Source organism: Sorex fumeus, unplaced genomic scaffold (assembly GCF_029834395.1).
Source record: "Sorex fumeus unplaced genomic scaffold, SorFum_2.1 ptg000169l, whole genome shotgun sequence".
NCBI classification, from domain to species: domain Eukaryota; kingdom Metazoa; phylum Chordata; class Mammalia; order Eulipotyphla; family Soricidae; genus Sorex; species Sorex fumeus.
In genome coordinates, this window is record NW_026606226.1 from 7,871,888 (window position 1) to 7,943,976 (window position 72,089).

The following is a 72,089-nucleotide window of genomic DNA, read 5'->3' on the forward strand; positions in this document are numbered from 1 at the left end:
TGTTCTACAAGGACCTGTTCTACATTATTTAATATAGACTTATATAATTTAATTATTATATAAGTCTCATTATTCCCAAATTCTTTATCTTCAAATTTGCTTCCTTGTGTTTGTAACCTCAAAATCGACTTGTAACTTCCTTCATTTGTAACCTTAAATCAATTCTTAGCATTTCAATGGCCACTTATAGATCTGTGTAGAGTGGCAACACTCTGAGCTACCTGACATGCATATTCCTAGCTGAGATATGGCATCATTCCTGTTCAACCAGCCCCATGAGTGACAGGTCCCCACATGTGTGTCTGGAAGATTCTGCAGCTTATAATAATCCCAGTCTTGTGGTGATGGGCCATCTTCCTAAGTGTAGGAAGGCTGTGAAGTGCCTTGTGGAGAAAACACACTCAATAAGCTTTGTTCAGACATGAGTTATACCGCTGACCATGTGTTCAATGTTAATGGCCCAATAACCTTATATAAAGTGTTTAAGGGCTGAAGCGATAGCACAGCGGGTAGGGCGTTTGCCTTGCATGCGGCCAACCCAGGTTCGATTCCTCTGTCCCTCTCAGAGAGTCCGGCAAGCTACTGAGAGTATCTTGCCTGCACAGCAAAGTCTGGCAAGCTACCTGTGACGTATTCGATATGCCAAACACAGTAACAACAAGTCTCACAATGGAGATGTTACTGGTGCCAGCTCGGGCAAATTGATGAACAACGGGAGGACAGTGCTAAAGTGTTTAAAACCAAGTGTACTGGGCCCTAGAGATGAAGCTTCATTCAGACATGAATTATACTGTTGACCATGTGTTCAATGTTAGTGGCCCAATAACCTTATATATAAAGTGTTTAAAACCAAGTGTACTGGGCCCAGTGCTGCCAAGGATCTACTCCCCAACTCTGTGCAGGAAGTAGCCCGTACCATTCCTTGGCATGCCCCGCACCACCCATAAAAAGAATAGCAATATCATATAATCTAGTAATCTCACTTCTGGGTATTTATCCGAAGACTAAGAAAACACTAATTTGAAAATAAATATATACCCCTATGTTCAGAGCAGCACAATTCACAATAACCAAGATATGGAAACAACTTCAGTGCCCTTCAATGGAAAACTCCACACTGTATTAAAAAAGAAAAAAAAGATAAAAACTTGCCATGAAACAAGTCTGAAAACTGTGCTGACTATAATTTCTGAAAAAGAAATTTTCCTGGGTGACATAATGGTAATATCATTATGTCTTACTAATACTAGATGTTTTCAGGAGTAAAAGATAATGAAAATGACACACAAAAAAAAACCCTTAAGATGTTAACAGGATGATAGTTACCAAATGGGAGGCTTTGGGTCAATAAGGCGGTGGAGAATACTGAAAGAATCCATATTAGGGCATCAAATTTTTGCATGCTTCAGCTAACTTGCAACATTGCTTTCTGTAAAACTGCTTGGCTGCTTTGCACCTGGGGGAGAGGAGACTTGGAAAGTGAACAGGGCATAACTTCTTTCTAAACCAAGTGTGACAGGATTCAGGTGTATTTACTGTTCCTGAAATGTATTGTCTCAGTAAAGCACCCTGCAGACTTGGGTAAAGGATAACTCAGGATGCTGTGGTTGGGGGAAATTGGCTTTTCCTGGAGTGTATTGTCTCACTAAAGCACCCTGCAGACTTGGGTAACTCAAAATGTGGATGGTCAAGGGAGATTACCTAAGTCTTAATGATTCCGGCTATAACCTTGCTTGTGTTGACAATCGATGTACGTAAATGCTGATCTTTGAATCTATAGGCTAAGGAGTGAGGTACTTTTAAATAGATTGGTTAAGAAAGTATATGTTGTTACAAATCTATTGGCTATGAAATGTGCGGGCCTTTCTGTAACGGCCAGTGAAGGCCTATATAAGATTCCCTTTGAAGAAGCTCGGGGCTCTCGGCCACTGCCCACTCTGGGGTATGCTGTGGAGCCCCAGCATGCTGGCCTAAATAAACCCCGTTTGTACTCCTGCAGGAATTGTGTCTATTTGGTCTCTCCGCACCTCCAAGTTCAACTATTATGTGAGAACTGCAAATCAAAAATACAATTTTGTCAAACTGTTAAATATTTCTTAACATATACCAAGCATTACTAGCAGGGCAAACTCATAACCTCCAAATAAATATGTGGTAATGTTAAAATAGGCACACAAACTGATTTGAGTCCAGTTAGTGGTCATAAGATTAGCTCCATTTAGCATTTCTGAAATACCAGAGATGAGTGGAAGGGAAAAGAAAACATCCATGCCTCATATTCATCTCTTTGTGAATCTGTCTTCAAATACGGCATAGATTTACTGGGAACACATCTGGTAGTGCTCAGTCCTGTTGGTGCTTGGGCCACAGGGACCACCAGGACCACAAGAAGCGGCATGTTTTCTAGATGGTATTTTCACAAGCAAATAGGCTGAAACAAACAGGTAGAAATGCAACCACAGGTGAGAATAGAAGGGAGTCTCTGGGAACTCCAGTCTTATTGCTTCATCATACAGCTCAGAGAATTACAGCCGAATCCCAGAGGCTTGTGGAGAGGAGGGAGGAGTGCCCGCCCCCATGCCCCCAACGGTGAGATAGAGCGGTCCAGAAGGAAGCGGGAGGAGCTTCTCAGAAAAGTGCTTGAGAAAGGAAACAAGGGTGAGGGGCTGGACCAGGGAGAAGGTCTGGCTCCTCTTCCTTCCTCTAAGAACTCAAGGAAAACCAAGGTATGGACTGTTCCAGAATGTGGCAGAAAGCCTGGCTTTCCAGTTCTGCCTGCAAATAACAAGTCCTCAGTGGTCACAGAGGCGGGTTTGGGCGAGGTGAGGCAGAGTGGGAGATGCTGGTCAGGGGTCCCTGCCATCCAGCGGGAGATTGGTCTTCCCCATGCCTCCCCGATGGGCTGGTTCCTGGAGCCAGACTATGAGGCAGGACTGGGGATCAGAGGAGGAAGACTCGGCCAGGTAAGTAAGGTATCTATGTCCAGGGCAACTGGCTTGGAGGGGCCTTTAAAATGATTCTGTACCTCTCAGATGTGTGGCTCAGATGTCCAGGTCGGCTCTGCAGTTTCTCTGTTCTAGTGCCATGAGCCTAGAGCAGGGTGTAGGCTGCAAGTGGCTCGGGCCCAGGCTTGGGGAAGGCGCCATGGACAGCATGGGTATGTTTGCCTCAGAACTGTTTTCTGCCACTTGAGGATTGCGGTGTCAGGAATCCCCCCTCTTTTTGTGGCTCTGATGTAGGCAGATAAACAGGGAAAGTCCCCTCCCAAGGCAATGGCAAAAGCCAGCCCTGCAGAAAATAGGAAAGCAGGAACTAAGGCTTAATAAGACCCTTACCTGGTTTTAGCAACAGACCCAAAGAAGCTCCTGCAGGAACAAAAGGCCAGGGAAGGAATTTCAAAGAAGACCATCACCTTTCCCACCCCCCCTGGTAACCTCCTTAGCAACGGGCCCACCTGGGGGCAGGTTGGAGAAACCCTATAAAGGCCACCTTGAACAAAGGAAGGGCACGCTTATGCTGCCTGAGCCCACGTGCTGCTTACACCGACGTGGCGGAGCACATGTGGTGTTCGAGCACATGTGTCACCCACATCTCCCCTCTTGAGATGTGTACTTTCATGCTTTTGTGTCTAATGTTAGGATGTGTGTAGGCTCTCTCTCTGCCCTTGGAGAAGCCTGTGTTCTCTCTTGAGTACTTTACTCTCTCACTCTCTCCACCTCCACACCTTAAAAATCCTCCAAATAAAAACTATTCATTTCACTTCTTGTCTATTCCTGAAATTCCTTTCTGTGAATGAGACAAGAACCCAGTAACCCTGGGACAAGAACCCAGTAACCCTGGGTCCTGGATGGCAGAGGCGGTTAGGGAGAAAGTGAACGTCTTTCTCCTCCCCACTTCACATAGGTCACCCGTGGGGTCCACCGACATCAGCTCCATGGCCTTGACTATCTCTGAAGCCTAGAGCCGGACATGGCGCCCTATCCAAGCCCAGAAGGTCCTCTGTGCATCCTGGCCTTGTAGTTCAGACCACCTTTAAGGACTGCAGAGCTACATTGGGCACACATGGCCCGTGCGCCTTATAAGCCGAATCCAGTTCATCCATCCCCTCCAGCCATGATCTGGTCCATGACTGGGCTTGGAAGCCAGGTGCTTCCAAAAGACACCACTCCAGCTTTCCAGATTCCAACCAACAGGCATTTCATGACAGAATTAATTCATCACTGCTGGTGTTGGTGCAAGGGTTCAGCGGGTTATAAGGAGCAGCTGGCACCAGCAGTGCCATCAGCCCTGCCTGCCTGCAGCTTGCTTTCCCTTCCTAACACCCCTTTTCAGTGTGGGCTCCCTGAGATCTGCACACTCTTCAGCTTGCACAAAAAGGTTTGGCTCTTCATTCAAGAGCTCCCTAACATCTACTCAGGGACACAGGCCTAGGGTAATGGGACTAGAGGGCTCAAATCTGCACTTGGTACCTAGCTTGCCTGTGACCTATATTATATCAGCTCTACCCTTCTATAGTGGCCTCAGAGATGAACAACAACAAACTGTATCTGTGATATTTCTAGACAGGGTGTCACCAGTAGGGGAGCAGAACGTTGTGGTTTAAAAACTGAGATGAAGCAGAGCAAGCTTGCTCTGCACCTGGTTCAATCTGCAGCGGGCAGGAGCGATAGCACAGCGGTAAGGCGTTCGCCTTACAAGCGGCCAACATGGCCGACCCGAGTTCGATTCCTCCGCCCCTCTCGGAGAGCCCGGCAAGCTACCGAGAGTATTCGATATGCCAAACGCAGTAACAACAAAGTCTCCAATGGAGACGTTACTGGGCCCGCTCGAGCAAATCGACGATCAACGGGAGGGCCTTTACCTACCTTTACCAATCTGCAGCATCCCATATGGTTCCCCAAGCACTTCCAGGAGTAATTCCTGAGTACAGAGCCAGGAGTAACCTCTGAGCACCTCTGGGCTGGGTATGGGCCCAAAACAAAGAAAAAAATAGAAAACAATACTGTCTTCACAATGCTCTGAAATGAGGAAGGTGACAGACCCGATCCTAAAGTCGCTAGATAAGTCCCTGGAGGAGCTAGTGGAACACAGGCTGCAGCATGCCAGGCAAGTTGTGATCCCACTCTAGTTTTTCACTGTGTGACCTTGGGCAGTTCACACTCCCTCTGTGGGTCTTAATCTCCCAATCTATGAAATGAGGAGGCTGGCCAACGATCTAGTTTCATTTTGATCTGATACTTCCTGTGTTTAGGAATGGCCTCTGCTATCTGTAACTTATGTAAGAGGGTTTCATATTCCCAAGGATGGCTGCAAACAATTTCTCACAATGTGAACCAGACTTGCTGGGGTTCAGAACAAGGACCACCGTGGTCCACACAGTCTTGTGGATGTGGAATATGGGGCTGGCTCGCGCGGGACACCGTGTCTTGTCAGTGTTTCCCACAAGTACACGGCGGAGGGCGAGCTTAGTCTTTCACTGCTCCCAGACTCGGGAAAAGAAAAAAGTCCCTGATCCAAAATTGCGTGGCCGTGCGACATCATATGCTATTCATAATCAGCAATAGAAAACAAATAGTCTAACGTTGGCTTTTTGGCAGATCTGAGTGTTGGGGTAAAATTCCAAATAATAATGGTGAGTCTGGTGTTGAAATATTGAATGCAGTCAAAGTGGAGAGAGAGAAATATGGAAATCATCTGCCACGCAGGTAGGGGGAGAGTGTAGGATGGGGGGGTATACTGGGGTTTTGGGTGGTGGAAAATGTCAAGGGACGGGTGTTTCATCATTGTATGACTGAGACTTAAACCTGAAAGCTTTGTAACTGCTCTCATGGTGATTAAATAAAAAAATCACTGTCACTGTCTTCCCATTGTTCCTCGATTCGCTCGAGCGGGCCCAGTAAGTCTCCATTTTGAGACTTGTTGTTACTTTGTTTGGCATATCGAATATGTCACGGGTAGCTTGCCAGGCTTTGCCATGAGAGTGAGATACTCTCGGTAGCTTGCTGGGCTAAAATAAAAAAAATTTTTAAAAGGAGGCTCTGCAGAACGAGGTTCCCACAGGAAGCAATCATTTGCCATTTGTGCGTTCAAAATGGTTATTGGTGGTTTGCTCAAGCGGCTTCTGAAAGGCCTAACTATATGGTGCATGACAAGCCAATGGCTCCTGCTGCAGTCAGGCCCTCTGGCCTCTGCCTGAGAGCTCTACCTTACTGCCATGTCGCAGTTTGGACGTCTGCTGCAGTCCGGGGACCCCGCTGAGCCGTGCCTGCCCTTCTTTGTGTCAAGTCTCTGCCATCCTCACTGCTTCTCTTTCGGGTCCATATGTCACCCCCCACATACCTTTCCGAGTGCCAGGTTGAAGCCTCCACTGGGTGTTCCGTGGGGTGGAGCGAGCAATGGTGTTTGGTCTGCACACCGTGGACAGCCTGGGAGTATCACTGAGCAAAGGGGAGGTTTCTGTTTTGTGGGGACAGGTCTGGGGCCATACCCGGCAGTGCTCAGGGCTCAGGAAGACATAGCTGTGGAATTTATTTCAAGAACTCAGGGCTAGTTCTGAGTAACCCCACAACCTTCCTTTCCAGCACTTGTCTGGGATGAGCCCCTTTATACTTTATTTGATTTTTTTCCCCTCTCGGTTCTGAGACCACACCCAAAGTGTTCAGTGGCTACTCGTCACTCAGTGCTCAGGGAAGCATGAGGTGCCAGGGATCAAACCTGAGCCTCCTGCATGCCAAACATGTGCTCAGCCCGCTGAGCTCTCCCTTTGGTGACTGTATATTTTAAACATACCTATGAAGGTCTGGAGCGATAGCACAGCGGGTAGGGCGTTTGCCTTACAAGTGGCCAACATGGCCGACCGGAGTTCGATTCCTCCGCCCCTCTCGGAGAGCCCGGCAAGCTACCGAGAGTATTCGATATGCCAGACACAGTAACAACAAAGTCTCCAATGGAGACGTTACTGGGCCCGCTCGAGCAAATCGACGATCAACGGGAGCGCCTTTACCTTTACCTTTTTATGAAGGGGACTGAACCGTGCCTCTGTAGCTAGCATCTGCCTTGCCAGCATGAGGTCATGCGTTAAACCCTCAATGCCATCTTCATACACTGAATGAAATCCTGGCAGCTCTGATGTCCATGATCCCCAGTGCCCACAACTAATCTCCAGCTGAAACCAAAGTGTGTAAGCACTAGTCAGACCCCACAATTTAAAAGATGTGAGAGCACTGTGTCTGAGAACACACCCCTCCCAGCAAGCACAGGAGCCAACACCTCAACAGAGAATCTGAGAGACACCAAACCTGGAGTGTGACACTCAGCCTTGCATCATCATCAACAGAGGGATGGGAAGGAGGAAATAAATCAATCAAATGAACTTATTTAGAAATATTCATTGAAAAAAAGATGCAAAGCTGTCTGTCTCAAAGTGGGTAAAATAAGGGCACCTGTATAGGCTGGTAAGTGATTCCATTCACCATCACCCTCAGAAGGAGATGTAAGTAAAAACAGATGGTTCAGGACTTCGATGTGATACATTATGAGGTGTGCTAAGTCTACGTTCCTGGTCTCCAACTAGCAACCATAAGACACTCTACAGCTATTTCCTATCTCCCCTGGGTCCACTTCCCCTGCTCGTTAACCCCTGGTGGTTAATTCTATTTTCATGCTAAATATCTGGGGGTCTTAACCTTTCGTGACAGATGTGGATAAATATTGCAAAAGAGCAGAAAGTAAGACTGATGTTTTCTCCGATTTTTATTCTCAGCCTTAAGACCTGGTTCCAAGTTGTCTGTTTCATTAGTGCCTGATGCTTTCATAAATATTTCACATTCCTCTCTTTCTGTGTTGGAATCGTACAAGTTTGTTGTTAGATTTCACCTTTCTTTTTTTTTTTAATTTTTATTAGTGAAACACCATGAGGTACAGTTGTAGACTTACAAATTTTTGTGCTTGGGTTTCAGTTATACAATGATTGAATACCCATCCCTCCACCAGTGGCCATTCTCCACCACCACTAATCCCAGTATCCCTCCCACCCCCCCATCCCCCCCACCCTTACCTGTGTGGCAGGGCATTCCCTTTTGTTATCTCTCTCCTTTTGAGTGCTGTGGTTTGCAAAAGGGACATTTAGTGGCAATCATGTTCTGTCTAGAGTCTACTCACATCACGCATCTCCCATCCTGGGAGGAACCTCCCAACACCCTTTATTTGGTGCTCCCTTCTCTATCTGAGCTCCCTTTTCACCTAGCGTGTGCAGCTGGCCTCCAAGCCATGGAGTAAACCTCCTGGTACTTATCTCGGCTATTCTTGGGTGTTAGTCTCCTATTTTGTTTCTTTATAGTCCCCAAATGAATGCAATCTTTCTATGTCTATCCCTCTTTTTCTGACTCATTTCGCTTAGCATGATACTTTCCATGTAGTACCACTTGTATGTAAATTTCATGACTTCATCTTTTCTAACAGCTACATAGTACTCCATTGTGTAGATGTACCAAAGTTTCTTTTACCAGTCATCTGTTCTCAGGCATCCAGGTTTTTTCCAGATTTTAGCTATTGTAAACACTGCTGCAATGAACAAACAAGTGCAGATGTCACTTTGACTATACTTTTTTTGCCTCTCTGGGATATATTTCCAGGAGTGGTATTGCTGGGTCAAATGGGAGCTCAATTTTTAATTTGTTGAGATTTGTCCATACTGTTTTCCAAAAGGGTTGAAACAGTCGGCTTTACACCAGCAGTGAAGGAGAATCCCTTTCTCGCCACATCTGCGCCAACATCGGTTGCTTTTGTTCTTTTGGATGTGGGCCAGTCTCTGTGGTGTGAAATGATATCTCATTATTGTTTTGATCTGCATCACCCTGATGATTAATTAATGAGCCTTTTCTCATGTGCCTTTTAGTCATTCGGATTTCTTCTTTGGGAAAGTTTCTGTTCATTTCATCGCCCCATTTTTTGATGCGGTTGGATGTTTTATCTTGTGGAGTTCAACCAGTACTTTGTATATCCTCAATATCAACCCCTTGTCAGATGTGCATTCGGTGAATATCCTTTCCCATTCTGTATACTGTCTTTGTATTTTGGTCACTGTTTCTTTGGAGGTGCAGAAGAAATTTCACCTTTTGACCAATAAGAACTAGGAACCATGAATTTGGGATTGCAAAATTTTCAGTGGATTCATAAGACTTTTATTTTCTTTAGTGCAAAAATACTTCTCATACTTTTGAGTGAATTCAAATGGCTTTCATAATAGGAAACCAGATTTAACAAGTCCTCTACACACTTTTTTTTGGTCTTGTTTTGTTTTGTTTTGGGCCCATATATGGCAATTCTCAGGGGTTACTCCCGGCTCTGCCACTGCCTGAATCCCTCAGGGCAGTGCCCAGACTATATGGGATGCTGGGGGGTGGTTGCATGATAGGCAAGCACCTTACCTGATGATGTCTTACTTCTGCCCTAGCCCATATGCTTCTTCTTGATGTTCAGCTTTCTTTACTAAATATGGAAGAACTGATCAGTGTTGTTAAAATATTTATCCCTCAGTTAAGCAAGGAATTAAAAAATTCCATTCATGAGTTCCTTGTTGTGTGGGAATCCCAGTCCCTTGCTCCTGGGATCTGGACTGGGGCAGTCTGGCTACACATAGATGGGCCCTGGTTTGAATCTCACTAGTATTTTTTGGTAACATTTCGTCTTCTAACAATATGTATCAGTAGGGGCAATCATGCCATCACTTTACCAGGCTATCATGAGACTTGCATATCTCTTGGACAATCTATATGGCTTCATGGGTTAGAAGCACTTAAACCATGAATTCACAATGGTCCAGATTCAAATCCCAACTCTTGGACTTATTTTACATTATATTTGTATCCATTATATATGCATACATGTATGCAATTACATAGCTGTATGTTTTTATACCTACACACCTCACAGCCATATCCATTCTTCCCAGCTAACGTTTATCAAACATTTCCCACATGCTAGATCTTAATTAAATCCTTGTGATATCACCCAAGGTTCTTGTTAAGGACCTTGAAATTTAGAGAAGTGAAGTGATTTTCCCAGGCCAGAGTAACACAGCTAATAACAGAGGCAGAATTAGTATTCAAGACGTAGGTATCCCAAACACTGTTCACCAAGGCCCTTCCTCTTCGGTCCAGTGAGGATGTCCTACAAGAGAAGGTGGTTGTTGCAGAACAACCTTCTACTGCCATAGAGGTTCAGTCATTGTCATAATCTCTGAAAGCTGCTTGCAAAGAGAGAGAGGCAGTAATAGGAAACGGTGAGTTAAGATACCCTGTCCTTGGAAGCTGGAAGAGTCTGATTAATCCAGGCTAAATAGGCTGAGCCTTGTGTGTGAAGGTGAAGCAGAAGAATCAAGTTGAAGAGCCAGAATGGTAGTTAAGCAGGTAGGGTACTTCCTTGCATGCAGCAGACCTGTCAGATTCGATCCCACATAGAGTCCCCCAAGCACTACCAGGACTGCTTCCCAAGACAGACCAGGAGTAAACCCTGAGCATTGCTGAGTGTTGTGCAAAACCAAAAGAAGAAGAATCAACCTGAGCAGAAGCATTTTGGGAGTGTTCTCACAGGAGGAAGCCCAAGACTATGTTTGTCCAGCTGAAAGACACAGTAGCATCCAAATGGCCCAGAAACCTTAAATGTCTGGTCTCTGCTCCCTTGATTAACTGCCCAATGATCTGTAACAAGAGGAAGGAAGTAAAGTTATCTAGTCTTGTGCAAGATCATTATAAGATGGAACTGATAACCATTGGGGATATTTCCTATGGAATTCCTCCTCACCTTAGCTCTATGTTTCTACTATGCTTCCCTGTCCCCAGTGGGCCAACAAAGAAGCAGGCTCAGAGATACTAAGAAGCAGTGGGCAAGCAGCAGGGAACCCCTTTTTTCATCCACAACACAGTGTGGCCCAAAGATTTATCCGGTATACACCTGCCCTCCACGTGCAGACTCATTAGTTGGGGACTGTCTCCTGTCTGAGCCACACTTCTCATTGGAAACATTTGCTCTCCCTTTAGGGAGAACCACTGCCTTGGTGGGTGCTCCCCTTTTCATTCAGGAACGCTCTCTCCTGCTTCTCCACAGTCCTGGACCTCAGGGCTGCAGATAACTGTCAGCAGCTTCCTGCCAGTGGTGCCACAGCTGCTAAACCATCTCACCAAGCCCCTGACACCTGATGGACTTGCCAGGAATTCCTCTGTCCTTCTCTGTCAAGATGCCTGTTTCTAATTCAAAAAACTCTTTGGAAGAACTGAGTTACTTTAGAAAAGGTGGGAAGGGGGCAACAATGCGATACTGGGGAGATGTGTCCCAGGGAATGAAGTCTGGGCAGTCCTGCCTGTTGTCCAATCCCTCCCATGGTGGAGTATGGCATGTGGTAAGATGTATACTTGTATACTCAGCTTTTTCCTGGGTCAGGCAAAATAGAGTCATCTGCTGGGGAAATGGGCCATAGAGTCAGGGAAGGGGATAGAAGCAGAAAGGCGGTTGTGTCCCCAACACGCCCATCCCCCCCAACCCCCACCCCCCACCACATTGCTGTCCCAAGCAAACCGGGAGTGGATCTCGGAATGGGGAAGAAGATGCAAACGTTATTGAAGCAGCATGTGAAGGTTTTGAAATGGGGGGTGGGGGGGGGAGAAGAGCACCCAAGACTGGGCCTAAACTTGGATGGCCCTACGTTTCCATCCCTGGCACCACATGACCCCTGAGCACTATAGGGTATGGTCTTGGTAGTTCAAGAATACAACTGGGGAGGACCTCAAAAAAGTTTAAATGGGGTGACACCTCCACCTCTCACCCATCCTGCCTAGTAGGTACCCCTCCAGCCCCTAGTTTGGAGTTCTTTGCTCAAGAATCTGCCTCTTGCTTTCCTTTCCACTGCTGCCTGGCCATCCCTCTTTCCCGGAGCATGAAAGGTCGGGGCCAAGGAGGGATCTGCCAACCTTTGCTGCCCCACAGACTAATACATTCCCTCAGGGGCTTCGGCCATGCCCACTACCACACATGGGTCTCCGATGGAAAATACAGTTCATCACAGACCATCCTTCCTCTGGCTGATGTTCTAGATTGCTTATGAGCTGCTGCATGGACTCACAGAGCCTCCACCAGTAACTTCACTGCTGCTGGACAGGAAACATGCAGCATGTGAGCACTCCTCAGCACAGGAAGAGGACAGGGTAAGGTTGGGAAAAGCTTCTACAAGCCTCAGGTGTCTTCTCTGCACTTTAACATCGGGTAAAGCTCTGAGTTCCCAGCACAGAGGGTGGTGTGAGGGAGCTGGGGTGGGGGATGAAGGCCACTCTCTGGGAACCAGAGAGTGCACAACAACAGGACATAAGGTCCACAGGACAGCCTGAAGGGTGGAAGGGGCAATGGCCAGGGGAGGCTGCAGAAGCCTCTGCCAGCCCCCATCAGGTCCCCGTGTACAATAAGAACTTGGGACTCAATTTTTTGGTTGATTTTTGGGCCATACCTGGTAATGCTCAGGGGTTACTCTTGAGTCTGAGCTCAGGAATCACTCCTAGTGGGCTCAGGGAACCATATGTGATGACAAGGATCGAACTTAGATCAGCCGCGTGCAAGGCAAGGTCTCTACCCACGGTACTATGACTCCAGAGCCCAGCACTCAATCTCATAGGCCAAAGAAGTCAGTGGAGAATAATCGGTGACTTATTTGGTTAATCAGTTAATCAGTCAATCAGAGGGCATCTGCATTTTCCAAAGGCCATTCCTGGGCTGCAGGAGAAATTGGAATCAGGGAGACCTGTGGGCATGTGTGAGGTGAGGAACTTGAGGAGCATCCAGGACAGATAGAGATTTAACATGCGTGACAGTGTCCGTGTCTAAAATTCAGGGGCAGACACAGGGTAATTCCCAGGTTTCTGGGAGTTGTTGACTTCATGAATAGATCCAGGTGGGAGACTTGAGACAAAGAGAGTGTGGGAAAGGCCACAGTGAATTCTGTTCCAGAGCTTTGAGGTGCCTGAAGGACATGCCAGGAAAATATCACTCTCTGGGGTTTAAAAAAAGTCTGGGTTGGGTGAAGGTCCATGAGTTGGCTCCTGAAGCACAGGATTCTGCCATGCCCTTCTTACCCTCCATAACTTCTGACCTACCAGCCATGCTCTGCTGGGGCTCCCAGTTAGTGGGAAAGACCTGGAGAATGAGGGGGAAAGAGTCTTGAATGCCTAGAAAAAGGAAAAACTAAAACAAAAGCAAAAATGAAAAACTGCAGTGTAGGTCTCTAGCCCCTGCAATCTTCACATGCCAGCAAATAGCGGGAAACACCTATTAAAATCATAGGTGTCTCCACCAGTGAACAGTGGGATTTTCCAAAGCATCCACAAATCTGGGGAAAGAGCTGTAGGGTGTTGAGGGTGGGGTTCTGAAGGAGCCCTGCAAAGCTTCACAGATCACACAACTTGAGGCAGAGAGAAAATCATGCACAAGACCCGGGAAACCAGGAAGATAATTCAGACATCTGGAGATTGACTGTAGGTGAGTATCAGAAGCTGGGGCCTGAGGGGCAGATAGGAATGAGGCCTTACAGGGTTAGTAAATCACATGGAAGATTTGGAGCAAAGAACTGACATCAAGTCTCAACCTTAAAAATATGATTCTTATATGGGGTGAGAGGAGGGAAGAAGGGACATGCAGCCTCTCCCTGATAGGTTCCCTGGGGCTGCAGACTAAAGCATTCCCTCTTACTCTCACCCCCGAACACCCAACATGGTGTTGATCCACCGAGGTTCCTCCGTCACTGGTCATCCCCTCCTGACCCCCAAGCTCTCCCTGACAGCCCACTCAGTGTTAGACTCTGGTCTCCTGTGGTACCCCATGCTGGACATCACCTCACCAGGTGGCCAGGGTTCCTCCCTCTCCTGCCTGGGAAAGGAAGTTAGCTGCACCTAGCTGCAACATCAGGACAAGGTTGCTGGAGAAAGGAGGCTGACCTAGAAACTGGGAGGGCAGACAGGAAGACGTGACTTCTGGCAAGAGGTAATGAGGGGCTGGCTGAAAGCAGCCAACATGAGAGTGAAAAGATAGGAGGAAGATCTCAGAGCTTTCTAGAAAGTAGGAACTGCAATTTTTGAGTGTTAAAGTTCCTAAGCCTCTTAGTCAACACCTGAAATCCCCACCTCACCTTATGTGGCAAGGTGAGACCCCAAGACTAAGACCCAGCTTGTCGGGTAAGCAGGTGGTGCTCAGGCTCTATTTGTTGATCTGAGTGAGGCATTTCACAGGTGCATCTGCCCCTGTCTTCCCTCTGGTTAGTCCAATGGAACACATTGCTGCTGGAAGTTTGAGGCCCTGGGTGGGCAAGAGTTGCATAGCTGGGCATTCTTCCTGGGGCTGGTGGCTCTCAGTGCCCCCATGGTGAAGTCCTGCTAAACATACGCTGATGATGTTGCTTCAGAGTAAGCGGCCGTTTCACAAGTTCTTCCTGGATTCTGAGTCTCAGAGCCTCTCAGGTCATCTGAAATCCATGGAAAGTCTGGCTGCTAAGAACTACCAGAGACTAGAACGTCAAATATAGTTTCAGGAATGCAATGTGCACTTCTTAGTATTTTTTTTTCTCTTTTTGGGTCACACCTGGTGATGCACAGGGGTTACTCCTGGCTCTGCACTCAGAAATTACTCCTGGTAGTGCTCAGGGACCATATGGGATGCCGGGAATCGAACTCAGGTTGGCCCCGTGCAAGGCAAATGCCCTACCTACTGTGGTATTGCTCCAGCCCCACTTCTTAGTATTTTTTAAAGCAAGCATCTCAAAAGATAATGGGAAAAAATAAAAGTTTATTTTAACTTGTCAGATAATGAGTTAAAAGTCAGCCTAAGGAAAGACAAATATCTGCTTTGAAAGATAGAATTCAGTCATTTAAAAACATTCAGATTAATAACTATTGTGGCCCAGAGCAGAGGAGCAGAGGTTGGCAAGAAAATGGATCGCTGCATAATTTTTATATATAATTAATTTATTTAATCTGTAGTCAGACGCGTTATCCATTGCGCCACTGGGCATGTGCCACCTGCTCAAAAATGAAATAAAAATAGAATGGATCAATTATGCTTACAGCAAAAATTTGTAAATGGCATACGATTAATGAAATGTTTACATTTGTCTATTTGTATTTATTTTTCTGTTCAAGTTTAATATAATTGAAAAGGAAGTTTTTTGCCACATTACTGAATGAGTTCACTGAATCTTTATTTTTTTTTTTGTTATTTTTTTTCTTTTTTTTTTATTAGTGAAACACCATGAGGTACAGTTGTAGATTTACAATTTTTTGTGCTTGGGTTTGATTATACAATGATCAGATACCCATCCCTCCACCAGTGCCCATTTTCCACCACCATGGATAGTATCCCCCCCACCCCCATCCCCCTATCCCCCCTGCCTCTGTGGAAGGGCAATCCCCTGTGTTCTCTCTCTCCTTTTGGGTGTTGTGGTCTGCAAAAGAGGCATTCACTGAATCTTTGTGTGTTGTATGTTTTTTTTTTAACAGCTCCATTTTCTACCTGGACACTAAATCCAGGCCCAGGAGGCCTGATGCCCAAGAGTTGGGCAGGAGAGCCCAAAACAGGACAAATAGGAAAGAATTTAGAGTCAGAAGGGAGAAACTCAGGTCAGGCAAGAAAGACTACCAACTGAAAAACGACTGGGTGTCATTTTCCTGACCAAAATGGCTTGACTACATAGTGGCTGAGGCCAACTGAACAGGAAAATCTTTAGGAAATATCAAAGATGCCAACCAAGTTTAGTATAATTCTGGAAGGCATCCTCTCACCACCAAAAGCAGTTGCAGCATCCAACCTCAGCCCTTCTCTCTCCCGGAGACTTTGCCTTCCCTTAACTGAAAACTGAGACTTCCATCCTGAACAAAGGGCAGAGAGGAAACCACTGATGGTGGCCAGCTTCCCCTGCATCTGGTGTGGCTGATGTCATACCCTGCTAGAAGCAAACTCTCCAAAGAGGCATGGGGGGTTGAGTGAGACCTGGAACAGGTGAGCATGGTTGCAGGCCCCATTTTCTCAGCTCAGCATTGACAGGAGACAATGACCAGGAATTGGTACAATCAAGGTAGGCAGGTGTGAGGCTGGTGCCTGCACAAAACAGTTCTCAGGACACCTCCATAATCAATCCCAGGAGCTCTTGCTCTTGGTCACGCCTTTGATCAGAGGTTGCCCCCAACACACACACACACACACACACACACACACACACACACACACACACCATTTGCTGGCATGTCTGAGGTCCTAAGTTCCAGGCCCAGCCCCTCCACACAGGTCCATCACTGAGGGACATGGATCCCTGCCTTCCGAGCACCGAATTCTTCTGAGGCCCCAGAGCATTGCCAGGTGTGGCTCCTATTAAAAATAAACAATCATCCAGACCAGAAGACAGCACAAGGGGTAGGCACACAAGGGGTAGGCACAACTACTTTACAAGTTTGGGAACCAGCTTAGCCCCAACACCATGTGCACACCCTCCCCCCCCCAGCACTGCTGGTGTGACCTTGTGGTCCCTGGCACTGTTGGGCACAAGTACTGAACTGTTAGCGTGGTTGGTCAAGTAGTACCAGGACTCCCAAGGCACTGCTTGGGAGGCCCCTCAAGAAAACATCATTCATGGGAGTATACACTGACTAGTGCTTTGCCCCCAGTGCGTGTGCATGCATGCATGCGCACGTGTGTGTGCGTGCGCGCGCGCACACACACACACACACACACAGCTTTCCCCCACTTCTGCTTGCCTCGTCTCCAAATCTCAGCAACAAATTCCACCATCTCTACGAGTTTTCTGTGCCTTTTTACAGGAAGGAAGATCCCCGGTCTGACACATGTGTGCACACATGCACACATATACGCACACACAAGGCATGACACCGGTTTCACAGAGCCATGTTGCTTATATGGAGAGGCCTGTCTCCATGGCTGCCCATGACTTGAGCAGTGTGTGGATCGGGGGTTGGGGGCATGTCCCATATAGGATCCCATTAGAAACAGAAAAAGGGCCGCGGGTCAGGGTCCCTATCTACCAACCCCCATCTACCAAAGTCTGACCACAATACTTATCTCTCTCCTCCAACCTTCAACCCCACAACCCTCCCCCTGCACAGTGCAGGGGGCCTAGCCGCGCTGCAGCACAGTAGTGTCGACCTCCCTGTTCCTTCCCACAGGCCTGTGCCCCCAGCCCAACTCTCCCTGCCCCACTTTCCCATGAACCCGGATTAAGCCACCAAAACCTTTGCTATTGTCCCCATTCACCTTCCAGTAACCCCCCTCCTCCACACTCTGAGCAGTCCTTGACCCATCTCTACCACCTCCACCTAGTACCCCTCAAGTGGGATTCAAGTGATGCCATGCACACGCTCCTTGATCAGAACCAAACTTGAAGATGGTGCTGTGTCTCTCTTAGCTGTCCCTGAGCTGTTCAGACAGTGCCAGATTCATCAGCTTCTCAATGATTATTGACTGAATACAAGAAAAAGGCAGACCAGGTCAGGAGGCCAATGCCCATTGAGAAGGTATCTGCCTAACGAAGTCTTAGGACCAGGTTCCAGGAGAGATGGGACAAGCCCCACTGGGAATTAGTTGCAGGACATGGCTATAATGAGGAAGGCAGTCCGGACAAGAAACATAAACTGGTTAAAAGTGTGGTGAGCAATGAGACACATACACACAGGAGGGGCGCTGCACTCCCCAAATTCTTTCAGCTGCAAACCAGTGATAAGCCCAGTACAATTTGCTTCAAATAAGTTAGAGTTCGGCCATTCATCAAAGAATTTAACTCAAAAATAAATAACAATAATTCGCTCTCAGGAGAGAATCATGCTCATTAGAGTCAACCAACTAATGTACTCATTCAACAAGTATTTCCACAGCATACAGGCAGACCTCAGGCATGCCAGGTCCCAGGAATAAAAGAAAGCCAGAGTCAGTCCTGGCCAGCAAAACAAACTCTTAAGTTGAGAAGGAGAATATGGAGACCAGTATTTATAAAAATAAATAATGACAAGACTGAAGAACACCAACAACAATCCTGCCAGCCTTTGCCCAGAGCCCCCTCTCTCTCCTACTCTCTGCTCCCCTACACCTGGCTGAGCTGGGACAATGGGGCAAGGGAAGAAAGACCTTCAGGGGTGCAGGAGGCTTTGCTCAAGGGCAAATGGACTGCTGGCAGGTCTGCTTCCTCTCAGCTTCTATGCCTGCCGTGGCTGCATGTGAGCCTGACCCAGCACTGGGACCTCAGCAGTAAATCTGGCTGGAACCAGAATCTAGTTTGACACCTCTTCACATCAGTCCCCCAAGACTGGGCTTGAGCCCACCATGAGAACATGAAGATTGATCCCAGCTGTGCATCTACAGTCATTAGTGGAAAGTGCTGATGTCGCATTTCTGAGGCTGGAAGCCCAGGTTTCGGAGGCATGGTTATGGCAAGAGTCATGTTATGCTCTCTTCCGGGAGAGAAGGACATGCAATCTGGATGGTGGCCGATGACGAGATTATCTGGTGCCAACCAGAGGTGGTTTATGGGAGTGGTTGAGTTCCTGGAGACAGAGGATCTCCATATAGGCGGAGGATCTCCATTTCCCATCCCATTGAACCCAGAGTTCTCAGTTACAAGGTCCCGCATACCTGAGTTTTTTGAGATTCACTCATGGATGAGACTCAGTCCGAGCATGTGGAGAGCCAGAAAAAGATTTTAGGTCCTATGAATTACCTTCCCCTTTTTACTGTCTTGAGTAATCCTCTTCAGGACCAATAGGAAGCCTCGTGCCAAGGAAAGAGATGTCAAGGGCAGTTAAGGCACACATGGCGCCACCTCCAAGATGGAAATACATGCACCCAGAGACTGGGTGTGACTCTGATTCAAGAGATGAAGCCCAGAGGCCCCCTACAGGACCTCGGCACTTGCAGTTAAGATCCAGAGATCTCATCCAGGGCTGGAGAGAGACGGAGAGGTAAGGAAGCCACTTATCTTTCATATGGCTGCCTGGGCCATGACCCCGGCTCCCTCTCCAGCACCATACAAGACCCCAGAGCACTACCAGGAGTGACCCTTGAGCATAGAGTCAGGAGTAAGTGCTGGGCAATGCCAGGTGTGCCCACTGCCATAGATCAACCGAAAGTTGTTTCAGCCTAGTTAGCTTTTAAAAGGGTGCGTGGAAATGCAGAAAACTGCATATTTACCACCTGGGTGTAGTAAAAATGATCTGTTCTTGTGAAAACATTTCTCTATATCCTGACTCCTAGTAAGTTGGAATTAGGGTGTAGGTTTAGTCTCTAGCTCCAGACAGGACTGTCACAGAGCAAAATACTAGAAGCATGTTCCTTGCAAAATCTGGCTTTTATGAACTCAGGTTCATACCTACTGCAATTTTTTATATCTATTGCATACTTTATACCTACTGCAGCCTCCCAAATACAATGATAGACAAAACAGTTACAAAGCTGAACACAATCCAGTCCTCCTTTTTCCCTTTGCAGATTTTTGTTTTGTTTTGGGGCCACTCCTGACTTAATGCTTGGGGTTGTTCTTGGCAGTAGTCATAGGCCCAGGTGGTGCCAGAAAATAAATCCCGGTCTCTGATATGCAGAGCATACACACCAGCCCATAATGCTCTCTCCAGCCCCAGTCCTTATTCTTAAAAATCTTAGTCTATCAGGGGAAACACATACCAAGTGCTGTGTAGGTGCCAACTGAACTTGATGTAATAAATGTGTTAAAATGTCCTATGTGGGGGCTGGAGCGTTAGCACAGTGTGTAGGGTGTTTGCCTTGCACGCAGCCAACCTAGGTTCGATTCCCAGCATCCCATGTGGTCCCCTGAGCATGGCTAAGAGTAATTTCTGTGTGCAGGGCCAGGAGTAACCCCTGTGCATTTCCGGGTGTGACCCAAAAAGAAAAAAAAAGTCATTTGTGGTAAATGTTATCAAGGTCAAACTGAGACAGAACACAGGCAATAAAAGGCCAATAGAGTAAATTGGGCCAGTGTTGATGGCTCCATAAAATGACTAATGAACAAAGGGAGCCGAACAATGGCTGTGCTTAACTTTAATATATTATCAAATCAAATTCAAAAATTCGGGCTAGAGAGATAGTATAGGGGTTAAGGCATCTGCCTTGTGTCCTGCACTCAGCCTGCTGCAAGTCCCTGGTACCACAAATGGTCCCTTGAGTGCCGCCAAGGATCACACTGAGCACAGACTCAGGAAAAGCCCCTAAGCACCTTCAGTGGACCCCAACATCCTAACATCCCCCACCACTCAAAAAAGAAAAGGAGTTAAATAGAAATACCTCCCAGATACTTAAACAAATGGGAGTCAAAAGAAAAGCGAAATAAGCCGTTGACTGGATGATTTATTACTCGGTTGTTGTAGAAACCAAGATCTTGCCATCTTTGCCACTTTGCTCTCTCTGCTCAGTTGTTCTGGCAGACTGAAACTGTGGCTTCACTCCCTGTCTGTGCTGGGGGAGCTGCGCTGCTGTGTGCCTGTAAGTGACCATGCCTTCCTCCTGCCAGCTGAGTTTCCAACTTTTCAGTTTCTAGAAACTTGCAAATAGAAGAAAATCTCATAAAAATGATTTGGTACCATGTGGAATGTTTACACATGAAAAGAACTATGTTATTGCTTAACCTAGATCGTTGTTTCTATTCATAAATATTTCTCAAATACGAAACCAAGTTGCTATGTAATATTTGCTGTATCTAAATAATTCACATTCAGAGTGAATTTTCATGTCTATTTTTAGAAGTGTGCATTTTAAACACACTTCTATGTTATTTGTAGCGTGGTAAATCCTGCAAAAGTAAGCCACTGAATAAATTCTGATCCAATATATGGTAGTCTAAACACAGTTTCGGGTAGTTTGAGAGGGGGAAATATCAAATGAAAAAGAAAAACATTAAAAAATGAGAAACCATGTCATGAATCTAAGTTTCCTTAGAAATTTTCTGGCAAAATTAAGTTATGACCATTAAGAGAGAAACCACATGGGTCACCACTTGATAGTTGTAAATAATTATAAAGAAAATTGAAAAGCTGTCTGTCCTTTAAAACCAAAACTAGATATTTCCACAGTGCAAGTTAGCAAAAGATTTGGTAAGGTAAAAGGTAAAGGCCCTCCCGTTGATCGTGGATTTGCTCGAGCGGGCCCAGTAACGTCTCCATTGGAGACTTTGTTGTTACTGTGTCTGGCATATCGAATACTCTCGATAGCTTGCCGGGCTCTCCGAGAGGGGCGGAGGAATTGAACTCGGGTCGGCCATGTTGGCCGCTTGTAAGGCGAACGCCCTACCCGCTGTGCTAGAAAGTTAATTCAGTAGCCCCAAATTTCTTATGTAACTATAGGTTGGTTTTATCTGTGAACACCAAATATAATATTAAATAGCACATAACCAATCATTATAAGCACTATGCCAAAAGAAGTTGCCTTTTTTGATGGCAAAATGACAGAGAAATGTAAACTAAAATGGCATAGCAAAGAAGTCCATCATTATTCTTTTGATGTCACTGTCCTCCTGTTGTTCATCGATTTGCTCAAGCGGGCCCAGTAACGTCTCCATTGTGACAATTGTTATTGTGCTTGGCATATCGAATACATCATGGGGAGCTTGCCAGACTTTGCCGTGCAGGCGAGATACTCTCGGTTGCTTGCCAGGCTCTCCAAGAGGGGCAGAGGAATCGAACCGGGGTCAGCCAGGTCAGCCGCGTGCAAGGCAAACGCCCTACCGTTGTGCTATGGCTTGCTTCGGCATTCTTTTGATATTCTCATAATTCAACCAAGAAGAAAACTATTAGAAGTTACAATTAAAGAAATTACGCAGGCCAGAGTGACAGTACAGCAGGTAGGGTAGCCTTGCATCCGGGTTCAATCTCTGGCATCCCATATGGTCCCCCAAGCACTGCCAGGAGTAATTCCTGAGTGCAGAGTCAGGAGTAACCCCTGGGCATCGCTGGATATGACCCAAAAAGTAAAAAAAGAGAAAGAAATGAAGCATCAAAATTCTCTCTAAATACAAAAGAAAAAGCTAGGCCCTCTTTATTAAGTCTAAAACACTTCTATAAAGGCATTATTTCCTCATGGAATCAAGGGACCAGTGTTAACAATGTTTCCTACAATGACTTTAAAGCATGCCTGCAAATTCTGACACGGATGTTGGGCCTGACTTAACATCTGACTTCTCCTGGGAAGAATGGGCCTCACAATGTTGTGACTTTTGTGACGAAGTCATCAGAAGTAGACGGGTTCTGCTAGACCCAGAAGACAGCATCAGGCTGTAAGGAAGCCCCGGCCACACCAAGAGGCAATAGGGAGGTGTCCCAGTCAACAGCTTCTGCTAGGACCCTTTGCCCCACAGTGGACACCAGCATCACCTGCTAGCAGCATCAGTCTGCAGAGGAATCTGGCATCAGGCAAAGTAAAATCTCTGCCCTAGGACCCAGACATTGTGGAGCAGAAACAAACCACCCCTGACTGTGCTCTCTAAATTCATGACACGTCTTCCTCCAAAAATATATATATGTGAGGTAATAAAAGATTACTGCAGTTTCAAATCATCTTCTACCATCAATACAAAAATAACAGTTAACTACAATGCATACACATAAAAAAATGCAGTTTCTCAAACTGAAAAAAAAAAACCCTTAAACAAACCAATTATAGTCTGCATAAATTCAGTTTTATTTAGGTAAACTGAACTTTCCTAATTTGAGATCTGAAATCACTAGACTCTAAATTTTTGTGTTATGCTGGCTGAATTCATTCAAGTAGCTCTGCAAGGAGAACTCAGGGAATCTGCTCAGGAACAGGAGATTACAGAAGTTGATTAAGAGAACAAAGTTTTTCAAGTACAGTCCTCTCTATATAGAGGGCACTTTTACTGAATGTCAAATGAAGTTTGAAAATGATTATTCCTCATCACTCTTTACATGTTAGTAATTCCTAATTAATCGTCACGTGTATTCTCTATATTTGGTCAGGTCAAGCACAAGACTACCTGTGCATACATATATTCTATCTTTTCCTAATAAAAGACGAGTTCCATGAAAGTATTCCTTATCTTGCTCACCAATGAATTCCCCAAAGGACATAACACAACACTGAAGGTCAAATACCCTACCAGACAGATATTGTGCAAATTCCCAATCCACAAAGCTAACTTCAATGTCTGTGAATTCCGTTTCTTTTTTGCTAATTTGTTCTACCTTTGCCAGTTGTAGTCTAAGCTAGTTGATGTTCTGCTGTATTTTCAAGAGTATTCCTCTACTTTCCTATCACACTTTGCCAGTGTGCTGAAAGATAGAGACCTATGTCTGCACGTGTGCCGGGTGCAATGCGGGCTCTAGCCATTCCCTCCTCCGCAGGCCTGCTGGGATCTCTGTCTTGGCACACCACTTACCATGGAGGGGACAGCAGGCACATTAAGGACAGAGACAATCTCTTCGTAACATTTCCATTCTGTTATTGGCAGAGATTCACTGTTCACCGTTACTTTTAAAAGGTTATAAAGACGGGGTGTTAAAGAGATAGTAAGGCAGGAGAGCGTCTGCCTGGCATGTGGCTGACCTGGCTTCAATCCCTAGCACCGCATATGGTTCCCTGAGCACTTCGAGGAGTAAATCCTGAGTACAGAGCCAGGAGTTACTAAGCACCTAAGCACTGCTGGGTGTAGTTCCCCTCCCCTCTCCCTGCCCCAGTCCCCCCAAAAGATTACAAAGACAGACTGGTTTACTTGTGATAGAAAAGGAAAAAAATATACATGTACTGTTTGGTATATTACTCAAGTTCAATCAGGACTGAGATTAAATTTCTCTAATGGTGCTTCAGTGCCTCCGCTCAGATGTATACTTTTCATGGAGTCAAAAATTTCAAGTATTTATTCATAACACAGTGACTGTATTTGCAATTAAGCACTTTAACAGCGCAATTAAGTTTAATTACTGTTAGAGCAGTTACTACCTGCTATAGCTAGATATTCATGTTTCCTCCAGTTTCAATCTGAAATATGAAACTAGCGGTGAGAAGAGGCAGATTCTAGTACAGATCTGATTTGTTATATGGCCCTGGAAAAGTCATTTTAGATCTCTAACTTCACCTGCATGCAGCAGTGATAACAAAGCCTATTTTTAAAGCCTTTCTTATAGGCAAGCAGGGTTAAGAATTATGTGAAAATAATCTTCTGAAATCCCTAAACAAGGTAAAATATGTAGATATTTTATTAGACTATTTTCTAATATTTGATATGATTTTTTATAATTGAACCAAAAATAAAGTTGCATACTTTCAAAACTATAAAATTAAGCCCATTATACAAAGTGAATTAAAGTAATAAAGCTGTATATAATAAAACCCATTTCTCCAGGATTTCATTAACATTAAAAACAATAATTATAAAAATAGGTCGATTTCTTGAAAACACATCTTCAGTTTGGCTTAGGAGTTCTTGCTTAGATCAATCGACTGTCTGGCATCGGCCACAACTTCAGGCACCCGAACTGTCATATTGTCCATAGACTTCGTCAAACAGATCTGGCAGCCCAACCGGGATCTAAAAAAAGGGAAGGGAGGAAGGTTCGGTATGAAGTACATAAATTCACAAGAACAATGCAGTGTTTTAGGACATTTTCTTACGAGGCAGTGAGATGTTTATTTCTCTTTGAAATGTTCATTACATCAAAATAAATACAACCACTCTTAACTAGAGGATTAAAAAATGGTAAAACAAAAAAAAAATATGGTGTGAAAAAGCTTCGTTTTAGTTTTAGTTCCTATTTTCAACTAAGGGGTTTCATCAGAGAACAGCTGCTTTTTGGTAAAAGGGGTGACTGAGACAGTATAACTGAGTCATTACTGGGAGAATGACCAGCAACTTTCTTCTCTTTTAATTTTCCTTTACTAACAGTGATAATCCCTGTCTAGGTAAGTCTACATAACTCAATATGCATGAATTATGTGAAGTGCTATGTTTTATGCCACATTATAGTCAAGAGTGTTTCCTCCTTAGAGCCATCTTGCAATTAAACTGTATTATCGGATGTGATATGCAGTCTGGGTGTCAACAACATGTTCATCAAGGCTACTGAGGGTCTAAAGGCTTCACACCGTATGTTAGCAGGCTGATGTAAAAGGAAGAGCAACTCACTTCAACCCTTCTGAACCTCTCTTATTTATGTGTGTTATGGGGCACTGGGAGTGGAATCAAACCGACCTCTGGCTCAGAACTCAGGACTGAATATGGCATGTTCACAGGAAAGTGTCTGAATCCCACCAAATGGTCGTTTCCTGACCTCATCCTACAAAGGGCCAAGAAGCAGTTTCCTCAGGATGGCTACAAGGATTAGTCGCTAATATCAGTAGTAAGGAGTGAACTCTTGAGACATGGCCAGGTACCTAACATGTAAGACTGTGACACAGGCCACAGACAGAAAAAATCCAAGGGTCTGAAAAAAAAATACTTTGGCCAGGGGTATTTCAAACAGACTTTCAAGGATAGGCCTTGTGAACAGGTAATGAGACATAAGGAGAAAGTCTCTTATGTACTGTAACAGGATTAAAGGCACATGTGAGGCCTGCATGTGTTTTGCCTGACTTCTATGCAGGGCAAACAAAAGCAGAAGAGAAATGGGCAAGAAAACGGCCAGGTTATGTTCCAAAGACAACTCTGAACACCAATGAAGGCATTTAGGTCTTCCCTCCTCCCCCTCCAGTTCTAGGGATCAGACCCTGGTCTCCTGCACTGGTAGCTGAGAGCAATACCACTAATCCAATACAGATTCACAGAAAATTTCAAAAAGTTATCAACATAAATTTCACAGGTAGTTGGTGACATCCTACTGTGAAGAGACACTGGAGTTACAATGAAAGGCAAGAAATGCTCTGCTCTGAGGATAAAAGACAAGTAACCAGTACTCTCAATGCCATAGATGGTACCATCAATCCATCACTAACCAAGGTTCAGTACATCTATAGAAAACAAAATATGTGGCATCTTTAAAATTAAAGACACTTACACAACACTTGAAATGTATGAACTAAACAAATCTCTTTTTTCTTTATTTTGGAACGAGATAGTACCTCAGAGATAGTAAATACTAACGTTGAAAATTATTTCCATTCTGAGTATTTTACAAGTATTACCTGTAAAAACCTTTCCCCAAAAAAGAAATTTGTACAATTATTCAATTATGTAGCACTGTAGCACTGTCCTCCTTTTGTTCATCGATTTGCTCGAGCAACATCTCACAACAAATTGTGAGACTTGTTGTTACTGTTTTTGGCATATCGAATACGTCATGGATAGCTTGCCAGGCTTTGCCGTGCGGGTGAGATACTCTTGGTAGCTTGCCGGGCTCTCCAAGAGGGGCGGAGGAATCGAACTTGGGTCGGCCATGTTGGCTGCATGCAAGGCAAACGCCCTACCTGCTGTGTATTAAATCCCTGTGTATTAAATGCATGTATTAAATCCCTGGTATCATGTGGCCTCCCAATGCCACAGGAACCAAGTGGTACTGCATCTGTGGGCCCTAGCATGAGACCACCAGTCTGGTGGCTGAGAATTGCAGGGAAGAGCTCCTGGACCCTGGAGCCCCTGAGCACCACTTGGGAGTCTCACCCCAATGGGGTGGGGGCAGGCATAGGGGGTGGAAGAGAATCTGAATTGTTTCAGCAATAAAACAGCTTAGAAGAAGATTTTAAAATCTTTTTACATTCTCAAAACTCTCCTAATGGCAGCTGTCTCCTTCCTTTGATGCTCATTACCTAAGAATGCAAGGTTACAAACTGTTACAGACACCTACACATTTTCTCTAAATGAAAGGGCAAACAACTATGATTTAACCCTCATGGAGGCAGACAATTCTCAGAATCAAATAAACACATCACCAAGTCTATTTTTTGCGGGGGGAAATAGAGATGAGAAACATGGTACCTAAAGAAGAAAGTGTGAGGGGGGTAATGACAACCAGAACCTGATTTGCTTTGGAAGCTAGAAAGATAACGATGCCCTCAGTTCCTCTTCCTGGGATAAGTCTTACCTTCACCGAGAGGGAAATGAACCACAAAAGAAGTGATTCTTTACCAAATACCTAAAATTTTTGGTGAGGCTTACATAAGACGGTAAGTTAAAGGGGCTGAAAGAAAAAAATTTAAACAACAGCAGGACCAGAGGGATGGCTCAGAGGGCTGGAGTAATGCTTTGCATGCAGGGGGCTTAGACTTGAAGCCTGGCCTCACATGGTGCCCTGAGCACTGCTGGGAGCAACCTCAGAGCAACAGGCCAGGAACAGCCACTGACACCATGAGGGCCCAATAGACAAAATAGAGCAACTATACATAAAAATTTACCTATAATACAAAAAAATTAAAGGTGGCAGTAGTTATGTATACGTAAGAAATAAGGTTGTACCCACTGGGGGTCCTGGCTGTCATGCCCACAATCTGCCTCCGGGCACCATCTCAGTGCACCAATGGCCCTGGCCCAGGGACTCCCAGTTGAATCCCAAAATGGACTCGTGCCCTACAGAGATGTCTCTAGACCCCAACAATTTGCAATTTTCGAATTCCAGAAGTGCATGGCCACAAAAGTGGCCACGCAAGCTCTCATGATATTCAAAGTGGGCAATAGAAAATAAATTATCTAGCGTCTGCCTCTCACAGGCAGGACTGAATGGTGGTGGGAAAATCCGAGCAAATTATAAAGCCCAAAAGTAGAAAGAGAGTATGGGGGAAATTATCTTAGATATAAATACCTAAATTATCAGCCTTAGAGGACTGAGACGGGGTGGGGAGATACTGAGGACACTGGTGGTGGAAAATATGCAGTAGTGAAGGGGTGGGTGTTCGATCATTGAATGGCTAAAGCTCAAACATGAAAACTTTGTAACTGTATCTCACAATGATTCAATAATAAGAAGGAAAGAAAGAAAGAAAGGAAGAAAGAAAGAAAGAAAGAAAGACAGAAAGATGCTTTTCTTAATTCTATTAATTTTCAAATATATTCTTCATTAGTGTTACCAAAATAAATACCAAATGTGGGGCCAGGATAGTACAGTGGGTAAAGTGGTTGCCTTACACACTACCCACCAGGGTTCGATCCTGGACATTCCAGAGGGCTCCCCTAGGGCACCACCAGGAGTAACTAGTGAGCACAGAGCCAGGAGTAAGCCCTAACCATCACCAGATGTGACCCCCGAAACAAATAAACACCTAATACAAGCTTAATTAAGGCTTCAATGCCTTACCTCTTAAAACAGTAAATCAACTATAACTCCCTTCCTAACTTCAACTCTAGATAGTATCTTTTATATATGGTATAGTTCTTGATATGATATCACTGGCTAATAGAAATGTTATCACTTTTATGAGTAGAACTACCTACTAATAACAAGAATAAGCCGACCTAATACACTTATAATTCATTTAACAAAATTACTATATATTAAATTTCTCTGGAACCTACTCTTTGAACTAGGTAAATTTTTCCAATATATTTCATTCAATTATCAAACTATTTTTCACGAAAATCATAAAAAGTATTTAATTTGGGGCTGGAGTGATAGCACAGCGGATAGGGCATTTGCCTTGCATGCAGCCAACCTGGGTTCAATTTCCAGTATCCCATATGGTCCCTTGAATACCACCAGGAGTAACAAGCCAAGAGTAACCCCTGTGTGTCGCCAGGTGTGACACAAAAAGAAAAAAAAATGTATTAAATTTAAGTCTTACTCATGAAGTTTTCTTTTAATTATTATTTTCTCTTTTTGGGTCACACCTGGCCATGCACAGGGGTTACTCCTGGCTCTGCACTCAGGAATTACTCCTAGCAGTGCTCAGGGGACCAAATGGGATGCTGGGAATCAAACCCAGGTCGGCCGTGTGCAAGGCAAACGCCCTACCTGCTGTGCTATCGCTCCAGCCCCTCACTCATGAAGTTTTGATAAATATTAATTTCTGGAATAAAAATGGACTTTTATTAATTAGAAGATTGTATTAGAATCTAGAAATTATACTTCCAATAACTCAATTGTTTTTAATTTTTATAAAAAGGAAAATTTCCTAAGGATGAAACAATAAAAATATTCTTAATGATGTGTCACATTTTGGTATTCAAAACATCTAAGTGATATCTGCAGGCTGGGAGCATAAAGTACATGCAAAGGGCTTATCTCAGACATGAACTAACAGAACTTCCTCTTCCCAGATTACCTGTATAAGTGAAATGACCCTAAAATCTTACTTATCTGTCAGTCCATATGCCAGATCAAGCATGTCATTTTCCTCATCCGTGATTGCATCCAACTTCTCATAGATGTGCTTTTCAAAGACAAGGTGACAGGTAGAGCATGCCAGAGTTCCTTCACAAGCACCTACAAAATAACAGACATTGAATACACGCTCCTCTACATTTGACATAATCCAATGACTACTAAATTTTTGAATCAGCATTAGTATACATAAACCATAGGGTTTTATTTCTGAATAGTCAGAGACAATTGCCTGCCACATAGGGTTAGGTAAAGGTAAAGGTAAAGGCCCTCCCGTTGATCGTCGATTTGCTCGAGCGGGCCCAGTAACGTCTCCATTGGAGACTTTGTTGTTACTGTGTCTGGCATATCGAATACTCTCGGTAGCTTGCCGGGCTCTCCAAGAGGGGCGGAGGAATCGAACTCGGGTCGGCCATGTTGGCCGCTTGTAAGGCAAACGCCCTACCGCTGTGCTATTTGGGAATCACATTCCTATATTACCCCAATATGGTGTGGGGCTAAGTGCTTTGAAAGAAAACATCTAGACACAATTCCAATACCCCAAGTGCTTACAAATCAATGAGCCAAGATACATAACACAAAAAATTAGCTGACTGGGTATGGAGAACAAAGCCTCAAGTTGAAACTATACCTCCCGGTACCATGAGTATGGCCCAGTGGCCCCCAGCACTTCCCCGCCAACCAACCACTAAACATCTGACCCACACAGTCAGGTAAGCACCCAAGTGATGCTGGGCAGGCTCCTACTAAATAAAAGTAAGCATTTTAAAACTTGTACAGGAACAACATATACAATAGCTATGAAGCTATTCTTCTCTTCAAGTTCTCAACTTAACTTACAAAGTCTTATGATGTATGGAAAGACAAAGCTTAAAGCACTCAAACCTACACCTAATTAAAATTAATATTCTGCCCTCTGGGCTGGAGCGATAGCACAGTGGTAGGGCGTTTGCCTTGCACGCAGCCAACGTGGCTGACCCGAGTTCGATTCCTCCGCCCCTCTCGGAGAGCCCGGCAAGCTACCGAGAGTATCTCGCCCACACGGCAGAGCCTGGCAAGCTACCCGTGATATTCGATATGCCAAACACAGTAACAAGAAGTCTCACGATGGAGACGTTACTGGTGCCCGCTCGAGCAAATTGATGAACAACAGGAGGACCTTGACCGTGACAATTCTGCCCTCTAAATCTCCGCTTGTAACCAAGAGGGAATGAAATAAGTCACTTTAAAATCACACTACATTTTCTGGAGAAAATGCCTTGTACATGAGTCTAAGGTTTTGATCCCTCACATTAAAACAACAGAACAATCACACTGGCTTTACATATAAATTTCTCCTGACCCACTGCTTTTCAGTCAACGGAAATGAGAGGTCCAATTTCAATTCCTAGCACTCTATGGTTCCCTGATCACAAACAGGAATAGTCCCCAAGCCCTGAGCTGGAGTAATCCCTGAGCACTGCTAGGTAGGACATCCACTCAGGTCCCCCACCAAAAAACTTACATGAGCTTTTTCCCTCTGGAAAGCAAGATGGCAGCCGCTTCGGCTTTTGGAAAGCCAGGTATGAGCCAGTTGTGACGGGGCGACTGAAACCTCATGGGAAGGGGAGCCATCCCGGATCATCCTTCACGCCCTACCGAGGTCACGAGTTGCCCCCCACGAGCAGCTCTCTGGCACAGCCATGACTCCAGAGGCACAAGGACTTAATGCAGAGCCCAGCAGCTTGTGGCAGAAAAGTGAATGGACTATGCGTTAATCCACGCCACCATGCCTGCCCGGAAGGGAAAGGGTGTTGCTCCCTTCCACCTTTTTCCCTCTGGAAAGCAAGATGGTGGCCGCCTCGGAGCCTTTTGGAAAGCCAGGTATGAGCTGGCCGTGATGGGGCGACTGAAACCTCATGGGAAGGGGGATGTTCCTGGCTCGTCCTTCACGCCCTACGGAGGTCACGAGTTGTCCCCCCACAAGCAGCTCTCCAGCACAGCCATGGCTCTAGAGCCACAGAAACCAATCTTATAATTATGTGACTCTTGGCAGAAATACTTCCAGGCTTAATAAGTAAAATATCAGAAATCCAAAATCACGTGGCCGCTACATCATTTGGATTTTGTAACCAGTTGTAGAAAACAAATTATTTCACAATGCCTTTTCAGCAGGTCTGATTTTGGGGTGTAAACTCTAAATAATAATGGAGCATCTTTTGTTGAAACAATGAATCTAATCAAAGTAGATAGAGTGTTAATTAGAATTCATCTACCTCACAGGCATTGGAAGGATTGGGAGGGGGGGTATGTTGGGGTTCTTGGTGGTGAAAAATAAGTACTGGTGAAGGGAAATGTGTTTGATGATTGCATGACTGAGACTTAAACCTGAAAGCTTTGTAACCTTTCCCACAGTGATTCAATAAATAAATTAAAAAAAAAAAAAACTTACGTGAGTGTGTCTTGCACATGTATCTACAGTGATGACCCGGGAGACAGTAAGCACTATACAAGTGTTGCTAATATTACTTGGGAATGAAAAGCAGTCTTAGAAGTCATGGCTCTTTATAAACAAAACTTTAACCTTAAGAAGTTAAATGAATTAAATGAAGTTAAATGAATAAATGAAAGTGATGCCACCTGTTAGAACTGAGTCCTGACTCTAGCCAAGTTTCCCAATATTTAAGACAACTAGTTCCTGCTAGTCCAGTCTCCGGCGACCCAGGGATCACACCCATAAGCCACCTCCTGCCGGTGCCAGATAATCTCATCGGCCTCCCTCCAGAACTCACAGCTGCTTCTTCCAGAATGGAGCATAAAATGAGGCCCCCATAACCATGCCACCAGACTCTGCGCCAGGCTCTTTTCACTCAGGGCACCCCAGAGTGGGGTGGGTGAGACCTCTCCCCACCCCAAGGGAACCAGTCCGGGCAGCTGACCCCACTACCCAACTGCCACCATGTTCCAGACCACTTTCCACACACTTGGTCCAAGCCTCACATGTGAGTGAACATATCCCTGGACCCACAGATCATAGAGGGATAGAGGGTATATATATATATATATACATATATATATATATATATATATATATATACCTCTTGGAGAGCTTGGCAAGTTACCAAGAGTATCCCGCCCGCACAGCAGAGCCTGGCAAGCTATTTGTGGCATATTTGATATGCCAAAAACAGTAACAATAACAGGTCTCATTCCCCTGACCCTGAAAGAGCCTCCAGTGTTGGGAAAGATGATTAAGGAGAGGCTGCTAAAATCTCAGGGCTTGGACGAATGGAGACATTACTGGCACCCACTCAAGGAAATTGATGAACAATGGGATGACAGTAATACAGTGATACAGTTCCTGCTACTCACTAACCTAAATCCTCTTAATGTAGCCAGAGACACTGATCAGTGGTAAACTACTTGCCTAGTATGCGTAAGGGTTCAATCCTCTGGGTTCAATCCTTGCCCTCTCACCAAGAGTGAATTGAAATACAAAGTGTGTATGGAAACATATCATATTATATATGCACCAATTAGTTATTTAACAATGAACTAACTTTTCTATTTTTACATCGCACTGTAGCACTGCCCTCCCATTGTTCATCAATTTGCTCAAGCAAGCACCAGTAACATCTACATTGTGAGACTTGTTACTATTTTTGACATATTGAATATGTCATGGGTAGCTTGCCAGGCTTTGACATGGGCACGGAATACTCTCGGTAGCTTGCTGGGCTTTCCAAGAGGGGCAGAGGAATTGAACCCAGGTCAGCTGCATGCAAGGCAAAAGCCTTACCTGCTATTTTTACATTTACATGAGACATTTCACACAAGAAACATGAACAGCTATATCTGACTTCAGAGAGGGACACCAGCTGTCTAAATCTCTGTATCTCAAGTTTCAAAAACCCTGCAGGAAGGAAAAAATGACAGCAAGATATGACACTGGGTTCGAGCTGCTATCTGAAGGTATCTCATGGGTCTCAACACTTTGAGGGTGGGGTAGGGGGGTCCCACAGCCAGCAGTGCTTGGGGCTAACTCTTGGCTCTGTGCTCAGGGACTACTTTTGGTGGCGCTCAGCATTTTCTTCTTCTGTGAGCCAAGGTTGGTATAAACCGGTGTTTCCCCAAATGGGTGACCCTCCCAGGGGTGGCAGTAGTCTCAGTACAACCAGCGGTGCTTTCTGTTTGTTGCTTAATCCAGGTAAATTTCTGTAAGAGACCTGATGCCTTTCTTCTTTTTCCCTCAAAAAGGAAGCAGTAAACCAGAGAAATTAGGGATCCTCTGATGCAGATTATCGCTAAAGGCGTAGGGGCTCTAACATTCTGTGACTCCACCAAGAATCATAATTGAGCAGATTTGCCTACTAGGAGTCAATCCAGACACTTCCCAACAACTTTCTGCTGTTTTGGGGGGCCAAACCCAGTAGTGCTCAGGGACCACTCCTGGTAGTGATGGGTGGACCACACAGTGTGCTTAGGATTGAGTGCCTCATCCTCTGTATTCTCCAGCCCCTCCATTCTGACTTTTTATTTATTTTTGTGCTTATTTGTTTGTTTGGGGGTCATAGCCAGTAATACTCAGGACTTACACCTGGCAGGGCTTAGGGAACTATATGGGGAACTGGGGACTGAACTCAGTAAACCACATGCAAGGGAAGCGCCCCAACCCACTGGAGCAACGCCTGGCTATTGCTTTCAGATTTTTATCTCGGTATCAAATCCAGACAAAGTGCAAGCTGATATAGCCCTCTATGAAACAAATATTAGATACCGTGGGACAAAAACGAGAAACTCCAGCTCCTTTTGTCTTAAATGTAAGTTAACTACTTACTCACAAAACATCTCAAGCAACTTAACTTCTTAAAAAGCTTCATTTCTCTTCAGATGTTTGTTCATTACCAAAATAAACCCTGACCACCACAGTCATGCCTAACAGCAGATACAAGAAAAAGAAAATTCTGAGTGCAGGGCAGAGCCAGCGCGGGCCCCGCAGAGGACAGGGCCGGTGTGGGTGCCAAGCCTTACGGCTCCTCTATTCCCATTGTGCTCCCTGACACTCGAGCTAGGTCACACTCTCAAAAACTATCTGTCTCTAGGGGTGGGCTGCCTTGGAATGACGGGCTAGGGTGATGTACCCCAGCCCCTCCCCGCCTCTTCGCCCAGCTCCAGACCCTGGCTCACTCCTGGGATCTCCTTCATCTACACAGAATCTCCTTCATCTACAGCCTATGGGAAACAGCGTCAGGGCTTGAGCAGGTCAGTGGCCTGCTTCCCTGGGGAAAGGTGTCACCAGTGGCTGTGTATGCATATGGGGTGAGCCACATAAAGAAAAAAGTCATGAGAGTTCATCAAAGAGGGAAGGGGGGTGAGGGGGAGAGAAGGATGGCTAAGAATCAGGGGGCTGAGGAAAACCCCTTCCTAGCAAGGGGTCAAAACAAGAACATCCCAAGGAGTGGAGAGAAGACTGTGATGTCAGAGAGGCTCTGGGAAGCTGTGGGGGCATGCAATATGGTCTCAATTACCTAAGAACTGGGAGCAAAGCCCCAAGCCAATAAATCTCTTGGAAGAATGCATGATCTTCCTTCTATACCACCTGGTGCATCAGACTCCTGTTGGCACCCACATTCCAGCTCCTCGCATGCTTTCAACTCTCCCTTCCCTAGGAAACTTACTCTCCTTTAACCTCCTGAAGCTTTCTTTTCACCTTGGAACTTCCATTGCTCCCCTCAGGAACCCTGCAGGTTGCTTCTACCTCTTAAGGCATCAAGCTCAGCGCTGAAGAAAGGATTCTAATAAGAATCTGTCAAATGTGGAGTATGTGCAAAAGAGAAACTTCGGGTTTCCCCAGGAGAAGCTCTTCTTACACACTCAAGTCCCATGTTTGTTCTCAAGATAAATGGGCAATGTTAACAAGAGCCCATTATTATATGGTCCCTTTCAAACTTTCCTTGCCACAAGTTGTCAATCAGTATGCTTTTCTTATTCCTTGTACCAGAAAGAAATGAAAATTATTATGGAAACTTTAAGACCCAGAAAGAATCTAATCTTGGTCTACATAAGATGGCTAGCTAGCAGTGAGCCCAAGAAACAGAATGGCCATGTGGAACAGTAGCCCTAAGATCACTGCAGGGAAAACTACAGAAAGCCTGGAAATGCCCTGGGGACAGCACTTACTAGAAGAAATCATCAAACCTGCAAAACCCCCAAAGATCCATGTAAACATTAGTATCTGGATATTTGGAGATTTGAGCTATACTTACTGTCTGGGGGAGAAAGGGGTTGGGGAAAGGGTCTCTGAAGAGGTGGTCTGGGGACCCATAAGAAACTCCTGACAATACTTGGCAAGTGAGAACCATCCATGATTTAGCACTGAGGTCCAACAATGCAGCATGGCCCAGCTGGTGGTGCTGGTCAGGGCTCCAGGGTAGCTGGCAGGGCTGGGGGGCAAGCAGAGCTACACTGGTGGTACCCAAGGGGGCTATACAGGTTGAACTTGGTCCCAGAATATGCACAGCATGATCCCCTACCACTGGGCTATCACCCTGGCCCTACCCTATCCTTTACTTGAGAGAAAGAGAGGGAGAAAACATCAGGTAGAACGCCTATCTTGTGGCCGAACAGCGTTGAATCCCCTAGCACCGCACATGCTCCACTGTGCCCTGCCAGGAGTGATCTCTGTGTGCAGGGTTAGGAGGAAGTCCTAAGCATTACTGGGGTAACCACCTTCAAAAGAAAACAAAGAAGGGACTGGAGCAATAGTACAGTGGGTAGGACGTTTGCCTTGCACGCGGCTGATCCGGGTTTGATTCCCAGCATCGCATATGGCCCCCCAAGCACTGCCAGGAGTAATTCCTAAGTGCAGAGCCAGGAGTAACCCCTGTGCACGGCTGGGTGTGACCCCAAAAAGCAAAGAAAAAAAAGAAAGAAAAAGAAAACATAGAAATTATATCATTCATGCTTATAGAACCCTAGAGCAATATATTCATCTGTCCAGCTTTTAGTATCTTTGTAAGTAGTTGATTACAAAAGTGAAGTAATGTGGAAAATGTGTACATACCTATATATACATATACACAAACATACAAACATGCATACATGCACATATATAACCATGCTTATATGTAAACATACACCTATAAGTAAATATAGCACTGTAGCACTGTCCTCCCATTGTTCATTGATTTGCTCGAGCAGGCACCACAGTAATGTCTCCATTGTGAGACTTGGTACTGTTTTTTTGGCATATTGAGTATGTCACGGGTAGCCTGCCAGGCTTTGCTGTGTGGGCGGGATACTCTCAGTAGCCTGCTGGGCTCTCTGAGAGGGGCAGAGGAATAGAACCCGGGTAAGCCGCGTGCAAGGCAAATGTCCTACCACTGTGCTATCGCTCCAGCCCAAGTAAATATAAACTTTAGATCTAAACTTTAGAAAATCAACAGAGTCTATCTTTCTCAATAAAATCACAGAGATGAGTGACACACAATAGTATATCCATACTCTGGTCAGTTGACTGAAAACTCTGTAGTTGTTACTTTTATATTATTTCTTGAGTAATATAAATATTTAAGAAGACAGTAATGCTTGGCAAAACTGCTATGAATCTATAAATCTGCATTTTTGTTTGAATATATTCTCAAAACATATAAAGTAAAATATCTGATCACTATTACCTACATTTCAAAGGATAAAACTACTCCATGCCACAGCGCAGTGTTAAAGGTGACTACAGTTCAAGCTGCCGTGAGCCTCTGGCACCATGTCTGCTAGACAAAGATGTTCGCAAACCTGAAGGCATGTCATGTGTTAGTCCTGCTTTTGTTTTCTTAGCATTCTGCCTAACAACTCAGAGTTTATTCTCCTAAATTAATAGCAATACATATCATGACATTGATTTGCTCGAGCAGGCACCAGTAACGTCTCCACTGTGAGACATGTTGTTACTGTTTTTGGCATATCGAATACACCACGGGTAGCTTGCCAGGCAATCAATGAAAAACGGGAGGACAGTGCTACAGTGCTACATATCATGACGAGTTTTTGGCTTTCTTCATAGCATCCTATCCCCTCTATCTTCTTTTTCAAAATAATTCATTTTCATAAACTGCACAGTTGACAAGATATTGACAAAGGATGACAGGTGTCTTTTGACCAGCTTCAGGGACTGCAGTTTTGCTGCAGTCAGAAATGTAAAACTTACAATTAACACAGGCCTGGAAGCTCAAAACAATGGGATTCTTTGGCAGAAAGAGGAGAGCGTGAGTCCTGCTGTGCTCAGGGGACTACATGTGGTGCCGGAGATTGGACTGGGACTGGATGCCAGTGACAACCCATGGGCTATTTCTCCAGCTGTGTGTGTTGGGTGTCAGGGGGAATGGATGAGGAGGCGGGGGGGGAGAGCTGTAGCTTTCCCAAACAAAACTTTAGAAGACATCTATATGAGAACAGTATATACTAAAAGTGAAAAATATATATGAATATAAAATCTAACTTTCTAAAGTAAAAATTCACATCAGAAATATATCATACTGGGGTCTGGAGAGCTAGTACGGCAGGTAGGGTGCTTGCCTTGCACATGGCTGACCAGGGTTCAATCCCTGGCACTTCATATAGTCCCATCAATCCCATAAGGAGTGATCCCTAAGGGCAAAGTTAGGAATAAAACCTGAGTACCAAAAGTTATGACCCAAAAACCAAATAAATATATCACAAAATAATGGAGGTCAATAAACACACACACAAAAATGAAACATGACACAAAAGAATCTCAGAACCGAGCAGCTCACTGCAGAGATGCCTCTCGACCTTGCGCCAGCAGCTTTCACCGGGCTACTCCAGATGGGAGCAGGTGTTCTCCCTCCACCTGGCCCCTAGGAATCCTGGTGGCTGCCATCTTCCAATATGAAGCCTAGGTAGGCAGGAGCAGTAATAGTAAACGCCAGGACTCAATGGGATAGGGGATGGGCCAGTCCCTCTCGTCCCCCTTCCCTGAGATGATGCCCATGAACTGCCTCCGGCTACTATTTAAGCTCCTTAATGGCCATGATCCAGAGACACACAAAAGAATCTTGGAACCCGCAATTCACTGCAGAGATTTCTCCAGACCCTAATTATCTAAAATTTTGGAATTCCAGGAGCATGCGGCTACTCTCAAGGTCACGCAACATCTTATTCTATTCATAAAAAGCAATACAAAGTAAACTGTCTGGCACTGCCTTTTCGGTAGGGTTGAGTGGTGGCGGGAAAATTCCAAACAATGGTGGGAGTGGTATTGAAATATTAAATGTAATCAAAGAAAAGAGAGAGGATTGTGGAAATTGTCTGCCACATAGACAGGGGAAGGGTGGGATGGCAGGGATACTGGCTGGGGATTTTGGCGGTGAAAAATGTACACTGGTGAAGAGATGAATGTCTGATCACTGTATGACCGAAATTCAAACATGAAAGCTTTGTAACTATCGGTGATTCAATTAAAAAAAAAAAGAAACTTATCGAGGTTTTTTGATTTGAAATTTCTCTTGAAACAGACATATAAAAGAATTAGCTTACACAGAAGAAAAATGTCAGATAATAAACTGCATGAAAGTAATCCGAGAGGTGAAACTGCCCCCTAGTGACTGATAATGTAACAAACTGAAAAAAAACCTAGAGGGTCTGAATTAAAATATGTTAAAAATGTGCACTGCATCCAAAATTTACAACTGTCCTTTTGATTCATTCATACTTCACTCCATATACAATGTGGAATAAAATGAGGATCATTTTATTCTCCGATGAAGTCTACTGGCAGAGAGATTCTCTCTGCAATGGGTGGGATGAGAGAGAGGACGTGAGTGCTTTAAGTAAGAAAAAGGGGTAAGAAACCCTATTTTATACGAGGGCGTTGGGAAAAGTTCCATTTAAAAAGTAGCATGTAAATTGAGACTAGAAAGATGAAAAGCAACACTTGCAGGATTTTCAGGTCAGAGAGAGAAAATGACCCAGGCAGAAAGAAATGTCAAATTGATGGAAAGTCCCAAAGGTGGAAATGTGGGTTGAATTCAATGCAGTGCTTGAGAAAAAGCAGGTGGCCAACGCGTGAATAAAGAACGAAGAGAGAAAGAGAGAGGCTGAAGAGTAGTACAGAGGTGCAAGCACTTGCTTTGCACACAGTACTGCATTCCCCACACACTGCAGGGCAGGATCCCTGAGCACAGAGCCAGGAGTAATCCTTGAATACTGCCAGGTGTGACCCAAACCCCACCCCCTCCGCAATGGAGGACAGGGGAAGAGAGAAAGGAGAAAAGGAGAAGGGAGGAAGAGCAAAGGGAACCAAATCATGTGTCTTTTATCCTCAGGGAAGTAGGAAGCTACTTAGGGGATCAGGGACAATTGTGACTGACGATAGGACCAATCACCCCAGTCACTAGGCTCAAGAGCAGAAGTGAATTAGCACAGCTCAGTGGATACAGTGACAGGCAGATTCCAAGCATTCAGGGGCAAAAGGAAAGAAAAGAGTAGAATGAAGAGGTTTAAGAAGAGACAACCAATATCGAACATTTAGAAACAACTTCTTCCAATATTTTTTCAAGTCATCAGAAAAACTGAAAGCAACTAAAAACATCGTATTTACATCATTGTGTATCACCACACCATACCAAAAGACCAGCCTCTCTCAGATCACAGAACCCTTCCCTCCGACGCCCTGTCCCCTATGCCCAGTTCTGTCATCAGAGTCTATGGGTCCATTTTCAGCGAACACTGTCTATTCCTTAGCTTGGATGATCCATTGATAAATTCATACAGGAAATCTTATCCTTCAAGTTTTGTTTTGTTTTCCCAGGGTGAGTGGTATTGTTGGGCAACACCTAGTGATGCTCAGCTGGATCTACACTCAGGTAACACTCCTGATGGTACTCAGGTTGCCAGGATCAAACCCAGATCAGCTGTGAGCAAGGTGAGTGTCATACCTGCTGTAGTATCATTTTAACCCTGATTCTTCAAATTTACTTAACATAATACACGCAAGTCTATCCATGAAGCAAAAAGCAATAGCAATCTTTTCTTAAAACTGCATCTATTTGGGCCTGGAGTGATAGCTGTGAGTAGGACATTTGCCTTGCACGCAGTCAACCCAGGTTCAATTCCCAGCATCCCATATGGTCCCCCAAGCACCGCCAGGAGTAATCGCTGAGTGCATGAGCCAGGAGTAACTGTAAGCCCTGTGCATCGCCAGGTGTGACCCCCCCTCAAAAAAAAAGCCTGCATCTAGTCTAATCTTTTCTTTAAATACATTTACATTTCTTTAAATACATTTTCTTTAAATACATTTGAAAATAGGTAACCTATTTACATTTAGAGAAAAATATCAAAAAATTTTTATAAGAAAATCTCCCTCATATTTCCAGCCTACCAACAGATAATAACTGATACTCCTAATGAATATTCCTCATAATAAGAGTATAATAATGCACAATTTAACTATATCAACTCTCTATTGCTGGGTAATTAGTTGTTTCAAATCCCTTACTGTTACAAATATCTGTGCAGTAAATAATAGTGTTTTTTTCTAAATGTGAGATTAATTAGATGTAACTTTGCACACCTAATTACAGTTCATTAAGTTCACGTTACTATGATTCTTTATAAATGGAGACATACATGCACATCCTGAATTTTACTATTTTACTTAGCATGCTATCAGTGAAAAATCTTTGGAAAAAGAAAAAAAAAGTTTGAAGCTATTTTAATAGTTCACTTATAAATGTTCAGGAATCTTCCATACTCACCAAAACCATCAATATCTAAATTATTGTCAACCACAACATCCAGCAAGGAGTCACCAACTTTTCCTTGGGTTGTTAATGTTTCCCCATCACGGTTTATAAAGTGGACAGTTACTTTATCTTCTGAGCTGGAAAAGGAAGCAGACCTTATTACTTTTAGTAATTTCAAGAGGTACTTTAAAAGAATTGTTTTAAGAACTTGGGAAGTCAAAGAAATAGTGTTTGTGTGTGAGTGCACAAATAATCTCTTTTAGAATCGTTTTTTCAATTCTTTCCAAAGTTGAGCTCAGAAGAAGATAACACAAATCAAAAGCATGTCTCCCCTCCTAGAGGAAGAGAAACTCCACCTACAGGAAATGGCAAGGGCATCTTTAAGGCATCAGGATAACAGCCGCCACAGCTCCCTGAAGTCATGGTCAGTCACGTGGGGCCATTTAGCAATCACTGCCATTCATGAAGTCTGTTTTGCTCTCACACTGCTTTCTGATGAAAGCTCTCTGTTCCTGTCCCTAAAGGACTGTACAAGCACTGTGAGGAGCTTCAGACAACTCAAGCACCTGTTGTGGAGATGTCTGACAGGGAGCTGTCACTGAGACAGCAGCATGATGGTTCTAGAAGCATTTGAACATAGGTCCATACTGTGAACTCAGCCCACACCTCCTCCACTGCTGAATTAACGAAATCATGGGCGACAACTTTTCTGGGCCTTCATCTGAACTGAGGAGATCTGCCCTTGTTAAATTAAACCCTCTAAGAGTTCAGACATTTTTCAGATGAGGAAAATCATGTTCCTCAGATGAACACTGAATTTCAGGCCATCCCAAGACAATTTTAAAGGTTACCAAAGACCCAGAAAAATTTGCTTAAGAATGTTAACATTATAAAGCAAACCTACCAAACGCCTTTTGCTGACCTTTACCAATAAACGCATCTGCTTGCTGGTGAGGGTCAAGCTTGTCAAATGAATCACCCGAAAAAGGGACCTACATAAACAAACCCTTAGCTTGTGGTAGACTCAAGCTGGCAGGTTTTACCAAGTGTTTACAGGACAGAACCTTTTATAAACCTAACTAAAAAAATACTCAAGCATGTACATAAAAGACTGATTGATATAAAATATTCTTGACTACAATTGACATCGAATTACTATTCGTGCTGTTGGTTCTTTTTCTCTTTTTTTTGGGGGGGGCACCCCCCAGCATGCTAAGTAAATAGATACTGCAAGTATAATAAGTATGGCCTTATCATCATCTCCCCTTGCTGTATTTAATCCTTCTTGACAAGAGCAGAAGTTCCAATAAAGCTATCAGGGTTTGCTGTGGTCAAGTTCTTTTTTTTTTCTTTTTGGGTCACACCCGGCAATGCACAGGGGTTATTCCTGGCTCTGCACTCAGGAATTACTCCTGGCGGTGCTCAGGGGACCACATGAGATGCTGGGAATCAAATCCGGGTTGGTCACGTGCAAGGAAAACACCCTACCTTCTGTACTATCTCTCCAGCCCCAACTGTGGTTAAGTTCTTAATAGGCCTCTCAGAGAGAAGCGCTGCTTGGTTTTCTCTCCACAGTGGAGTCTCAGGCAATTTAGGCTCCTGTCTATGGCTCCTTGTTGCCAAAGATATTTAACTAGCATATAGGTTAAAACTTACAAACTATTGTCGTGCCCCGAAAACCTACTTGAGCACCAATCCTTATTATGCCAAACCTACTTAATCTGAAAATTTTATTCTAACATAACTACCCAACCTCCACCTCATGAATCTGTCTTTAACAATCAAGTATAATGTTTGTGAAAGTCCTTTGTAAAGAACTGCAATATACATAAATCACTACACACTACAAAATAATGATGTCTGCATACTTTGGAATGAGAGCCTTTTTTTGTTGTTGTTTTTTCACTGTCAAATTTGTTTGCTTATTTAAATGGTTAACTTCAAAGTCAGAACTACATTTTCTAAACAGCTCTGCCCAATCAAAGCTGAAATGATAAGGGAATTTAAATCTAGAGCGATAATGGAGTCGTCGTAGTCTAGAAACAGTTTCAAGTCTGTGGAAGCACAAGGCGACCAATAAAAATCTACCAACCAGGTTAAAAGCTGAGAGAAGGAGCTAGGAGGAAAGTGTTCTGGGATAAGAAACTTGATATAGCCAGATCTACACTTGATAAACTTGGTGAGATAATTTCCATCAGCAAAAAACATGCGTCATTTCTGGAAATACTAGTTACACAGATATGTGAAATGTATGTCCCAAGAGAAGTATTTTTTTCAGGAATGCATCCAGAGAAGAAAACAAGGCTTGCGGGGGAGCAAGAGCAGAGAAAGGAAAGGAGAAATAGGGACAAATCAATCTGATTTGTCTTCTTCATTCTCTATCTCAGTTCAAGCAACACCAATTTATTAAGGACCCATTATAAAATGAGACCAGGCCCCAGAGAGGCAAAAAAGTATAGTCAAAGTAACATCTACACTTGTTTGTTCATTGCAGCACTGTTTACAATAGCCAGAATCTGGAAAAAAACCTGAGTGCCCAAGAACAGATGACTGGTTAAAGAAACTTTGGGACATCTACACAATGGAGTACTATGCAGCTGTTAGAAAAGATGAAGTCATGAAATTTACATACAAGTGGTACTACATGGAAAGTATCATTCTAAGCGAAATGATTCAGAAAGAGAGGGACAGACATAGAAAGATTGCATTCATCTGGGGAACATAAAGTAATAAAATAGGAGACTAACACCCAAGAATAGATGAGATAAGTATCAAGAGGTTTACTCCATGGCTTGGAGGCCAGCCACACATGCTAGGGGAAAAGGCAGCTCAGATAGAGAAGGGAGCACCAAATAAAGAATGTTAGGAGGATCCTCCCAGGATGGGAGAAGCATGCTGAAAATAGATGGAACATGATTGCCACTCAATGACTCTTTTGCAAACCACAGCACCCAACAGGAGAGAGAGAACAAAAGGGAATGCCCTGCCACAGAGACGGGGTAGCATGGGGGAGATGGGGATTGGGAGGGATACTGGGATCATTGGTGGGCATTGGTGGAGCAATGGGTTCTCAATCACTGTATAACTGATACCCAAGCATAAAAATTTGTAAGTCAACAACTGTACCTCATGATGTTTCGCTAATAAAAATTTTTTAAATAAATAAATAAAATAAAGTTAAACATTATTACAAAATATTTACAGCAGTAAAAATAAATAAATAAATAAATAAATAAATAAATAAAATGAGACCAGGAGAAAGTCTAGTCAATCCCACACAAATACTTTCAGGGGTCTACTCGAGGATCTTACGTAGAAGTAGAAAAGAGGGCACATAACTCCTAACCATGTTCCAGGTCTTGCTTCCAGCTAGGAACTCAAGCTCAGAAACAGTAGAGGAGGGTGTTGGGAGAAATTGTGCTGAGCTCCTCCATCCCGTTGCTATGCCAAATGGAGTGAATTTTCTCTTGGATGCATCCTACGATGATTGTCTTTGAAAGCAAATTATGTCTAACTCTATAAAACTTCTAAGTATTGGAGGGGAAAAAAACGTCTTCTTCACATCTCCTTCAACACTGGTTTTATGTTGGGGCCACACCCTGCGAGGTTCAGGGGCTTACTCCTGGCTCTGAGCTCAGGAATGGTTACTAAAGGTACTCAGGGAACCATAAGCCATGCCAGGGATTGAACCTGGGTTGGTGGCGGGCACCGCGAGAGTCCTATCTGTTGAACCAACATCACTTCTGCCCTCTTTCAACATTTAATATAAATTGCTCAACTCGTATGGGTCTAGACGCCCTTTGCAGCTGCTCAAGTGCCCTCTCTATTTTCTGGCTGCAAGCCAACCCTAACTAACCTGTATTATCCATTTGATTCATCAGACAACCCATCGACTGCTAAACTCCATTTGCCAACCAAAAAACCAAGAGGGATAGAAGCTGAGAGCTCGTAAGCACCGAAGAACATTTTCAAACTGTGCTTTAAGAGGCTGGAGAGACAGCACAGCTGTTAGGACGTTTTGCCTTGAACTCCGCTGACCCAGATTACACCCGGGGCACCGCATGTGGTTCCACAGGCCACGTCCAAGAGTGATCCCTGGGCAAGGCGCGTGTGGCCCCCAAATCTAAATAAATAAGTAAAACCAGGCCGGAAGGGGGCTCAAAGGTAGCGCACAAGCTTTGCCCATGGAAAATAGGGATTCGTTACCTGTCACTTGCACCTACGGGTGCGCACGCACGCACGCACACACACACACACACACACACACACACACACACCCTCAAACAAGCAAGCAAACAAGCCAAGAAACAAGGTGCCCGGTAGCGCACAAGCTTTGCCCATGGAAAATAGGGATTCGTTACCTGTCACTTGCACCTACGGGTGCGCACGCACGCACACACACACACACACACACACACGCACACACACACACACACACACACACACACACACACACACACCCTCAAAACAAGCAAGCAAACAAGCCAAGAAACAAGGTGCCTGGCGAGAAGTTTCTGTGTGGGTTTGGGGATGGGGGCGAACTCAGGACTCGTGCCAGGCCCATCGCCGGCTCTCACAAGTACTTTGGCTTTGGGAAACTGGGACTAGTGGGAGAAGCCAAAGGGACCGGCGTGGGTGAAGTCTAAGTGGGCATCGCCAACAAAACGCTGGGCCCTGGACCCTCTAAAACTGCGGGAGAAAGACCTGGAAGGAAAGGGCTAGCCAAAACGCAAGCAAGTTAGGACGTTCAAGGCCGGCTCCGGGCAGAGCAGAGGTCCGGTCCAGCAGGAAGGATCAGCGGCAGCAGCAGAGCCGGGCTCCGGCGGGGCCGGGAGGGGACGGGAGTCCCGGGTCACCTTGCCCGCCGGGCACCGAGGAGGCTGAGAAAGGAAACTGCGGCGCGTGAGAGACAGACGAAGGCCCGGGGCTCGGGGCCAGCGGCGGGCGCCGGCAGGGACCCCCGACGCCCGCGCCTCACCTGCTCCGCGCGCCCGCCGACACGCTCAGCGTCCGGCTGGGTCCCGCGCGCGGGCCGCCGAGCAGCAGCCGGGCACGGCGGGCGCAGCCCAGGGCCCCGGAGGCGGCGCGCAGGAGCCGGGTGCTCCCCGCGGCAGCCATCGCCAGCGATCGTCGGCGACCGGATGCGACGCAAGTGGGCCAGCCGGCGCTGGACGCTAGAGGTGGAGAGCGCTGGTGCCCGCGGTCCCGGCCGGGCCTACCCCGCCGGCCTTCTGGGTGACCTTTAAAGGCCCCGGCGACCAGCGCGCGGCCCCGCCCCCTGACGCTGGCCACGCCCCCGGAAGCGGCGGGCCCAGGGGGCGGGGCCACGCTCTCGGGCTCCAGCCTGCAGGTAGTTGGGCTTGTCCCTTCCTCGTCTTGGTTGCTCCTTAACCGCGCCGGAATAGGGAGGCGAGAAACTGCAGCACTTCGGGAGCGACGTTACCCTAAAACGACCCCCGATGAACTAGACCGCTTGTTCCACACTGTCTTCGTCTAGCCGTTGGGGTGGGGGGGGAAAAAGAATCAAAGCTGGAGCAATAATGAATGGCACAGCAGGTCAGTAGCTTGCCTTGGTGAGGAAGGAGCACAGCTGGCGACCCCCAAGCGAAACGAACTATTTTGAAGAATGAAATTTAAAGCAAAAAATCTGCAGTTCAACTGGGGTCATGTGGACCGTGGGCGTGTCCAGCAAGGACAGTCGGCAGTTTCAGAAGCGTCACAGGTCACAGTGATTTAATAAAGAAGTTAAAAAAAAAATAAAAAGCAGCGTCATAGATCTCACGAAAGGAAATAAATCCAGGGGTTATAATCGGCTGTAAACATACTGAATGCGCAGAAACCTGGCAGGACTCTTTTATTTTGCTGGGTGTGGGGGGCGAAGCACACCCGGCGATCACGGTAACCTGGTGGTGCTTGGGGGGGGGGGACCACATGGGACGCCAAATACCAAACCTGGATCAGCCACGTGCAAGGCTGTAACCCTGCAAGGCCCTAACCACTGTACTATCTCTCCAGCCACAGGACACTTTATTTGTATGAGCTGCGATTTGTCCAGCTTTACGAAACCAGGAGGATGAACGTAAAGATATACTTTTATTGTGGTAAATATGTTGTGACAGAGCCGTGGTTAGGAGGTCAGAAATAGCCATGGTTGACGCATTTCTTGCATTTCTGTCCTCTGAGACCTTGGATAAGTCTTCAGTGAATGCTATGACCCTTAAATACGGATTTAAAAAAAAAAATCAAAAGACGACATGGGATGTTTCTTCACGGTTGATCTGAGGGTTGGTCAAAATGCCCTTGTGCCTACGTGTGGAGTGCGTCACAAATAATGAGTTATAGCCCCCAAGGCCGCTCAGAGCAGCTGAAGGCCACGGGCCAAGGGATTTTGCAGATAGGCTAAACACAGTACTTGAAAGAAGACTCAGACCCAAAACTTTCTGCTATAATGAAATCTCTCAAGACCGCAGAAGATGAGACAGATGAATTTTATGTCAGTCACTCAGTTCCTAAATTATCTCAACTTTCTGAGAGTGAGATAAAGGACTTCCTAGCAAGAGATCCAAGAGCAGATGGGTCATAAAAGGAAAGGTTTTTTTTTTTTAATTTTTTATTATTTTTTTCTTTTTAATATTTATTTATTTATTTATTGCTTTTTGGGTCACACCAGCCATGCACAGGGTTCACTCCTGGTTCATGCACTCAGGAATTACTCCTGGTCATACTCGGAGGACCGTATGGGATGCTGGGAATTGAACCTGGGTCAGGCCATGTGGAAGGCAAATGCCCTACCCACTGTGCTATCACTCCAGCTCCTATGTTTTGTTTTTTTAAGTCAGGGACCACAGTTCAAAGATTCAGATCAATTAATTGTAGAAAGAGAGCTGCAGGTGTGTGGAGGTCGGTGTGTCAGGGAAAGATATTACAGATGTTCCCTTTCCTCTCAGCCCTGGGGTAGCAAATCCAGATTTCATTTCCTTAGGGCTCTTACCCTCAACTTTGTGGGATAATTCTATACAGGAGAGTTGTTGCTACACACAGTTCATCTAAGTACTCAATATATCACCAGGCATAGGGCCTGAGTCAAGGGTTCAGTAGGGACCGATGAAGAAAGTTAATGTTGTTTATCTTTTATTAGGAAGCATAAGGGATGTGCATGAAGATTAAAGATAGAGAAGAGTCTTCTCCATATTTTCAGATGTGGGTAAAAGTTCATTTCAAAGATTATTGATAATGATACTCTGAAGAATCCCAAAGCAAATTTGTAAGCAATTAATCCAAGAACACAAATTTTGGAAGCCACATGATGTGACTGAGACCCTTAAATTCTCTTCCCTATAAAATCTTCCTATTTATCCAATAGACCATCCCTTTCTGTGCTGAACATGTCAGACTTATGTTTATTTTTGGAAAACTTAAATTATTGGTTGTTTCAGAAGGGGTCATGTTCATAAAATGTCTTGTAACCTATATCAAAATTCAAGTGGGATGATTTATTGAGCACTAATCAGGGTGCTGCATCTAGTGACTGTGAATGAAAGTGCCAGGAGTAAGAGTGCTGTCGCAGTCATCTTCATGTACCAACCAGTTTCACAACTCCCTTCTCTACTGCACAGTAGCACTATTTAATACCCATTTTAGGAAGTGTCTTAAAAAACTTCACTGATTTCATCTCATATCCTTAACACAGCACCTCTGTAGGGTTGTATTTGCCTTTAATCAATGAATATTAATTGACAGCAAGAGTGTGCTGGAGATGCAGGGCCAACAAAATCAGATTTGGGGGCAGAGGAATAATATAGCAGGTAAGGCGCCTGCCTTTCACACTGCCTACCTTGGTTCAATCCCTGGCACTACATATGGTCCCCTAAGCCTCTCCAGGATTGATCCCTAAGCACTGAAGAATCCAGGAGTAATCCCTGAGCATGGCCAGGAGAGGCCTCAAAACAAAACAAGTTTTATTCTCTTTACTGCACAGGTGAGGAAACTGTGGGCTAAGTGGTTGCTACTTACTGGTTATCCAAAATTCAAATCTAAGCTGCACTGGTTCCAAGTCCAGGGCACAAGCAATTATGCTGTTTTGTAATATATGTACACTTTTACTTGCGTGATTGTTACATATTATATTTCTAGTTCTATTGCATGTTTTTCAACTATTAATAATTACTTAGGGGCTGGAGAGAGCATTTGCCTTGCACATGGCAGAATCCAGGTTCAATTCATATATAGTTCCTCCAGGAGTGATCCCTGAGTGCAGAGCCAGGAGTAAACCCTGAACAGTGCCTGGTGTACCCCTGCTCAACCCCACCCCCCCAAAAAAATATTGCTTAAGATTCTTGGTGATGTGTCTGAGAACTCTGGGTTCAAGAGCATTTAGAACAGAGATTCCTTGCTGGTATTCTCCGCTGCCCTCCCCCCCGCAACACCCCCACCACACACAGTCTCCATCAACTCAGCAGTCACACCATAAGCCACCTCTGTCTGGCGCCAGATAATCTTGTCATTGGCCACCTTCCAGATGGAATATCCTTCTCTCCCAGAAGGAAGCATAACATGACGCTCTCCATAAACATGCCTTCCCACCCCAAGGGACCTAGCCCCTGCAGCCAAAAACCTCCAGAACTTAACCGCCACCACGCTCAAGGCAGCTTTCCACATGCTCCGGCCGAGCCTCACCCACGAGTGAACCTATTACTGGATCTCGTGACCGAGTCAATTCGTACCACATACTCTATCCGTACTCCAAGAGTACTGTGCCATATTTGATGGGGTTCAAATAGGAGGCAATTAATCTTAGAGGGTAAATTTTTTGTAAAGAGAGAGATATATATAAACACACACAAGGCTCAACTTCTACCAACATGTTAGCATTCTCTTATAGAAGGGCTTAATGGCCCCTAGCTGAAATACAACAATTCTCATGCTCTTTCCTCTAAGGATACTTTTTTGTAGCATATTCAATGGTTTTTCACAACAAACAGTACAAAATTTTGGTTCTGCTTTGGGGCAGGGATTGGAGTTTGGGATGGAAACACCTGAGATATGGTTGTGGGAAGGTGTAATGGTGGTGGGATTGGTGTTTACATATTAAATGTAAATGAAATATTGTGAACTGGAGCAATAGCACAGCAGTAGGGCGTTTGCCTTGCACGCAGCCAATATGGCTGACCCGAGTTCGATTCCTCTGCCCCTCGTGGGGAGCCCGGCAAGCTACCGAGAGTATCTCGCTCGCATGGCAGAGCCTGGCAAGCTACCCGTAACGTATTCAATATGCCAAACACAGTAACAAACAAGTCTCACAATGGAGATGTTACTGGGCCCGCTCGAGCAAATCGATGAACAACAGGAGGACCGTGACCGTGACTTTATCAAATTAAAAAATGTAAAAATAAAATATATAAGATGGAGGCGGTTACTGGTAGAGTAATTGTCTTGTATTTGTAAAACCCTACTTTTGGTCCCTGGCACATGCACACAAAAAAATATTAATAAATTTAAATCACATGAAATAAATAGATATACATAAAAGAAATCGTTAATAAATGTTTTCATATTTGGAAAAATTCTACATGATCCATATAATTTAGGGATAATGTGAGAAAGTATCAGCTAGATTTTTAGATGAATGTATTTATTGTTTTTTAATTTTATTTTACTTTTATAAAGTTGTTCACAATAATTGATTACATTCAATATTCCAAAACCAATCTCACCACAATTACAGTTATCTAGCTAGTTTTTTAGGTTTACTTTTATTGTAGATACGCGCGTATTTCACCCCAAGCATGACTTTCTTCACTGCCAGATGATTTATTCATATTGCTGATAATGTTAATAAGTTTCCTAAATTAAAGTGAAATTTATACTGACATGTAAAGAATTGCCATCTTTGTCTGAATAGATTTTCCTGCCTAAAGTCTTCTCTTGTACTGATGCATACTCCTACAGGCAAATGTGCAGGATGTCTAGGGTCAGTATTCTTGCATGCAGCTGACTCAGGTTCAATCCCCAGAACCCATAGGGTCTCCCAAGCCCTGCCAGGAGTGATCCCTAAGCACAGAGCCAAGAGTAAGCCCTGAGCACTGCCAAGTGTGGCCCAAAATTGAACAGTAATAATAATAATCCTCTTAGGGTGGGAGCCTGTAAAATGACTTAAAGGGCTAGTACACATGTTTTGCAAGTGGAAGACATCAAGTTTGATCCTTAATCCCCCAGTGAGCGCTTCTCAATGATAAATGACTAAATAATACTATAGTCAATAATAATAACTAGATAGCTAATAGCTGGTAAAATAGCTGCACTGATTTTCATATTCTTATGTTCTTTTCTGGATGCTTTTCCTTTGTTAGTTCACTAGTCTTTTTCAAATAACCTTGGGCTTTCATCTTTTAAAATGTTATTTCTCCATTTATTCTTTTTAATGTCCTTTATTCTTAGGAATTACTCTTGATTTTTTCTAACTTCTTGATCTAGATGTTGGCTTATTTTCAATTTTTTGGCAAAGAAATATTTAGGGGTTAGACAAAAACCACAGCAGGTAAGGCACTTGCCTTGCACGTGGTTCAATCAGTTTAAATCCCAGAGCCTGGCCAGGAGTGATCCATGAGCTGAGAACCAGGACTAAAGTATATGAAAGGAACAATCAGCCTTGATAGGAGTCCCAGCCGCTTTCCAAGATGCCCTCCTGATATGCAACACCAGTAAAATGGAGGAGAACTGTTGTTAGAAGAATTACAGGCCTTCTGGATTTCGCTTATCGTGGATGTTTCCAGAGTGGTGTTTTCCTTGTAATCTCAAAGTGATGTTTCTTCCTCCTAACACCACCTCTTCAATCCAAATCAGAGAGTTACAACAGTTTTTAAAACTTACTTCCTGGGTGGCTGGAGCAATAGCACAGCAGGTAGGGCGTTTTCCTTGCACTCAACCAACATGGCCGACCCAGGTTCGGTTCCCAGCATCCCATATGGTCCCCCGAGCACCGCCAGGAGTAATTCCTGAGTGCATGAGCCAGGAGTAACCCCTGAGCATTGCCGGGTGTGACCCAAAAAGCAAAAAAAAAAAAAAAACTTACTTCCTGAGAGGATCTTTGCTGAGGCTCTGGTTCCCTGGAGGAGGACAGGAGAGGGTGCCACTGCCCTTCTGGAAGGATCACAGCATTTACGTTCCTCTTAGGAGCCTGGCTTGGGATTAGTTCTAACGAGAAGAGTGAGAACTGCAAATGGGCTCCCAAAGATTTCTCCATGACGGCAAGGAATCTGCCAAGGAAGAGGAGGTTGAAAAACTCAACAAGGCTACAACTGAGCCAGTAATTAGCAAGTGATGTTACCTTTGTGTGGCAGGGGATCACATGGAGGTGCTCTCAGTGGGTTCAAACTCCATAATGGGAGCTCTCAGCAACCACAACTGAGGAACTGGCTCATGAACAGTTGGAACTACAACAGAAATGCATAGCTGAAGAGGAAAGAGACTGGAATCTGGGTGGTGGTGGTGGTGGTGGTGGTGGTGGTGGTGACCCAAAGAAACTCTACAATCAAGGACTTAAAAAAAATTTTTTTTTCAACAAGCCTCTTAAAACTTGTTTGAAACTACCATAGTATAGGGGTTAAGGAACTAGCCTTGCATCAACCATCCCTGATTCAAACCCTGGTACCACATAACGTCCCCTGAGCATTGCCAGGGTTCACTCCTGAGCACACAGCCAGGAATGCCTCATTCTGATTGAATTAATATCAGTACTGGTGGAAAGAGAGAGAAAGAAAGAGAGGGAGGGAGAGAGGGAGGGAGGAAGGAAGGAAGGAAGGAAGGAAGGAAGGAAGGAAGGAAGGAAAGAAGGAAGGAAGGAAGGAAGGAAGGAAGGAAGGAAGGAAGGAAGGAAGATTCTGCCCCTTTCCCCAAAAGAAACTGAAAATAGGAAAAGTCTCAAAGGCCTGGAGTTTGAAAACAGGATTTGAAAACTGAAGTCCCTGGTTCAATTCTCAGTACTCTGTGGTCCCACAAACACTGCTAGGAACGACCCTCCACAAGCCTGGTGTAGCTCCTGAGAACCACTAGGTGTGGCCCCAAAACAAAAGCAAGTTTGAAGTCATGGGTCCCAACACGAATTGAAATGAATGTTCACAGTGCATTATATACTTAGAAGCAAATCTTTGCGGCAAGAAAAAAACTAACCAAGATAACCATGTGTGCATATTCCTGAGAAGAATAAGACCTCCTTGGGGCCAGAGTGATAGTACAGTGTAGGGTGCTAGCCTTGCTTGTGGCTGTCTCGGTTTCAAACCCTGGCATCCAATATGGTCCCCAGAGAACCAACCAGAGTAATGCCTCAGTGCAGCACAAGAAATAACTTCTGAGCATTTCTGGGGTGCACCCCACAAAGGAATAAATGAGGCCCCCTAAACCACGGCTAGATATCGAAGAGCTAGAGTGCAGCTTTGCATCTGGGCTCAGTCTTGCACTGCATAGTTCACTCTGCACTGCTGGGAGTAATCCCAGAGCACAGAGCTAGAATAGTCCCTGAGCAATGTCGGGTTCAATCCCTGGAGCAACCCATATGGTCCCCTGAGCAACACCGGTAGTAATTCCTGAGTGCACAGCCAGGATTAACTCCTGAGCATTGCCGGAGAGCCCGGCAAGCTACCGAGAGTATTCGATATGCCAGACACAGTAACAACAAAGTCTCCAATGGAGACGTTACTGGGCCTGCTCGAGCAAATCGACGATCAACGGGAGGGCCTTTACCTTTACCTTATTAATGTAAAACTATAACTGGAAAACTGGAGCTAAGATATCTAACATCATTTTGGTTTCAGACTCTAATGACTATGTAGAGCCTCAGAGTCTGAGTATGTATCTATAATATATCTATAAGGAAGGAAGGAAGGAAGGAAGGAAGGAAGGAAGGAAGGAAGGAAGGAAGGAAGGAAGGACATTTGTACACATGCAAGGCAAGTGCTCTACAGTGAGCACCAATGAGCATCTGATATGTCTTGAGACATACCATTTTGCTATGATTGCCAGTGTTATAGTACAGTAACATGCTGTACAAGTGTGTGCTGTTGGAGTGACAGGTAGCTACACTAGGCAGCCTGGGTACAAAGTAGGCTCAGCTACCTAGCTGAGCATGAGTACGGTCTCTGATATTCACACAAGGACAAAATCACCTAATGGGGTTCTCAGAATGCGCCCTTGTTGTTAAGTGACATCTCATTGTGCTGAATAAGCCTGATGTGTTTATTATTCTGACATTCATACAACCTTTCTCATGCAGTGTGAAAGACAAGATGAAAGTTTTGATTCCTATTACAAGGCAAAACTGGGTTGCAAGATGAGGTGAGCTGATAAAGATTGTGCCAGACTTTCCTATGTTCAGCAGTAAGGGAAGTAATTCACTTTGGCACAGATGCACTGGGCTGAGATGCATCTGTGACTTTGCATCATAGCCTGACAAGCGTTATGCCTTTAACTCTCCACTAAAAATGCAAACAGGATCAGAATGATAACACAGTGGGTAGGGCATTTGCTTTGCACATGGCTGACCCTGGTTCTGTCCCCAGCGTCCCATATGGTCCCACAAGCACCGCCAGGAGTAATTCTTGAGTGAGAGCCAGGAGTAACTCCCAAGCATGGGTAGGTCTAACCCAACAACCATAAAAATAATATGTAAATCAATAAAAATTAAAAGCCAAACAGTTGCCCATTCTCATTTCTGGTCCTAGGCTGCTTTGTCCCCAACTCTAATATAATGAAGTACCCGCTCAAGCAAATCGACGATCAACAGGAGGGCCTTTACTCATGGCTCAGTGCTCAGTGGTTCCTTTGGGGTGTTTGAGGACCATGAGGTGCCAGAGATTGAACCAGTACAGGAATTTTGTGTGCAAAACGTGTTCAGCCCATTCTTGCACAACATTCCCTCCTTTAAACAGATACCTTAAGTTTTATTTCTGGTCAATAAGAGTGAAGGGCATTGGAGTGCCTCCCCCCACTGGCCTACACAGAAAACTGAGCAAAATAGTAAGTTCAGAGCAGGCTGAATTGATAGCAATAGGCATTTCATCAGCAGTTGTGCATGCTTGGAGAAATGGGAGTCCTGACAACGAGGGGGAGGGAACTTTGTCAAGGTGCTGTCCACTCAGGTTTCTATAAACTCAGAGTAGGAAACATGTAAAATGTGAGTTTTTTATTGCATATAAATTGTACCTTGATTTCCAAGTGCTTCCCCTAGCACCTGGAACTAAATGCACAGGAAGGCAGTGTGGGTTTGTATTACAGCAGCTGATAAAGCAAGTTCAGCCCTTCACACTCTCTGTGGACCTGCCAAAGGTGAAATACTACTCAGCTACGAGAAAAGATGAAATTCTGCTCCTCACAACTTGGCTGAAACTGGAGACTATCATGCCCAGAGAAGTGAGGCAAAGGGAGACAAGTACTAGATTAGCTCACTCATAAGTGGGAATAAAGAAATACAACAAAGAATGCCTGCGACGGTAGCTGAGAGTCTGTCAATAGAAAAGAGACTGCATGTGGTATGGATGATGAAGAATCTGAACACAGTGATGGGGGTTACTGGTACCTGGTGTTGATTATGGTAAAGCCACACCGTATTCCTGAAACAGAAATAGTAAAAGTACTGTCAGTCACAATGCCTGAAATCACTGTATTGTAAATCATGGTGCACAAATTTAAAAATACTAATATAATGAATAATAAATGTTTACCTGATTAAAAATGATCAAAGTTCTCTCCCTCTCTATGTTGTGTCTTTTCTTGGGTCCCCTGCACAGAAAAACTCAAGAGTTCTATATTCTCTGTCTTCCTTTTCCGGCCAGTTACCCCCTTCTGTGCCCCCACCCCCAACTGCCATTCTCACTTTATCTCTTTCAAGGCACATTTCATTGGCGACCCAAATCGAGGTCACCAATGACCTCTACATGACTAAATATCATGGTCAATTTTCAGTTTTTTCTTGACCCATCAACTGCATACATCATGTCAGTGGCTCTTCCACAAGACCTTCATACCCTGTCTGTACTTAATTCCAAACATTATTCTGGGAGTTATTCTGCGCCTGCTGGTTACTCCTCCCTGTCAGTCTCCTAGGCTGCTTTGTCCCCAACTCTAAATCTTTGTGCATCCCAGCTTCAGTCCTGAATCACCTCTTTTCTCCGCCTCTCTGGGAGATTCCACATGGATTCCTAGTTTTTAAGTATCTGCGTAGAGAGGTCAGGGGCTAGGTACATGCTGTGCTTTTGAGAGGCCCAGATTCAATCCCCTGCATCATACAGTTCCCTGAGCTCTGCGGGAAGCAACCCCCAAATGCTGAGACAGGAATAGTACCTTGAGCACTGCTGGGTGTGGATCCCAAAACCAAAAAATAAAACCATGATAACGAATAAAGCATCCACATTATCTATAAGCTCCTGAAGCATGGATTGATTCCAGCTTGGGTCTCTCTCCTGAATTCCAAATCAAGTTTTCCATCTACTTACTCTACCTCTCCACTCAAATATCTAGTAAGCCTCTCAAAATAATTGGTACTAAACGGGATTACTGGAAAACAAACTTTTTCTTCCCTCACCCAGGCTTTCGAGTCTCACTTCAGACCTGACTTTCTGCAGTCCTCCCTCTTTCTCTCTCAGTCCTCATCCAGCTGAGTCATCAGCAAATTCATTCTATTCCTAGACTATAAGAAAGTTCTGTTCCCTCCCGGGTAGCCAGACACCTCTGCTTCTTGCTGGAGACCCTATTGGTTTCTATTAAATCCCTTTGTGTCCTCATTTACTCCCTTTAGATCTTCTTAAAACAATCTTTTACAAAAAGCCATCATTTCATTCCTGTGTTCAAATTATTCACATGGTTTCCCATCTACTTCAATGCAGAAATTATATCCTTCCCCTTTGACGACTCATCCAATCTCCCACCTCTCATCTGTCTCAAACCGCAGAGACCTACTGTGTTGCCTTTTCACTCCAAGTTCCTTTGGTCTAAAATGCTTCCCCGCCCAAGTCATCACATGCCCCTCCACTCTCTTTATTTAGGGGACTTTGCAAATGTCTTAACACACCTCCCCACTCCTGTCTCCATGGTCTGACTATTCTCTGGAGTCCTCACTGGCCACCTTGGCCATCCTTCACATATTTACATCATTCTATATTGTCTGTCTCCATGTTCCCCTAATCCCCATCTCCTAGAAGACACTCTTCAGGAAAGTAGCAACTCTCGATGGTGTACTTCCACCAAGAGTCAATTATATACTTTCGCTAAGGTCTATATTTTAGCCAGAATAGGCATTCAATGAGCATTATTGCTGAAAGAAGTCATGAACCGATAATATTCACCTCAAAGTTTGAAAAGTACCAGGGACAAGTATCAGAGATGACATAACCAGAAAGGCTATGCCAAGGGATAGAAATTTTTTGCTATTTAGTGGCCCACATTTCTCTGGGAGAAGACAGAAAAGGGCCTAGAACACAGAGTGGGTCAAATATTCATTCAGACCAGGTGCTTCCTGTGATTCTAATATCGACGCAAGCTATTCCAGAGAGGCAACATGAAGAAATTATTGCTGGAGCGATAGCACAGCAGTAGGGCATTTGCCTTGCACGCAGCCAACATGGCCAACCCGAGTTTGATTCCTCTGCCCCTCTCGGAGAGCCCGGCAAGCTACCGAGAGTATCTCGCCCGCACGGCAGAGCCTGGCAAGCTCCCCATGATGTATTCGATATGCCAAACACAGTAACAACAAAGTCTCCAACGGAGACGTTACTGGGCCCGCTCGAGCAAATCGATGATCAACGGGAGGGCCTTTACTTTACTTTACTTTTACTTTTAATAAGTTCAACACAATTAAATTGAAGGCCAGTGTGGTGGGGGGAGGAGGGGGGGCCAAGTTCCAGCTCCTATAGGACATCTCTGGACAAAGTATGAAAGGTTAAGAGAATCTTCCTTCAAGAATGAAAATGAGTCCAGGATCAAAGCCATTTAAATTCCCATCCAGGAAGAGAACTAGCCAGGGTCAAAGGTAAGTTTGATATTAGGGAAAGATGTATTCCATTTCCTGTTTTGGGTATTGCAAGCCAAGCTACGGTGGAGAAATTGAAGAAGCACTGGTCACTTTGACCCAACAGGTGGCGCCAAAGTCAAAAGAAAGCTGTTGGGCACTGGGCAGAATCCCAAGAAGGATTCACATTGGGAACCCACTAGCCCACCAGGCAACCAGCCAAGGCTCTCTGGGGGTGGGTAGGAGCAGGATGGGGGAGGAAGGCTGAAATGAATTCAGAGCACGCACAGCAAGGGAATGCCTGTGAGAAAGGAAGAAAGCAGATCTGACTCATGGAGATGCCAAGGGTGTCCGCCAGTGCAAAGCTCTGAACCTTGGGAACCGAGGTGGGGTGGGGGTGAATTCGCAAGACTTTCAGGATTAGCAATACAGATGAGTAATGCAATATAATTACTATATTAAAATTTAAGATTAAATATATCCAAAATTTAAAACGTGGGGCCAAAGAGATGGTACAGCAGGTAGGGAACTTGCCTTGCACATGGTACCCGGGTTCAATCCCTGATACCCCATATGGTCTTCCTGAGCCCGAAGTGATTCCTGTGCACCACTGGGTGTGGTTCAAAAGCAAACAAACAAAGTTTTAAAAAGCAAAGCTGCGGTTCTATGGTGAACATGTATGGAATAGGAAAAAGTATTTAAAAGATGGTCTTGTAATTCCCCTATAGTACTAAGTGATTAATTATCAGCAACATGGATCAAAATTTCCCAAAAACTTTGGAAAAAATCATTGTGATGCTAATAAAGTTCATTGAAATAGATAAATTGGATTGTAGTTCATGGGTATTTTTTTTGTTGCAAGACATACCCTGCTCGGTAGGCTCCTCCCTGCTCAGCACTGGATGGGGTCACTGCTGGCAACGCTTGGGGAGTCACACAGTGCTGGGGATCAAGCCCGTGGCTCCAGCATGCCAAGCATGGACTCAATGAGCCGCCTCCCTGGCCTCCGTGTTCTATGACTTTTTCAGTGCTTCCCCACGCATCATCACCAGAGCAAAGCTCAGAGACAGAAATTGATGATTAACCTAAGATGAATGGGGCTGCTAATAAAACATAAGCAGGTAACGGAGAGAGAGTACAGTGGGTAGGGTACTTCCTGGCACTTGGGTTTGATCCCCAGCACTGCACATGGTCCCCTGGGCACTAACAGGAGCGATACCTGAGCACAGAACTGGGAGTAATCTCTGAGCACCTCTGGGCATAGTCCCAAACCAAACAAAACAAAAGCAAAAGACCCTGTCCTTTGTGCTCCCTTCTCTTTGCCATAAACTGTTGTCATCTGCCAAGGGTTATCAGCCCACTGAGTTCTTTCAACAGGTCATGTGGACTTGCTGAAACAAGCATCTTTCTAGAGCCGGAAGAGCTACATCTGAGGAAGTGGGTGGGGGCTGGGGAAGGGACAAGGGACAGTCTGGAGTGAAGTGTGTGTGGGCAAGAAGGATCAAGGAAATCCTATGCCACTGCTCAGCAGCATAAGGACTCCATGAATTTCAAAGGGGGTCCAGTCAATGGGTTTGCTGTTGAGCTATATCCAGGCTGGGTAGGGCCAACTAGATATAAAGGATCGCGAGACAGGGTGTTTAGTGTGAATTCCAGGAGGTGACTGAAATGACTGGCATTTTGGCTTCAACGGGTCACTGAGGATAGAAAGCCGCAGGCGTTGTCTGAGTCTGTTCTCAGTCATTGGGGTTCTAAGACAGAAGCCATGAAAGGTGAAAAGACACAAGAAAGTACCAGCCGCTGGCCTCTGGCACTGAGTAAACCCCATCTCCTTCAAAGCCAGTGAGCCAGCTGCCAGCAAGGCTGGCGCATTCTCACTCTCCAGGCTGCTGGCCTTCCCTGACATCCCTGGCTGACATAGGTCCCTCCCGGCATTCTGGGCGTATTCTCTTGATTTCATGTGTGAACTCATCAGCATCTATTTCATCGATTTGATTCCATGCTAATGATAAGCTTTCTCACAGAAGGTAACCTTGGTAAGAGCAAGAATTGCATCTGCCCTGTTCACCACAGCAACCTCAGCAACCCACACAACCCAACACTCAGTTAATATGGGGTTGGGGGTAGCACACGTGACGGTGCTCAGGAGTCTCTCTTGGCTCTGTACTCGGTGGTCACTCCTGGTGGTGAGCATATGCTGTGACAAGGATCAAACTGTGTGCAAGGCAAACCCGTTAACCTCTCTCAGGCCACTCAATTAACATTTAATAAATAGTATTGAATTAACAACACGATTTAGTCTCCCCAACTGAGTGTAAGGCATCACCATGGAGAACTTTCCACCTCTTGATTCCTTGATGGTTTCTATTAGTTGATGCCTATCAGAGGAACCCAAGAAAGACAAATTGTAAAGTATCACCCAGGGCAGAACGGAGGGGTGCAGAGTATTGGTATCTGGAAAGGCAAAAGAACGGAAGCTTCACAATGCAATGATGCAAGCTGTTCGTGAGTTCTGGGATGCTTTTTAGAATTACCATTGATTTTTAGATTGTTTGATTTTTTTTTTAAGAGTTGCAACTCCTTCACCCTCTCGGAGAGCCTGGCAAGCTACCCGTGACGTATTCGATATGCCAAACACAGTAACAACAAGTCTCACAATGGAGACATTACTGGGCCTGCTCGAGCAAATCGATGAACAACAGGAGAACAGTGACAGTGATTAAATTAATTAAATTATTAGTCTGGGTTGTTTTTCTAACTGTGGCCACTAACTGACTTTTTTTCCATTTTGTATATCCCACATCATATTGGTTGACCCCCTGGTTTTATGCTATGGCCTACCATTTATGTTATTTTCATCTGAAGTCCCTGATTGAGAAATGTTTCACTAGACTAAGGTTTTTTAGTCTATGGGCTGGAGTGATAGCACAGCGGGTAGGGCGTTTTCCTTGCACACAGCCAACATGGCCGACCCGAGTTTGATTCCTCTGCCCCTCTCAGAGAACCCGGCAAGCTACCGAGAGTATCTCGCCCGCACGGCAGAGCCTGGCAAGCTACCCATGATGTATTCGATATGTCAAACACAGTAATAACAAAGTCTCACAACGAAGACATTACTGGGCCCGCTCGAGCAAATCAATGAACAATGGGAGGACAGTGACAGTGACAAGGTTTATTTTTTTTTCCCCTCCCATCCCATGGATAAAGTGTTTTTGAAGATAATCTTTTTTAAAAAATTGTAATGGGGGGAGAATTGGGCTATACCTGAAGCTACTCAGGGCCTACTCCTTATTCCTTCATTCTGGGCTTACTTCTAGAGGTACTCATGCGACCACATGTGGTGTCAGAAAATGAAGAGAGAGCCGAGGCTGGAGCTATAGCACAGTGAGTAGGGCGTTTGCCTTGCATGCGGCCAAACCGGGTTCGGTTCCCAGCATCCCATATAGTCCCCCGAGCACCGACAGGGGTAATTCCTGAGTGCAGAGCCAGGAGTAACCGCTGAGCATAGCTGGGTGTGACCTAAAAAGGCAAAAAAGAAAGACGAAAGAAAGAAAGAAAGAAAGAAAGAAAGAAAGAAAGAAAGAAAGAAAGAAAGAAAGAAAGAAATTGAAGTGAGATTAGAAGCAGGTATGGCAAGTGCCTTGCCCCCTCTACAACTCTAGTCCTAGATACACAGCTTCTCCATGAACACTCATAAGACGAACACTTACTCTAGGAAAGTTAAAGTTGAAGTTGTGGATCAGAGAGCCAGTACAGTGGCTAAGACACTTGCCTTGCAGACAGCGAACCCGGATTCAATCCGCAGCATCCCATATGGTCTCCTGAGCCCACCAGGAGTGATTCCAGAGTGCAGAAATAGGAGTAACCCCTGATACCACCGGGTGTGGCCCCAAAGCAAAAAGCAAACCAAGAAAAACCTGAAGGGGGTTATACAATTTAGTCAGGTCCATAGCAAAGTTGAGTAAATGAAATTTTGTTAATTCAGCAGCAGTGCTCATGATGCTATGAGTTTCATAGGAAAGAGAAGGTGGGAAAGAGAACTTAGAAGAAGAAGGGATGTAGCCTCAACTCTTCCTGGTGGCACTAAGGAGGCATCAGGTACTGGGGAGTCTCTGCTGAACTGTGCATCCAACCTGGAGCTCTCTCTCTCTCTCTCTCTCTCTCTCTCTCTCTCTCTCTCTCTCTCTCTCTCTCTCTCTCTCTCTCCATATATATATAACTTATATATAACTCTCTCTATATATATATATATAACTCTTTCTCTGCCCCTGGCACTTGTCACTGCTTGACATCTGCTCTCATGCCAGCTGTTTTAGCAAACTCAAAATTAACTTTTGCTTTCTAAAATTCACATTTTAAAGAAGAAGCAGGAGTTACGACCTTGCTTTCCTCTGCTTTCTTTCCCCACAGCTCAGACTTCCCTTTCATCCCTTATCCCTTCTACTCCCTTTGGGCAAATTTTAAACAAAAATTAGACGATTCCGGTAGGATTCCGGGTGGGAATATCTGGTGTTGGATGAGTATCAGATTGTCAAAAGTTACTTCCAATAGATGAAATGTAATGAAAGAGAATTCACAAAAATTTAAATCCATCCCTTCTAAAGGGATCACTAGAATTCCAGAGATGCATGTGATTATGTCAGCAGATGGGAGGACATTCAGAAACAAGGAGAAGACATCCAAATGATAGCAACCCCTATATAAAAAGAAACAGTGTTGGGAAATTGACAACTTCTCATCTTGGTACTTGAGGAAAAACTGCGATTCATGTTCCTGAGTTCTCAGAGCCAACAAGATAGCAGGCTTGTAGGCAGTTGACTCAAGTTCCAATCCCAGCATCCCATATGGTCCCTCAAGCATTGCCAGGAGTGATCCCTGAGCTCAGAGCCAAGAGTAAGTCCTAAGCACACGGGGTATGGCCCAATCTCCCCTCTATCAAATCCATCTGTTCTTTTAATAATATAAAGGCCACAATGAAGACTAAAACTATGGTCAGGATGTAGGTCACCAGCAGAGCACTTGCCTTGCGTGTGTGAGACCTGGGTTTGATTTCCAGGAATACGAAAGTAACAAAACACACACACAAGAGACTATAGATAAAAGACTCAGTTTGAAATCTCAAGTTTTCAGAAATGATATTCTTCCATTTTGTGTCTCCAAACCCTGCTGCAAGACATGACTCATACAAAGTCCACAAAGAAATGAAAAATTTATCCTGGTTTCAAGCAAAAACAATTCTTCTGACATCTTAAAGTGTTCCTTAAATGAAAGTGAAAAGAAGACTCCAGGAGAAAAAGCCTTATTGAAAACAACTCAGAAATCACCACAAAGGCCTCTGGCTGATTGCCTTGGGTCGGCCAGAAGCAGGGGCACCACTCTGTCCTTTTTCCAAATTCGGGTTCAGGCTGGTCCCTGGAATGTCTAATCCAGGACCCGCTTTGCTTTGCCTTCTTTGCGACAGTACTTCTGGGGCTGGAAGCCCAGTGAGAATGGAAGGAATCATTCCTACACCACACATTTCTCCCACTGTTGTCTGAAGGAGTTAGGCTGATTCATGCCCGTCCTGCTGCTTGAAAACTGGAGTGCCTGTAAGAGCAAGAGTGAGACAGGAGAAGATTTCTGGTTTTCCATACACAAGTTGGTGTGTAACTCATTTTATCCAGAATCCAGAAAGCAAAGTAGATTTTCCCAAATTATACTCGTTTTGTAAAATCTTTCTTTAAAAATATTTTGGGACCTTGGGGACCATAGATGAGGAAGGTGTGTGTACTAGCGATATACAATTGGAATTATGAACATGTTCATACCATCACTAACAGTATTATAAATCACAGTCTCTCCATCCATAAAGATTTTTAAAAATTAAAATAAAAGAATCAAAATGTCATGTACTGCTACAGAAAAATAAGTTTGGGTACTTTGATTTTTTAAAAACAGGTAGTCTTTGGAACTGGAGCGATAGTATAGCGTGTAGGGCATTTGCCTTGCACACAGCAGATCCAGGTTCAATCGCCAGCATCCCAAATGAGATAGTCCTTTATTTTCTCTTATGGGACAGGGAAGATAAAATTTTAAATATTTAATGATGATGTTTTAGAAGTTTCATTCCAAAACAAATTCCAACTGGAACAAGATTTAAAGGTTAAAAAAAATGTAAAGGTACTAAGGATTTAAAAAGAATGAAAAAAAAAAACAGAGAAAAGACCGTTATTAAATGTTATAGTTAGCCCTATGCTATTTTGTTTTCTTCAGGTTCAAACCCAGGATCTCAAGGCACATGCTCTATCACTGAGTCACTGGTGCCTGACTTCACGCCTGAATATTCCCTGCTGTGGGTAAATGATGGCCTCAAGAAATATGTCGTCAGCTTTTTAAAAAAAAAATTTTATTTTATAAGTTAGTTCACAATATTTGATTACATTTAATATTCAAACACCAATCCCACCACCATTACACCTTCTCACCACCAAATTCCGGATGTTTCCATCCCAAGCCCCAATTCCTGTCCCAAAATACAAGCGAAATAATATATTTTTTATTGTCAGTTATAAAGAACTGCTGAACATGCTTACAAAAAATTGTTCATATGGAAACAGTGTGAAGATTGTTCTATTTTGGCAGGAGCCATTAAGACATTCTATAGGATATCACTAACATGTTGTTAAAGTTTGGGTGATGTGAGCTTTGGTATATATATATATATTTCCCTCTATGATTTTTTTCCTACTGTCTGAACCCCATCAAATATGGTGTGGTAATTATGGAGAATGGGTAGGTAGTGTCTTACGATGTGTTGCACAGTCGCAAAAGTGGTCATGTGGTCCAGGAATATGTTTGCTCAAATGTGAGGCTGGGCCTGAGCATGTGGGGAGTGGCCTTGAGCGTGGCGGCGATTGGGTTGTGGAAGTCGGCTGCCAGGGCTGGGTCGCTTGGGGCAGAGAGGGCTCTCACCCACCCCACTCTGGGGTGCCCCAAGTGGAACAACCTGGTGTGGAGTCTGGTGGCATGGCTATGGGGGCCTCATGTTATTCTCCCTTTTGGAAGAAGCAGCCATGTGATCTGGATGGTGACCGATGACGAGATTATCTCTGTCTTCAGCTTTATTCCAAGAACTTATGAAGACATTATCATGAAGTTCTGGGAGTCTTTATCATGCTTTTTCTGGAATAAAGCCTTGAACTCCATTCCCAGAACCTCATGATGAAGATATGTAATTAGATTAAGGCTTTTGATGTCAGGGAATTAGCTAGGATTTTTCTAGATAAGTAAAAGTGCAAGAAGGGTCAGTAGGAGAGCACAAGGGGTAAGGCACTTGCCCTTGCTTTAGGTTCACATGAGCTCAATCCTTGGCACTGCATATGGTCCAGGAGTGGCCCCTGAGCACAGAGCCAGGAGCATGCTCTGACCATCACTAGTTGTATACCCTCTTGAAAAACCTGAAACAATAGTATAGATGACAACGACAAAGAAGAAGAAGAAGGAGGGGGGGGAGAGGAGGAGGAGGAAGAGGAGCAGCAGCAGAAGAAGAACAAGAACAAGAAGGAAGAGGAGAAGAGAAGAAGTGAAAGAAAGAGGAGAGAAGAAGAGGAAGAAGAAAGAGAGACAAGAGAGATTGAGAGAGAGAGGACAAGTACCATGATATGAACACCAAGGAGATGTGATTGCAGATGCAGAGACTGAAGTGATGTAGCCATAAGGGACATAAACTCACCAGCACAGCCACCAGGTGCTGAAGAAGCCAGGAACAGACTCTCCCCTAGAGCCAATGTTTAATTCATTAAGCCAAACCTCAATTCATACTTATGAAACCAGTGTCCAGGAAGGAGAAAGAAGACATGTTTTACTTGATTTTATCTCATTTTGTGGTGGATGCTCCAGGGTCCTGGGAGCCAACCAGGCCAAACAGTTCAATGGTCAGCTGACAATGTGCCCATTATGCTGCAAGATAGCAGGCCACATGTGGGGATGCTCAAGGAGCCCTCAGAACTACACCTCGAGGTGCGAAGCTGAGACGAGCAGTACTAGGGTCTGAACTCAGACCTCTCACCTATGACCCAGAACAAACTCCCAGCCTCCATTTTTCTTGCTTTAAGCAAAAAAATTGTTTGGTTTTGATTTGGTTTTGTGTTTAGGGGTCAAACCTGGTTATACTCAAGGGTTACTGCTGACTCTGCACTCAAGAATTACTCCTGGAAGTGCCAGGCCCCTAAGTCACAGATATTATGGAAATTTGTCATAGCAGCCCAAGGAAACAAATAGACACCTTGCTTCTAAGCACCACTGGATGAGGTTTTAAAAATAAAAAGATTTAAATTTGTATAATGCTTTGGGAAGTATTGCCATTTTGATAATGTTAATTCTCCCAATCCATGAGCTGGGGATATCTTTCCATTTTCTCATGTCCTCTTTTATTTCCTGAAGTAGCGGTTTGTAGTTTTCTTTGTGCAGGTACTTCCTTAGTTAAGCTAATTCCTAGGTACTTGATTTTCTGGGGCACAATTGTGAACAGGATTTTTTTTTTCATATCACTTTTGTGTATAGGAAAGCCATGGACTTTTGGGTATTGATTTTAAGGCCTATGACTTTACTATACGAGTCTATTGTTTCTAGGAGTTTCTTGGTAGAGGTTTTAGGGTTCTCTATGTATAGCGTCATATCATCTGCGAATAGTGAGAGCTTGATTTCTTCCTTTCCTACCTGGATGCCCTTAATATGTTTTTCTTGCCTAATCACCATTGCAAATACTTCCAGTACTATATTGAACAGCAGTGGAGAGAGTGGGCATCCTTGTCTCAGCACTGACCTTAGGGGAAAGGCTCTCAGTTTTTCCCCATTGAGGATGATGCTTGCTGTAGGCTTGTGGTAGATGGCTTTAACTATATTGAGTAAAGTCCTCTCTATACCCATTTTGGCAAGGTTTTTCATCATAAACGGGTGCTGGATCTTGTCAAATGATTTCTCTGCATATATTGATATGATCATATGTTTTTCATCTTTTCTTTTGTTGATATGATGGATTATGTTGATTGATTTCCAAATGTTAAACCATCCTTGCATCCCCGGGTTGAATCCCACTTGGTCATGGTGTATGGTCATTTTGGTGAGTTGTAGAATTCTATTTGCTAGTATTTTGTTGAGAATCTTCGCATCCGTGTTCATCAGGGATATCGGCCTGTAGTTTTCTTTTCTTGTGGTGTCTTTGTTTCCTTTTGATATTAGAGAGATATGGGCTTCATAGAAACTGGGAGAGTTTCTGTTTCTTCAATTTCCTGGAAAAGCTTGAGAAGAAATGACAATAGGTCCTTTTTAAATGTTTGGAAAACTTTGCTAGTGAATCCATCTGGACCTGGGCTTTTGTTTTTGATATTCTTCAAAGAAATGGCATAAACACTCCTGAAATTCAAATGGAACAATAAGCCCCCAAGAATAGCTAAAGCAATTCTTGGGAAAAAAGAAATTGGGAGGAATCAATCTCCCTAACTTCAAAATCTACTGCAAAGCAGTAATAACTAAAACAGCATGGTACTGGAACAAAGGCAGACCAATGGAACAGGGTTGAATATACTGACATCTCCCCTCAAACATATGATCATCTCATCTAATCATCTGGAGCGATAGCACAGCGGGAGGGCGTTTGCCTTGCACACAGCCAACATGGCTGACCCGAGTTCGATTCCTCCTCCCCTCTCGGAGAGCCCGCCAAGCTACCGAGAGTATCTCGCCCGCACGGCAGAGCCTGGCAAACTCCCCGTGACGTATTTGATATGCCAAACACAGTAACAGTAACAATCTTTGATAAGGGAGCAAGAAATGTGAAGTGGAGCAAGGAAAGCCTCGTTAACAAATTGTGCTGGCAAAAATGGACAGCTACAATAAAAAATGGGCTCAGATCTCTACCTAGCACCATATACAAAAGTAAGATGAAAATGGATTAAGGACCTCAACATCAGACCGGAATCCATAAGGTACATTGAAGACAAAGTTGGCAAAACCCTCCATGATATTGAAACTAATGTTATCTTCAAAGGTGTCACACCACTGGCCAATCAAGTGAAAACAGAAATAGACAAATGGAACTATTAGCTTCTTAGTTTAATAAGAAGCTTCTGCACCTCAAAAGAAACAGTGACCAAAATACAGAGACAGTCTACAGAATGGGAAAGGATATTCGCTCAATACATATCCGACAAGGGGTCGATATCAAGGATATACAAAGTACTGTTGAACTCCACAAGAAAAAAACATCCAACCCCATCAAAATATGGGGCAATGAAATGAACAGAAACTTTCTCAAAGAAGAAATCCAAATGACTAAAAGGCACATGAGAAAATGCTCTACATCATTAATCATCAGGGAGATGCAGATCAAAACAACAATGAGATATTATTTCACACCACAGAGACTGGCCCACATCCAAAAGAACAAAGGCAACTGTTGCTGGTGCAGATGTGGCGAGAAAGGGACCCTCCTTCACTGCTGGTGGGAATACCGACTGGTTCAACCCTTTTGGAAAACAGTATGGACGATTCTCAATTAATTAGAAATTGAGCTCCCATTTGACCCAGCAATATCAGTCCTGGAGATATATCCCAGAGAGGCAAAAAAGTATAATTGAAGTGACATCTGCACTTGTTTGTTCATTGCAGCACTGTTTACAATAGCTATAATCTGGAAAAAAAAACCTGAGTGCCCAAGAACAGATGACTGGTTAAAGAAACTTTGGTACATCTGCACAATGGAGTACTATGTAGCTGTTAGAAAAGATGAAGTCATGAAATTTACATACAAGTATCATGGAAAGTATCATGCTAAGCGAAATGAGTCAGAAAGAGGGACAGAAAAACAAAGATTGCATTCATCTGGGGAACATAAAGTAACAAAATAGTAGACTAACGCCCAAGAATAGCCGAGATAAGTACCAGGAGGTTTACTCCATGGCTTGGAGGCCAGCCACACATGCTAGGGGAAAAGGCAGCTCAGATAGAGAAGGGAGCACCAAATAAAGGGTGTTGGGAGGATCCTCCCAGGATGGGAGAAGCATGCTGAAAGTAGACTATAGAACATGATTGCCACTCAATGACTCTTTTGCAAACCACAGCACCCAAAAGGAGAAAGAACAAAAGGGAATGCCCTGCCACAGAGGCAGGGTGGGATGGGGGGGATGGGAGGTTGGGAGGGATACTGGGATCATTAGTGGTGGAGAATGGGCACTGGTGGAGAGATGGGTACTCGATCATTGTATCACTGAAACCCAAGCACAAAAATTTGTAAGTCTTCAACTGTACCTCATGGTGTTTCACTAATAAAAATTTTTTAAATAAATAAATAGCACAATAAAAAATAAAAAATAAAAATGAAAGGATTTGGAACCAAGCTATAGTACTTGTATATATATAATATAAATTATTATATTGTATTATATAAAATATTTTATATATTATAAATATATATACAATATAAATATATGTGTGTGTGTAATACAAGCTATATATACAAGTATAGTCTGCCCTGCAGCAGCAGCCAACCTAGGTTCAATCCTCGGCATTCTGTAGAATTCCCCAAGCACCACAAAGATCGATCCCTGACCACAGAGCCAGGAGTAACCCCTGAACACTGCCTGTGTGCCACCCCCCAACAAAACAAAACAAATCAAAACAGCTTACCAAATCTATTGACTTAGGAGGAAAATGCTGATCAGATATGGAAAACCAAGCATTTGGGTCATGATTGGTGGTGATTAGAAATCACTATTGTTGGGGCTGGAGTGATAGCACAGCGGGTAGGGTGTTTGCCTTGCACGCGGCCAACCCAGGTTCGATTCCCAGCATCCTGTATGGTCCCCAAAGCACTTCCAGGAGTAATACCTGAGTGCGTGAACCAGGAGTAACCCCTGTGCATCGCCGGTGTGACCCAAAACAAAAAAAAAAAAAGAAAGAAATCACTACTGTTAGGAAAAACAGTAAGTTGCAGACAGAGAAGGAATTCTGATAACATGCTATTTGGTTTCGTGGTGACAGTATTTTAAATGCTCATAATATTTAATGTAATGATGCAAATTCATGTTTCATTTAACTAGATATTTTATACAAATGATTTGGGAGAAGGAAGGGTTAGAACTGGATTAAAAATTCAAAGGTCTCAGCAATTTTCCCTCAGGGATTATACTCTATATTATTTCTTTGTTTTGTTTTGTTTTTGCTTTTTGGGTCACACCCAGCGATACTCAGGGGTTACTCCTGCTTCTGCACTCAAGAATTACTCGTGGCATGCTGCGAGGTAGGGTGGGGGGACCAAATAGGATGCCGGGGATCTAACCCAGGTTGGCCGCGTGCAAGGCAAACGCCCTAACCACTGTACTATTGCTCTGACCCCTGTAATCTATATTCTTTTCTGACATGTGTTCAAAGATTTATGTGCAAATAAGGTCACTACATCATTGAACAAGACCTAACAAAAACAAAGACAACTTAAGTCAACATCAGTTGGAGATTGCTTAAACAGACAGCTGGTTAAGAGAAGCATTGCTAAAGCATCAAAAGTCAACCCAAATAGATTCTAACATGAAGTGTCTTCAGATAAGGAAGCAAAGCAAAAGACGGACAAATTGAAGACTAGAGTGTTCAGTACTAAATTGGAAAGTAAAATCAATTCAAATATCAATCTACAAAAATGTGAAAACATCAAATCTTGTGTGGGGACACTCAGACTCTAGGAGTATACTAAACTAATGGAGTATTTGGACAGGAATTAGGGCAGCAGGCCATGGATAGGTTAGAGACTAAATATGCATTACTTACCATTTTGTCACTTCAAATTTAATGCTAGAAGTAACATAAGAACTGTAGTGGAGGGTCCTGGACACTTTGACAGTGGTGAAGGTGCAGTGACTTTGCACAACAATGCCATACAGTTAAATGCTATTTAAATGTTTAAACTATTTAGGTTTAACAGTAAAGATGAAACTAAAATATAAAATCAGAACAAACGTTATGCTCAGTAATAAATTACCAATTCAAATGAGTAACTTAAACATCTCACAGAAATAGAAACATTTATAAAGAATCCATCTGTGAACCATTAAAAATCAACACTCATGTCCTCTTTGTCTAAACTGATCCAAATCCCCAACTTCCCCCCACACCCACCCTTCTCCCTTCCTTATTTTTGTTTTATTTAGTTCATCTGTGTTTACTTATAATATGTTACACAGATGAGTGTAATCATATGGTTTTAGTATTTTCTGTCTGGCTTATATCACTTAGCATAAGGAAGAGGGAAAAATAATTCGTCCCCTTAATATCTCACCTTAATACAATCATCTTAAATAACATTCTGTCATTTTAGTGTGTGGCCTGAAGGTGGCAGCAACAGCATTCTATGGCCTCTCCACACTGCCCGTGCAGGCCGTGCATTTTATAGGAGATTCTGGGTGATAGGTTTTTCTTTTTTTTTTTTAATTTTTTTTTTTTTTCTGTTTTTGTTTTTGGGCCAATGCTCAGGGGTTACTCGTGGCTTTGCACTCAGGAATTACTCCTAGCAGTGCTCGGGAAACCATATGGGATTTAGGGGATCAATCCTGGGTAAGGCACATGGAAGATAAATGCTTTGCCCACACTACTACCTCTCCAGCCGCATATTTTTCTTTTCATAAGAAATTTTTTTCAAGTATCTACACATATATTTACAAATTGATTACAATATGTAAGTACTCTTGAGTATATTTATGAAAAAGATCTAAGCTACAAATCTGAGAGGATGGGAACACTGAAAAAATGTTCAGCAGAATGTTAATGATCGCCCCTCTGCAGAAGAACAATTAGTTAGTGAGTTGTTTTTCTATTTGTGCCTTTCCAGGTTTTTCTACAATAATCCTGGTATGCTGACTGGCCTCATTCCCCGCCAACCCTTACCTGGCCAAAGGAGCCTCCTTCACAGGATTCTGGAGCATGGAAGTTGGTGTCCTACGTTACCCAGCATCCAAACACTAGTGATATCACCAAACACTTCCTTTTCCAAACCTGGAATAAAAATAATGACATTAGTCATAAAAAAAGACA

General features: G+C 44.2%; 1 protein-coding gene across 1 annotated transcript; it reads right to left on the reverse strand.

The window, feature by feature from the left end:
- Positions 1-24,228: 24,228 nt before the first annotated feature.
- Positions 24,229-46,183, reverse strand: LOC130016798 (adrenodoxin). Its single transcript, XM_056107494.1, has 4 exons — positions 46,014-46,183; positions 41,048-41,172; positions 29,270-29,399; positions 24,229-24,583 (listed from the first exon to the last, which is right to left on the reverse strand). The coding sequence occupies exons 1-4, from the start codon at positions 46,151-46,153 to the stop codon at positions 24,469-24,471; spliced, it is 510 nt and encodes a 169-aa protein (XP_055963469.1). The 5' UTR covers positions 46,154-46,183; the 3' UTR covers positions 24,229-24,468.
- Positions 46,184-72,089: the final 25,906 nt, after the last annotated feature.

Bases quoted from the DNA above. Each gene is read 5' to 3' on its own strand.
- LOC130016798 (XM_056107494.1), bottom strand. From the start codon at position 46,153: ATGGCTGCCGCGGGGAGCACCCGGCTCCTGCGCGCCGCCTCCGGGGCC. The intron at 29,400-41,047 runs GTGAGTATGGAA...GTTATTTTGTAG, and splicing joins TTTAGATATTGATGGTTTTG to GTGCTTGTGAAGGAACTCTG. The intron at 24,584-29,269 runs GTAAGATTTTAG...CCCTTTTTTTAG, and splicing joins GCATATGGACTGACAGATAA to ATCCCGGTTGGGCTGCCAGA.